Genomic DNA, 62,971 nt, shown 5'->3' on the forward strand with positions numbered 1-62,971 from the left:
CCCAAATTTTCAAAAACCCAAATTTTCCAACCCAAAATTCCAAATTTGGTTGAAACTGAACCCGACAGCAATCCTTCACTTTGCGCCTGTTTGCAACAGCGCAAAACACAAGTCAAACTTAAAATGACCTGGCAAAAAAAAAAACAGAACTCAGTTTGACCGAGCTCATCTAAGCGTATACAATGTAGCTCTGGATATCGTCCACAACACAACCCGTGCGGCGCGGGAGATGTGCCACAGCGGGCCGCGGCACGGACGCACTTCGCTCCCACACTCAGGAACTGGTGCGTGAAACCAGCATCTGCTCATGGCTACCCGGTGCACTTCCTCCTCAGGCCAGGCTCCGGGGATGAGAGCTGTTTGTAAACACCGCCCAACGATCACACGCTCGGGTACCCGCGTCCTTCCACGCGCTCGCAGAACAAACGCGAGTCGCGTGATGGCAAACACGCAATCAAACACGGAGTCCCTAATGATGGGTCTGTTTACGAAGAGACACGCGAGGTCATGTCATAATCATACCGTTGCAACGGTATGATTCACCAAAGCGTTGGCGAAACCACGAAATTCGCCTCCTGGACAGGTAGCATGAAGAGCCTGTGCAATGACTACACAGTAAAGCATATTGCACAATGTTTGCTTTCGGCAGTTTTGAACGGAAGGCAAAAAAGAGACTGCATCACGCAGTTGAAGCATCCCATTTTTCTATCCCCTGATACATTGAGAGTGGACTTTGACCCGCGCCCAGGGCGAAGTCTGACATGCGTTGTCTGTGACCTCTTACCTGTGTGCTGTGAACCTCCGACCTGTTTATTGTACCACATCTGACCTGAGGGTCATGTGACCCCTGACCTGTAACCTTTGACCTGCACGCTGTGTAACCTCTCCCCTCTGAGATCTGCATACTGTGAGATATCTGACCTACCCGCGACGCTGTCCAGTGCCGCGCCCGGCGCCCGTACCTGCTACGACGCCCTCCTCTCCAGGCAGGAACTCTGGCAGCAGCAGCAGGTTCACGGGCGAACCGGTGGTCTCCGGGCCCGCCTGGGGTAGCACGCCGCCACTGCCCACTCCAATGTCGCTGGTCACACACAGACTCGACTGACTGAACGCCGACCGGTAAAACTCCTGAAAAACACAGAGAGAGTGGCTGAATACAGACCGGTAAAACTCCTGGAACAAACACAGAGAGTGGCTGAAAGCAGACCGATAAAACTCCTGACAAACACACAGAGAGTGGCTGAATACAGACCGGTAAAACTCTTGACAAACACAGATTCGATTGGCTGAACGCCGACCGGTAAAACTCCTGACAAACACAGAGAGTGGCTGAAAGCGGACCGGTAAAACTCCTGACAAACACACAGAGAGTGGCTGAATACAGACCGGTAAAACTCCTGGAACAAACACAGAGAGTGGCTGAATTGAGACCGGTAAAATTCCTAAAACACATATGCGACCGCAGACTTATCACTCTGGTCACCCAGAATACAGTGGCGCAAATAGGCAAGCTTCCCGGAATACACACGCATAACCAAACGCTTGACACTCTGGTAGTACAGCGTATAGCAAACACGCATCGGCCAGGGGTCCAGTATGTCGACGAGGTTTCACTCTGAAAGACAACAAGGAACTATGTTTCGGCATAGTTCAAACCATATTTGCATTCCTTTCCAATGTCAGCAGCAGACACTCCCATCACTTACCAGAATGACGCGGACGACATCAATCAGAATCGAGCCCGAGAGGCCATACCGTCGCTACGTGTCACATGGGTAAATATTCTTCCAGGCACACGGCGTAGTAAGCCCGCCGGTCCGTGTTTTTCTGTTGCATCACCCAGCTGCCCGGCTAGTCCTGTGATCCAGCTAGTCAGTCCTGTGACATATGGTATTAAAGGCGCGGCAGACCGGCGGTCCGCAGATGGAAGATGCACCGCAGTCGCCGGCCAAGTAGCCCAATAAGTATAACCGTATTACGCATCCCATGAAGGATCCAGAAAAGTGGTGTTTGACGGTGCGAAGGCACATGCACTTGTCTGAGGCTGTCCGCTGCGCTACCTGACATTGTCTTATGTTGTCCGGTACTTTACCTGCACTTGTCTGACACAATCCGGTACGTTACCTGCAGTTGTTTGACGTTGTCCGGTACTTCATCTGCAGTTGTCTGACACCATCCGGTACGTTACCTGCAGTTGTCTGTTATCCTGTACGTTACCTGCAGTTGTTTGACGTTGCCCGCTACTTCACCTGCAGTTTTCTGACACCGTCCGGTACGTTACCTGCAGTTGTCTGTCCGGTCGGTATCTGCAGTTGTTTGACGTTGTGCGGTACTTCACCTGCAGTTGTCTGACACCGTCCGGTACGTTACCTTTACCAGTTCAGCTGTTACCAGTTCAGCTGAGCGCGCCGCTGCGTGCGGTCGCGAGCGCTGCTCGCTCCCGACCCTTCTAGCCGCTCTGTGCCTGTCCTGCGTGAGAGCGAGTGTGAGAGCGATTGGAGTGAGTTGTGGCCGTGCCTTGAGCTCTCTAGTGACACTGAGGTGACGTGGTCATGCATCGGGACCTCACCCGCCTGTTAGTACTACTCGCCGTCGTCCGTGTTCTGGTAACGGCGGCCTGCCCGGCCCCCGTGCCGGTGACGGAACCAGCCAAGCACCGAGACCAAGACCAGCAACTGCGACGCGGCGTCGCTCACCGGAGACCGGCCTGTCCTCGGAGCCGACGTGATGCTGTGGTGACACCTTCACCGACACCTTCACCGACGCCTGACCGCGGTCGTGACGCCGTGCGGCCCCGGGCCGACCCCGCTCGTGCCCGGCCTGCCGCCGGCGGCCCGCCGACCGGCCGCCCGGCCGCCCGGCCGCGGGGGCCGGCGGTGGGCGGATCGCCCGAGCCCCGGCGTACCTCGCTGACGGCCGCGGACGGGCCGCCCGGGCCCCGACCGGCGGCTGAGCTCGGCCGTGACCCGCGACTGGTCGCGCCGGCCCGCGGTGGCGGGCGGCGTCCGCAGCGCCGCGGAGCGCGCGGCCGCCGGGGCCGGCGCGCCGGGACCGTAACGGCGGGCGGCCTGCTGGTTGGCGCGCTGAATGTGCAGTCGCTGCTGCCGAAACTGCCTGAACTAACAGAAGAGCTCCATCACAGTAAATTTGACATTTTGATTCTGGCGGAGACGTGGCTGAAGCCCTCCGTCCCCGACCGACTGCTAGTGCTGCCCGGCTATTCCGTGCAGCGCGTTGACAGGCCGGGCGGACGCGGCTACGGAGGTGTGGCCATCGCCACGAGAGACGGCCTGTCGACGGCTGCGTACCGGCCGGCGACGCCGCGTCCTCAAGACAGCCGACTGGAGGCCGTCTGGTCGACGGTGACGCTGGACCGCGGACGGCGCCTTCTGATCGGCTCCATCTACCGGCCGCCGCGCTGCACGGCTGCGGCGCTCGACGCCGACTTCGGGGACCTGGAGGCCCAGCTACAGAGGGCGCTGCTCGATCACCCGAATGTGACCATTATTATTGGCGGGGATCTGAACTGTGACCTCCTCAAACCCCCTCCGGCACCAGCCAGAGCTCGTTTAGAAGTGTTTTTAGATGATTACTCGCTCTCTCAACTAGTGACTGGCCCGACATTTACCTCTGGATCGCTCTTAGATGTTCTCATTGTCAATCGTCTTAACGTAGCAACGCCGCGCCGCAATAAACATTGTGATTTTAGCCCACATCGCATCGTTAGTTGTAGCCTCAGTGTGCCGCGCCGTCCACGATCGCACACTGTGGTGTCGCGGTCACGCCCACTCGCTAGGATAGACTCGGGTGCGTTTCTGTTCGATTTACAGTGCTGTGACTGGAGTGACGTTTTTACATCTGAGACGGTCGATGGGAAGTGGCGAGCTTTTTTATCACTCTACATACCTGTTCTGGACAAGCACGCGCCGATACGGAGCCGCAAGGTTCACAACCCATCTGCCCCGCCGGTCACGGCCGCCACTAAGGACTTGATGGCGAGCCGCCGCGGCGCTCTGCGCACCCTCGGCCGTGACTCGAGCGAATACCGCGATCTGAACCGATCTGTCCGGTCCGCCATCCGCCGCGACACGCGCCTGGCCATAGAGTCCCGTATCAAGGAGCAGGGACCCCACACCGTGTGGCGCAACATTCGGAGTGTTGTTGCTGGCCGGAAGCGAGATGTCACCTCACCACAGCTATCACCGAGCGCGCTGAATGAGTATTTCGTGTCTGTCGGGCCGAGGGTGGCGGCGGAGGTGGCCGATGCGGCCGAGCACGCGGCAGACCTGCCCTGCCGCCTGCCGCGTGTGGGGGCCTGCGGCTTCTCAGTCTCTCCCATCGACCTCGATACGCTGACGATCGCGCTGTACAGCATGAGGAACTCGCCTGCGTGCGGATCTGATGGTTTGTGTGCTCGTGCTCTGAAGGCTGGCTTCCCCGCCGTCGGCTATGTCATCCTACATATCATTAACGCATGTCTCACCCAATCCGACTACCCTCCAACCTGGAAACATTCGCTCATTCACCCCATCTTCAAGACCGGCGACCCATCCGATCCTTCCAACTTCCGTCCTATTTCCATCATCCCCACCATCGCCAAACTAGTAGAGCGCGTTGTCCAGCGGCAGCTTTACCATTACCTATCCTCCAACCACCTCCTATCCCCCAGCCAGCACGGTTTCCGTCCGCGCCATTCGACGGAAACCGCGCTGGCTACCGTAACCGACCAAATCCTCACAGCTGCCGACGGCGGGGAGATCACCCTCTTATGTCTTATTGACCTGAGCAAGTGTTTTGATATTATCGACCATGACATTTTACTTCGGAAACTCGAGCTGCACGGTGTGGATGTTCAGTGGTTTAAAGCTTACCTGACCGGCCATACCCAGAGTGTGTCACTCAGAGACCACACTGGAGCTGCCAGCGTCTCCCCGCCGATGCCGAACTCGATGGGGGTTTTCCAGGGGTCTGCCCTGGGCCCCCTCTTGTTTACCGTGTTTGCAAATGACATGTCACTGTTCGCTGCGGGTGCAAGTGTCGTGCAGTACGCTGACGACACCCAGGTGATTGTCTCTGGCAAAAAGAACGAACTTTCGGCTGTTATTCATAGCATGGAAAATTCATTGACTGCTTTGGATCAGTGGTTCTGCGCAAACGCCCTTAAAGTAAACGCAAACAAAACACAGCTCATCACTCTCGGAACAGGTCAAAATTTGCGCGGCCTTCCAGACTTCAAAATTGCCTTCCGCAACACTGACCTCGTACCTTGCCGCGAGGTAAAAAATCTTGGCGTTATTTTCGACCAGAAATTATCATGGGACAGTCACGTGGGTGTCGTCGGCAGGCGATGCAGCGGTACTCTTGTCGCGCTGTCACATGTCCGTCACGTCCTGCCTGTCGGTGTCATCAAGACACTAGTAGCCGCCTTGGTTCTCTCGCAGGTCACATACTGCCTTTCCGTCTACGGCAACGGCACTAAGAAAAACATTGACAGAATTCAAAAGGTACTGAACTTTGCTGCACGAGTCATTTTTGGAAAGAGAAAATTTGATCATGTTAGTGACCTGCGCGGGAAACTTGGCTGGCTGCCCGCTCAGCACATGGCCGACCACCGTACACTGTGTCTGGCGCACAAGGTGATTGCTGGTGGCGAGCCCGAGTCACTGGCGGCTGCATTCGTGTGCAACGGTGACCGGCGGTCCCGGCGCACGAGGCAGGACGGACAACTCTACGTGCCGAGGTCCAACACCGAGACCGGCAAGAGACGCTTTTGCTCGAGGGCACCTGCCCTCTACAACCGGCTGTCGAGTGACCTGACACCGCTTAGCCAGCAGCGTTTTTCACGTACCGTGAAGAGACGCCTGCTGGATCTCCACCGAACGTGACCGTTCCGACAGCCGTCGCCGCCACAGCACAGGGGTAGCCCTGTGTACCGTGTATGTGTGCGTGTGTGTGTGTGTGTGTGTGTGTTTTTTTTATCCATGACAGCGACCATGTTTGACTCGGAGCTTAATAGCCACACTTTGAGTGGACCGCTCTACGATGGCAAATACAAATACAAATACCTGTAACTGTCGGATTCTGTCCGGTACGTAAGTGCAGTTGTCTGTCATCCGGCACTTTACCTGCAGTTGTCTGATGTTGTCTGGCTGGAAGTGGGCCAGCGTGCTGCGGTTATGGACAAAGACGAGCCGCGGGTAGTGGTCGGTGGAGGAGTCGTCTCCGGACGGAGCAGAGGTCGACGACGGCTTCAGCATCTCGGCCGTCTGCAGCAGCCTGAGGGGGAAGACGGACGGGACGTCTGACTGATGGAGACAATGGTAGAGAGGCAGACACAACAGCCTGAGAGTGGGACGACTGATACATACGACTAGTACAGCCACAGGCAGACAGGCAGACAAGCGGACATACAAACACAGCAGCCTGAGGAGCGAGATGAACATTGAAAATACGGTCTCTACGGCAGCCTGAGGAGGAAAGGGGGCGTTCAACTGACGGACAGACAGACGATAAACAGACAAACTGCTTAGGCAATGATCTAAACAGTTAGCACTTGAGATCAGAAGAACCGCAATAGACAGTAAATATCATGAACGTGCCGTTTGAAGGTAAGTCATCAGTCCCTGAAGCTATCACGTTACAGTCAGCGCCTGACCGACCACTGACCATCAGTCTCATCCGGCGTCAAAGTATACAGAGCTCATGACCTCACGTGCCACTTAAATGGATTGAACTTGAATGACATGTTAAAAACATGGGGTGGGCGCCGCCTAAGCGCCTGACGCTGTTGTTGACTAGCCACGAAAGGTCAGACTTGACGACCGGCTATCGCTTGGTGGAGCTCTAACAGTGAACGCGATGACATGATAGATGAACGGCAAACTACGGATAGGCTTCGTAAGAGCTTCGTAAGAGCTAGGGATCGAAGGCTTCTTTCCTCGATGTCGTACCTCCATCAGTTCCCGAGCTATGAGTCGATATCAAAATATCAATATCGGAGAAAAGCGACCTTCGAAGACCTACGGACACTGTACTCTGCCGACTTGACATAAGGCCTGACTCAAACAGTTGATTGGTGCATTTTTAAAGAAAAAAGATGATGACCATTCGAACGCAAATTTAAGCTCGCTATGTGGCTTAGGAGCTATACACATTATATTTACCCCCTGTATATTTACAAGAGGTGTGAGAACGCACTCCATCGCCTTGATGTGCCATGATCCAACGAATGCACTCGACATACCTAATTGTTAATATTATCCTCCAATTATAATTGCTATCAGTACCATAGCAACAAATATAAATAAACACCAAAACTATGTGGATAATACGTCATCCAGCACTGGATTTATGACATGAGCGGATTATTTACACACGGAGTCGCACGCAGGCCCTGTCGGCGCGCTCCGATCTGCGCCGCTCGTTTTCGCCATCATCCTCGTAGGACACACACAAATAAACAGCGAGGCTGAGTGAGTCGGTATCCGGTGTCCGCCGGCGCGACGGAGACCCATGACGGGTGGAGACGGAGCCCCGGTGTGACCGTCCGACCGTCACCGCGAGCCCTGACAGCGGCCGACGGCGCAGCCCGCCCCGCCGCCCGCCCACCGACCCCTCCCGCAGCTCGACGAGCTGAGGGGAGGGGTCAGTCTGGGGGGGTCTGAGGGGGTTCTGGGAGGGGAGGAGCTCGGAGATCGGTCACGTCAGGCAGCTGCAGCAGCTCCCTGCTTATTGACACGGCTGCAGCCGCAGAGGAGGCGCTGTGACCAGGCCACCCGAGCTCCGTGCACGTGCGCCATGGGTGTCCGAGTGGCCCAAAGAACCGTCGCCTCCTCCATGACGACAGACTGGGTGTCCGCCACTACGGCACCCACCAGGGCCACAGTCCGCCGACGGCGTTGCATCATCATAGAGAGCTGTTAAAATTGTCTCTGCCGCATTGGGGGGAGGGGCGGCACGGTAATGAGCCAGGTGCTGATGACCTGATAATTAATTAACTACAGGCGACCCACCTACCAAGCGCTGGCGGTTTTCGGCTCCGGCGTTTCCAATTCCGCCTAGCCGCAAAGTACTACCATTACTGCCGCGCTTCTCGTGCTCCAATCCGTTTCGTATACTGGGTCATTGCCGGTTTTCTAGGCTTCGCCACAATCCAAGCACATTTCGCACAATTCAACACCTGGTATGCCTCGCTCCATTTACGCGCCCTTCATCAGGCTGTCATTCCATTTTACTCTACCCTCATTTCGTTCTTCCCGTTCCCTCATTTCGTTCTACCCCGCCTGTTCACGTTTAGGTATGCATGCAGCAAACGTCAGATAGAATTCATATTTATTCAGTGCCTACATTACAGTAACAGAGAAAAGGACGCGGTAGGTGTAGTCATATTACGAGGACCAGCATATTACGAGGACTCGTAAGACCAGCATCACAGGGTACTAAGTTGCCTATGTAGTATGTAGGTATAGCGTACAACGATACTCCACGTCTTATGTCTAATCAGTGGCCAGGTGGCGGCAGAGTGGTAATGGGGATCACATTTACACATTAACCAACCGAATTCGTAAACGGATGTCACAGTCATTTGCAGCTAGCCTTGACCGGAGACAGTTTTTTCCTTTAGTTTATTTGTGACTTTATAGTAGGTATCTAAGTGCACGACACCATTGAATGGTATCGGGTCTGCGTTTAAAGTGGTTTCTGAGATCACTACTAAGTGACGTTATAAAAAGGTAACTTTCAGGGCTCGTGCAGGTGTCAGCACATTTGCCTATAGATAGATAAGTGCAGACGTGTAGTGCCTCATATGAATGTGTTCCTGCATTCTCTTAGCTGTTAAAACCCCAAGGTGCCTAGTTAAACCTCGCCGGCCGAGGGGGGGGCGGGTGCCGCCCCCCCCCCCCATAGGGTTTTTTCGCGATAGCTCCGAACACGCTGGCGATAGAGAGCTGAAACTTGGCATACCTGACCTTTTATCCAAGCCGCATCTTTTGACACCAACCGCATTTTTGAGTCAGGTCAGGTCACTGACCTATGACGTCATAAGTGAACCTCTGCACGGTCTCCAGATGTCGCAACTTCGCAACGCCCTCACTGCCAGAGGAGATGTCACAGGGAAATGAAACTTGCAGGATCTAGTATCCATTATGAGTCTAACAACTTGTATATCTCGGATTTTTCCTAAAGGTCATATGAGGTCAGGTCATTTTCGTGACCTCACCATTACCTATAAGTCAATGGGGAAAAATGAAAACTGCTATTCTGGCGCCGGGAACGATCTCCAACTACCTCAAGCACACAGAATCGTGATTTGATGCACTCCTTGCAAGGTTAGATGCGTCACTTTTGCAATGTTGACCTTCCGTGACGTCATTTATGACGTCATCAAGGTCATATTAGTTTTTCGTCAATAACTCCCGATCAAATTGAGCTAGCGAGTCGAGAAAGCCACCAATGGACTCAGGAAGACCTGCCGAATCGAATGAGATTCGACATGACCTCTTTCGACCAGCTTCGTGACAGCTGGGGGTGCTGACCTGACCTTGACCTGAGGTCAACACCCCAAGTTGACCTGACCCAAACAAAAAGTATATCATTCGACGCGCCTGAGCGAGGCGAACACGATGCTGCCAAAATCGCGGCTCTGCGGCCGTTTTTTGCGAAGCTATTCACCAAAAACTGAACCATACCCTGGGGCACTTGACCTGACCTCAGAGGTCACCAGTTGAGCTAGGACCTTAAAATCGGGTACCAGTATCTGCGTCTCGTAACGGCGCACACGCTCGTTTTTTCCGCGACGCGCTAGCTCCACCAGGGGCGAAACGGCGAGGGGGGGGGGGTCGTACCCGCCCCCCCCCCTCGGCCGGCGCGTATGTAGAAAACCAATAGGTCCGGCGAGGGTTAAATCAGCTGGGTAACACTGAAAAGCATAGGTGCGACATGTATACGGACAATGATAACATTATCAACATGAATGTCTGTCATGGACAGTCAAATCAGGAAAGCTTTATTCATAAAGCGCGATGCTCATGCATCAAGCGCTTCGAATCCATTCTAAACAGCTGCGCAGTTATTCAGAAACAGTATCAGCAAGAACCTGTTTCAGAGCATTTACTGAACGGTCTGCAGCTACTATTTAGGCTTCCGTCGTTTTATTTTCAGGGCACGATCCAGCCTCCGAGATGTGGAACTGGAGCATGACGATGATATACGTCAGGATGGTGGCCAGGATGGAGAGCACGGTGGACCTCTGCAGTCGGAACAGGCCCAGGTCACCGAGCGTGTCCAGGTCGCGGCCGATCGTCTCCCGGAACAGCCCCAGCTCGGGCTGCAGGGCCGGCAGCTGCAGCTGCGGCTTCAGCAGCAGGTTTCGGGTCTTTCCGACAGTGTCGAGGACCCACTGGACGACCTCAGACGGCAGCACCAGCGTCACGAACACGCTAATGAGGTAGACCACGGCCATGGAAATCAAGACGTAGTTAGCGCCTGACTGGACGGCTGGAATGGAGGATAGCATTACGCTAATCATAGAGAAAATGCCGTAGACGGTGATGGTCACTAGTTCCATGGACATAGCAGCGATCAGGGACTCGAATGTAGCCGAGAGTTGGTCGTGCAGCGACCTGAGGCTTCGAAGAGTGGCGACGTTGATGGTTCGTCTGCCTTCCACTGCCGCCAGCAGCTCTCCAGAGATGGTGCGGTAACCAACCAACAGCTGGAGTACGGCCAACATAAACTTCACCGGTATCAGGTGAGCACTGGTAAAGAACAGCCCACTCAGTAAATTAACAAAAAACTTGAGCACGTGTGTTCCGGAAACCAAGGACAAATGATCGGACTGATTAACAAACATGAAGGGAAGGATTACGCAGACAAAAAGCAGTATTGTGGAAAACATCAGCAAACAAGCGCAGGTTCGGCGTAGCGTCTTGGCCGGTTCTTGATATCCAGGCAGCTCAACGAAGCGACACATAAGACTTCCAATGATGGTGAATACCTGATGACTTCTGCGTCGCCCGACAACGAAACAGCAAGCCAGCGGCAACCACATCAGCACGTGCATCAGGCCGCCACAGCTGGTGACAGACAGGGCGAGCACCACAGTGGTATACTTGAGGTACATGGCGGCAGCGCGGGCCATCTGGACGGTCACAATAGCCGCGCCGGCCGTGTACAGAGCGTGGACGAGCGCGGCGTGCAGCTGGCTCCACCAGCCGGCGTCTCCGGTCAGCGCCAGCAGCCTCAGCAGGCCGAGCAGGAGACGCTCCGGAACGGACTGCGCGCTCACCGCCGACCCGGCGCACTTCTGGTTTGGCGGCCCCTCTGGATGACCTTCAGGCCAGCCGCCACTCGAGGCTAGTGTCGCATCGGCGGCTGTCCTGCCAGCGACGTGCACCTTAGAGAGCATTCTGACGTCCAGTCCCCGGCGGCTGATGTCAGGAGTGAAAATCTGGAACAGCGACGGGTTTCAGGATCCTGCACGGTCAATAAAACAGGAGTTCTATGTAGAAATGTGAAATGCATAGGCGGCGGAACGGGGAGGGCACCGGGGTACCGTGCCCCCCTTTGATTTTGGCTTTTAACATTAGCCCTATGGGCGTTGCATGGAAAGAATGGGATCAAAAGTCGGCAGTGCCCCCCCCCCCCCCCCTTAATTGAGGGTGTTCCTCGCTACTGCCTGGCCGGCTAGACTTCTGAACTCAGGCACGTTCATAATAAGCACTGACCTTTGGGCGGCTTATCAAGCTACCCTTATTCCATTGACGTTCTATAAGCATCCTTTCCTATAAGCAGTGCACCCCCCCCCCCCTTAATTGAAGGTGTTCCGCCGCTACTGGTGGAATGTGCAGTAAACTCCATTTCATAATTCATTATTTGTCACAATAATTTACTTGGAAGAATGTTTTGGTAAACGACTACCAAAGACACAGTGCTTTGAAGTGAAGCCGTCCTTCAAAAAGCGCGAATGATATTTTGATCGTGAGGAGCAGCCGTCATTTTGTGTTCCTACCTTACAACTACTTACCAACGGCACAACTAGTGCCGCAACTCTTCAATATTGCCTTGCACCAAATGTCAGTCCTGTTCCCTTCAGCTCAGCGTCACGAATGACCAGGAACACTCCAATGACCACCGTCCCCCGAGTGAGAACTTTCTGTTCGGCTGCGTCAACAATCAACATTGGAACTAGATGCCGCCAAAGGGCAAAGTGGTGAAGCACCTTGACAATCGTGTGTACTGGCTTTGTATCAAAAAGGCCATGACAAACATGGCTAGAAGGAAGGGAAACGCTGAAAGGTGGCATGTTTGAGCACGGTCGTTGTAACATTGGCATTGAAGTCGGCTCCTCTTTAGTAGATAGCGTGCCTTCGTCCAGGTCAAACACTAAGTGACCACGGCTCGATGCCCCACCTCCTCACCCAAACATAATGTCAGGAAATCGATGTGAGTTCGCAGCTATGTCGAGTTATTTATTCGTTTACCTATCGAGGTAATATTTTACAGCCGATATTCAGGAATTGTTTGCGATGCTCTTGCTCAGAAAAAACGGGCGTGTAGACACTAACGGCAGCCTAAACATCGGTAAGCCCTGAGCGAACATTTAGACTTACCCACAAAACAAAAACTGAAAATGGAACAGACCCCACATCCCACCGGTTTACGTCACTATGCATTTCAGGCGAATGAAGCTGAATGTGAGAAACACCTATGAAATCGCTAACAATACTTTTTTATATATAAAACAAGGTTTAGTTCAAGTCTCAATCCCGTACCGCCATGCCCCCACTCAATAAAACGAACGGTGACAACGCTGTCTGGGACGTCACAGCACGGCAGGCGCGGACCGCCCACCGGCAGCAGGCTGGCAAGTAGGCCCATCCGCACAGCACAGGTCTGACAAGTAGGCTCACCCGCACAGCACAGGTCTGGCAGGTAAACTGAGCCGCACGGCACAAGCCTGGCAAGTTGGCTCACCTGTACATACAGCAGAGGACTGGCAGGTAGGCTGAGCCGCGCTACATGTATTCCTGGCAGGTAGGCTGAGCCGCACGGCACATTCCTGGCAGGTAGGCTGAGCCGCACAGCACAGGCCTGGCAGGTAGGCTGAGCCGCACTACACATTCCTGGCAGGTAGACTGAGCCGCACTACACATTCCTGGCAGGTAGGCTGAGCCGCACAGCACAGGCCTGGCAAGTAGGCTCACCTGTACATACAGCAGAGGCCTGGCAGGTAGGCTGAGCGGCACAGCACAGTGCATAGGTTGAGCCGCACAGTACAGCCCTGGCAGGTAGACTGAGCCGCACTACACATTCCTGGCAGGTAGGCTGAGCCGCACTACACATTCCTGGCAGGTAGACTGAGCCGCACTACACATTCCTGGCAGGTAGGCTGAGCCGCACTACACATTCCTGGCAGGTAGACTGAACCGCACTACACATTCCTGGCAGGTAGGCTGAGCCGCACAGCACAGACCTGGCAGATAGGCTGAGCCGCACTACATGTATTCCTGGCAGGTAGGCTGAGCCGCACAGCACAGTGCGTTCGCCACCGTACGGCTAGGTGACGGACAATGCGTTTGGCTAGACCGGTGTCAAAAACGCATTTCCGACAGGGTTTGTTTGTTTGTTTGTTGGATTCAAGATCCCAGCGCACATGATGGATCATGCACGTAATGCGTAAACAGCAAGGGCAAAATTCACCCATTCCGGCGGGGAATTACGCAAACAGAACTATGACATTGACAGACACAGCGTGCCCGTTTGTCAAACAGCCGGCGTCGGATAGCCCGACCGCTCGGCTAGAGGTGAGATGTGACGTCACCGACCGATCTAGGTATGTACGTACATACAGCGGTGTGGCCAGTTCACTCTAGACTATTCTTACCACACAGGGATCGTTTCGAGCTTATTTGATGGAGAACTTTGCGTTGTTTCGTGGGTGGGACTTCTTCATTGAGACAGCGGTTGTGACGGGGGTAAAAAAGAGCTGATGCGTCGAAAATATACATTATCGTCAATAGAATCCATGATATAACCCTGTATGCCAAAATGAAACTATAAGCCATTTCAATCGCCCCGTGCCATAAATAAGCGACTCAAACGAGACATGATGCGTGGTAACGTTCTACATTGCACATCAGGAAACGACTTGAGATCGAATCTGGCAAATGCGCCGTGTAACCCGAGTGTAATGGATTACGGGAAATGAGGCGTACCGGGACCCTCGGACGTCGGCAGCTACCGAGGAGATTATGTATATTTCTTCCGGCATGTCGGATGCGGTCCCATCTGACCCATTAACGGGGCAGTGTCCTGTGCGGGATGTTCCGGCATTTTCAGACGTCATGTGAGTGAGTCAGACGGCCACTTACGGCAGTAGAGTAATGCTAGTAACGGTGTGTCACTTACTGGAGATATGTGAGCAAGTAAATGCGTATTACGAGCGGATTTGGTATTGAGTTTTACATGGTAGCATGTTTGTTATAGTTTCTTCACACATATCTGCGGCGACTTTTGGCACCGGTGGGTTACCAACGGCAGTGGTATATCACTATGCACTAGTTACTGCGCCACCAGTGATTTTCATGCGCTACCGATTTTGATGCGACCGAAGTTTTTACGATACGACTGCTGCCAAAGATATGTAAATACATATCGAAAGCTCCAATAGACTAAAGCGCTTTGTGGGGAAAGTCAATTTTCAGGTCTTCTACTTTAATTTCACTTATGTATGTACCGCCGAGCATTCAGAATTGTCAAGAATATCACTCACGCTCCAGCACAGTATTGTGTGTGTAAGCTAGCTAAACTAGCCACCAGACCGGAGCCGTGATCCACCGGCGAGACGCCTCCCAACGGGTGGGAGGAAGGGAGGGCGCTGGGACGGTAACCGATACCCTGGGAGCCAGGGACGAGTCGCGGTATGAACACACCACCGTTCACACTCCAACACAAACAGACGTTAATCGGGGCCTGTTCGATGGCGTGGGGGACACCCGGCCGTCCTGAATCCGCCGAACCGGGCCGTAACCGTAGGACCAGACGCGGCTGACAGACACCGGCTGGGGGGGGGGAAGGTCACATACCTGACGAGGTCCGAGTCGACACACCAGTCCTGCACCACCAGCACCACGTGACAGATGGAGTAGAGGAAGGCCAGCTGCTGCAGAGCCAGTAGCTCCATCTGGGTCTCCAGCGAGCTGTCGGCGATCACAAATCGCTCACCGTCAGTTCCAGTCTATCATTACAGCAGCAACGTCCGGCCATAGTCCCACAGTCAGTCCCGGTCTCCAGTCACAGTCGGTCTATTCCCAGCCCCAAGTTCCCAGCCAGACCGGACGGAAACAGTTCCCATCTGTGCCCAGTTACAATCATTCTCCACTAACATTAAGTCAATGTCATTAATCATCACAGTCCCTTATCATATTGTAGTTAGATAACTTATAGTTAATATGAACGAAGAAGCGGATTGACACAGAGTGAGCAGTGGTGCCCTCTGGACTGAGCCCCGTATTTCCTGGTTCACCATGATTGACCACCGTGCCCCTTCGTCCCCGATTGAACTACCACGCCCCTGGCTAACTGGTGACCTACTAGCCGGCTGGTGGCCACTACCCGCCATGCTCACTGGCTCCGTGTCTCATCAACCGACTAGCCTTGGTCCCTAGACCGCCTTTCCGTACCCCTGAACCGACTCCTGCGCCCCCACCTCCCCCGGCCGAGCAGCCCGACTGACCCGCCGTCTCCGGGCAGTTTGCGGTCGCCCTGGGCCAGCAGATCGACGATGGAGGGCGACAGGAGCGGCTGGGTGTCCAGCAGCACCGCCCGCTGACCGGTCACCATCATCTCGATACCGTTGGTGCGGTGTTCACTGCTCAGCACCTGCTGCACCGTCTCCGGAGGAAACATGTACTTCCTGGACGGAGGAGCGGAACGGAAATTGTTATCTCAATGGACATTTATCAATTTTTGAATATGCTAGGCTAAACCTCTCTATTATGCAATCTATGGGCTACATTCATGTTGGAGATCGTATAGTTTTGATGGACGTAAATGTTATGCTAAGCAGAGAACGAGGCGTAACCATGGATTAGGTATTCCTATGGATTAGGAATACTTCATCCATGGCGTAACCTTGGATCTCTAACATCCGACAGAAATTTGAAGTGCTCTCCCCACCACCTCATAACCTTTGAGCTTTATCAAATTGCTACAGTTTATAATGCAGCGGTGAATAAGGTTTAAAACACGTTAATTAGTGAGCTTTGGGCCGACTCACTTGATGGGACAGAACGGCGCCTGTCCGGCCAGCATGGACATGACGGTGGACTTTCCGACGCCCTGCCGCCCAACAGCGCCCACCACCAGGAACTCTGTGCCCTCGCCGAGCCAGGCCACGCCCGTGTCCGACACCTGCAGGCTCTCACTGAGCAGCGGACAAGGCCGCGACATGGGCTGCGGAGGCGGCGGCGGCACGCTCAGACTGGCCGCCGGCCGACGCCCGCCTGGAGACAATAACCAACGGTCAGACTCAGACAACACGGCAGCATAAAACCACAAGCAATCTCTTGGAATCTTCGATTATTTTTCTCATGGACGCACTAACAATGTTGAAGACTTGAGTGTGTGTGTGGGAGATATGATGGTGCCGGTGGCCCACAAGGTCTCCTACCATTCCATCCACCTGACTCTCACCTGTGTCTGATGCACCACCCTCGACACTGGGCAGCAGCACTGTGTCGTCCTTCCGCATCACAGTGACAGCCCGCTCAGTGGAGCTGGGTCGGCCCAGCTCGGCAGCTGCCTCGGACGCCTTGGTAAGGAGCACAGGACGTGGACTGTCCATCTTGTTTGCTGAGCTGTGGGCAGCAGCAATCCCTGTCTGTTGATGTTCAAGTGGCAGCCTGGAAGAATTATTGCAATTCTAAAGAGAGCATATCAGCCAGTGTGAGATCAATCAGTCCGTGACAATTTACCCAGGGGCCCGGTGTAATGCAAGGATTTTGTGGGGTAGTACTATGGCAAAAAAATTATCAAACTTATATTCAATATTAGAATACCTAACTTGTGATGTTACCAAGGTACTCTTCCCATCCATCAGAGTTGCCTAACTAGTCCCAAAACAAATTGAAACACTCCCTGACTCAGCAAAACAGTCATTGCCTGGTGCATACACTGCAAAACATGGTAATTATGATGAGATCTTTTAAATGAAGAGTTCAAGAGAATAGTCAGCTGATGCCAGGTTTGGTGCAGACTAAGGATTGAGCGGCTCTCACTGTGAAAAGGCACAAATTTTGGACAACGGTGAAAACTTTGTTGAAATCAAATTGTTGCCTGGGGCAATTTGAGCAAGGCTCTTGAAATTCACTCACACAAACCATGTGACAACCACAGTGTAGAAAGCAATGAGAGGGGGAGAGCTTCTTAAAAATCATGTGAACAAATATATGCCCTCCAGCACCGTTTTCACCTGTGTCCCAAATTTTGAGCAGGGTGGTGCCATGCAGGCGCCTGGCGATGGCAAGTACCATTCTGAACTGTTGTATGGGCCCAGAGCACTTTGAGGAAATGATGTGCAAGGAACACAGCTGAAACCACAAAGGAATTATTTAAACCGCAGTCTGCAGGCAAGTCAAAATAGCAAAATGAGCTGCAAGCCACGAGGCATAAGGAGCATAAATGAACTTAAGAATAGTGAGACAGAAAACCGGAGAGGATGAGAGTACAAAGGCACATAAAAAATTACTAAATTACCTAAAATTTCCCAAATACTTAATAATAACTTCCTCAAGCAACACGCTTTTCAACTTATTCCATAACTATACAAACAACACGGGATTTCTAGTGCCAGAGTAGTTTTGTTCTAGCTGGGGAAGGTTGTGTCTCAATTTGTTTCTTTCGCTGTGTTCATTGGTGAACTGATTCTGAGTTGACGTCAATAAGCTAGATCAGCAGTTTTAACCGAAAGCTGAACATTATTTTGATAATCGAGTATTGAAACAAGAGCGCCAGATTCGCTTTAAGTGGTGCTACCAAATGCGCCCACATTCATCCTATCCAGTTGTAAAGTAATAATGCTCCATGTTGATGTAATCTTGAACCTAGCCATTTGAGAGGGTTTCGCAAAACCGCAAAAAGTAAATCCATTTCGACGAAAACTCTCTGTTCAATCATCCGGTCTAGTGAATTTGAATGATGCTCCATATGGGTTTGTAATCACAAGCAAACAAACGCAGACCAATCAATCCTCCAAAGGTGCTTTATTTCATTACAATCGAATTGTTCTAACAAAACAAGTGCATTCAAACCATTCCGTCCGTGAAGAATAAGAACCATAACATCCACAGTCCACACCCCTGAATTTCGTTACCATTCACATTCCAATCACAATACTATCAGCATGTGCGTTCCGGCTGGTGGCGTGTCGGTCCGGCCGCACTGCCCCCGGAGCTGGGCAAAGGAAAGGACCCCCTCCCCCACACCAACACACATAACACGCGCGACGGGCCGGGCCCGGTGCCACCGGCCTAATACAGTCACCAGCTTGGAATGTGAACATAATGCACCGGCGGCAATAAATAATAACATCCATCTCTGACTCATAGCGCCCTTCCACTCCGTCAGCACTCGTCAAAAGAGACCGCTCTGCGGCCGGGCCGCTGTGACCCCGGGGTCAGGCGCCCCCGGGCCGCTGCCGTCGGCCATGTCCTCTGAGTGGGCCGGCTCGTCGGCCGGAGATTCGGTCGGCCCGGTGGCGCCGCTCACTGGCCGGCTACAGTTCCGTGTGCAGTTCAGGGCTAGGCTGCTCCTCGTCTGCAACCAGAGACAGCGGTGTCAGCGGTGGACTTGCCCGACATTGAGCATAAGGTCGTTGGAAATAAATTGAAAATAAGGTAATTTAGCACAAGCAGGTAAGAGTAGCTTCACAACACACTCACATGTTCAGCCATTCAAAAGAAAAGAGAAGAAAGTTAGAACTGTTTATTTTGTTCCGCAAAAAAAAAAATCAATCGGTATCACAGCCGTGCAAGACGACCCGTCTCAATGATAAAATAGCCTCGGTCTCAGATGCCGCAGTGCCGCCGCCCCAAGTCACCGGAGTCCCGTGTGCCAGCCGTAACGGGACCGGTACCACGGCCGGCCGCGTACGTAACCGGCCACCACGCGCGTACCTTTCCTCTTATCCGACTCTGCGTCATTCTCCTCGGACGCGTCAGACGGCTCGGCGGCCGCCTCCTTCTCCACCTCCGCCTGCTGTTGGTCCGCGGCCGGCGCGGCCTCACCCTGCTCGGCCGGCGGCTCGGCGGCGCCCTCCCCCGTCTCGTTTGAGGCGGCCTCTGCGAGAGGACGGCGCTGGCGGTTAGTTCACTCCGCAGGCCGGTGAACAAAGGGCCCGGGCGAGAGGTGGTGAGGAACTCAGTGCGGTTAGGGCACGTCAAACGTTAGCGAAACAGCTGATAGTATGAAACTAAGAACATGAAAAGACAAACACAGGACTGACTCAACAGTATGCACACCGGAAGTACGTCCAAAACATTCAAAACTGTTAAAATTCAATCGAAAAGCTGTTGCAGCACGGACGAATTTAAGAGCTCATGCGACAAATCCACGGACAGACAATTCCATTTTACAGTCAGTGCTGGAATTAGTCAGTGACGGCACTGACGGGGACATACAATATATAGGTAGAACCGTATTCTAACACCCACTCACCGGCTGCCTTAGCCTTCTTCTTGAGCTCCTCCTCAGCCTTGGCGGCCGCCTCCTTGGCCCTGGCGTCGGCCTCATCGCGGATCTTCTTGGCGGCGCCCACCTTCAGTTTGGTGACCACGTACTGGGGACCAGAAAGGGGACAGTGTCAGAGTGAGAAGGGGTCAGAGGGATGTCATGCGCTAGCCCAGACGAAAACACTGTCCAGTGTCCACTGCCCACGTCTTACCACGCAAAACGGAAGAGAGGGAACGGAGGAGGGGATGAAGAAAGTGGGAGATCGTAAGGACGTGGTCCAAGTATCGATGTGATTTCAATGTAAGCAAGGTCCTGTAGAGTGGAACCACCCCTATCCGGCTACAGTTGTGTACGACTATCAAGTGACTATCTAGCGTCACTATGAATGTAGTACGCACCTTGACCTCCTTGTCGAGGCTGACGTATTTTTCCGCCATGGGCTTCAGCCGCAGCTTGGGCGACTCGGTGAGCGGTGTCTTCTTCTGCTCGGCCTGCTTCGCCTTCAGCCACTCCTACATGACGGGACAAACGGCAGGGGTCAAGAGGCGCGGACTGCAACACCATAAAATACACACAAACAACACACGCAGGCGTACCTCCACACAAGACACCAACCAGCGCACGCACGCAGGCAACCGGCTCCGCAGAGCAGAGTCCTGGCAAAACGGACTCAGCTGCTTAGTTGGAACTCACTGCATGATTAAAATCGTAGAGGCTTGGTTAAGCCTGCCACATACCTTGGTCGAGTTGACCATCTTTTTGAGACCGCTCAGATCTGTCTCGGAGATGATCTCCTGTTTGACACTGTCCTCGGACTGAGTGATGAAGTGATCGGTGGCGTTCAGCATATCGAGCAGAGCCTGCACGGCGTCCGGCCGCTTCTGGTGCTCCTCCACACGGTCATACAGCGCCTGGAAACACGCCCGGACATGGACGATCATGCAACGTGTACAGCGCCAGAGACAAAGGGGAAGACATTATTGCGGAGTCGCTCATACACCGGCATGCACGCAGACACATTTTTTGCACGCCAACCGTCGGAAGACATGGAGCTAAATTCTAAACAAGTGTTTCTGTTGGTATACTTCAAACCGATGAGCCGTCCCGAACACTGTGAGTAGGGTACCTGTGAACTACCGTTTAAATGCCAGGTACGTTGACAACCTTCTACCGCTGCCTTTTCCGTAATTTACCTTGGTGAGTTTCTTCATGGCGTCGAGTTTCTCCTCGAAGACGGCGGCCGTCTCGTGGAATCCCTCCTCGTAGAGCCAGTCGCTCATCTCGCTGGCCTTGGTGCGCAGCGTCTCGCGCTCCTCCTCGGTGGACGCCTCCTCATACGGTTCGTCGTACAGCCGAGACTGCAGCTCGTTGGTGTACGACTCGAGAGCGTTACGCGCCTGTTCGCGTCGCTTACGCTGACGGTCCGCCTCGTCCAGGTCGGCGATCCTGCAGAGATAAAGTAACACATTATTTCTGCAAATACCAAGCGGTCAACAGCCCGAGTCCCGATCGAAAACTCCAGCGTAGAACTATCAGTCCACTTCTTCACGCTTATTTACGAATGAATTTTGGGCAGCCTTACCGTTACAATAAAAATATTGCTTTCTAGCCAGTACCTAAAAATTGCGTTTTTTAATGAGCCTCAACACAATGGGACTATTGTGAAACTAAGGGAAACTGGCCTTCCGCACATGCCCACCGGCTTCAATTATTGGGAGCCTAGGATAAAAACCAATCTGACTTAACAGAACGAGTGAATCGAGTTCATACTCACTTGAGTTTGGCCTTCTCGAGTGCCTCGCCCTCCAGATCCGGCACGTTCAGGTTAGTCACGTGGAACTTGATCGGCACCTTGACCACCTTCACCTTGGGCGTGTCCTCCTTGGCCTTGGCCGTCTTATTCGTCTCGTCGGCCGTCTTGTTGCTATCTTTGTCATCCTTCTTGTCTTCCTTCTTGTCGGTGTCCTTCTTCTCCTTCTTGGCATCCTTGTCCTTGGCAGCACGTGCCGTACTATCCGACTCTCCCTCCTCCACGTTGCCGTCCTTGTCCTTCTCCTCTGCGAAGGAGAGGGGTAGAGCATGAATAGTGAACACGGAGGTCAGAGCTCATGCGATACGATACCAGCCCTAACCACACGCCCACAAACGAACAGCGAGCGAAAATAATCAACAAAAGGCTACGGCTAACCACGAACTTGTTTTTCAGTAAATATAAGGCTAAAAAAAACGAAAGAAAAATCGTGATGCCTTGTTTCAAAAGAAACGCGCTTCAGAGCTTTCTGACTATTCACGAGAGCCGCATTATGAACTGTTCTGGGTCACCCCGGCCAGGCCACCTACCGTCGCCGCTGAACAGGTTACTGAAGGCGCTGCTGAGCTTGGCCAGGGTTCCGGCGTCATCCTGGTCCTCCTCTACGCCGACGCCGCGCTTCTCGAACACGGCCTCGGCGCCCGTCAGGTGCAGCAGGCCGCTGTCGTCCATCTGGAAGTGCACCTTGATGCCCTTGGAGTCGACTCCCTCGCCCGAGTGTTTGGCGTAGATGTCTGCCACGCCGTCCAGCAGGACGTACGACAGGTTCTGGCCACCGATCACACTGCGGATGGACGCAGAGGTCAGAGACGGGAACTGATACAAAGAGGCGAGGAGAAGAGACGGGACAGAGGCACAAAGGTCAGCTGTATTAGACGGATGGAGACGAGATACAGAGCTTACGAACCGAGACACAGGCGGTGGAGAGACGGGCAAAGAGCAGCTGTCACAATCCACATAGGCAGGGTTACAGGAAGACAGAGGCAGACACAGACAGGATGCTAAACACTAATTGGAGCGCCTGCCTACGGAGTCAAACTACTGCCATTGATATAGCGGCGTTCCGTCAACTGACCTGACTTCCTCCGGCGGCAGGTGGCTGAGGTCACCGAGGTTGACCGTGAAGCCAAAGTCCTGCTGGCTGCGGTTGAACGTGATGACTTTCTTCTGCGGGTACGGGTTGCCGAGGGTGAAGAGGTTGCGGTGCACCTTCCTCGTGGTGACCATGCCGCTCTCCTCGGAGTCACGTTCAAAGTCCACCTGGTGTGATCGGGGGTGGGGAATCAAGGACAAGCTTCGGTCAAGGCACATGTCAGTCGCAGAGCGGGACACTACGAGTAATCACGGACGGCCGACATATTCAGGGAAATATTATAATTTGAAAATAAAGACATCGAATGTCATCCACGAGGAAACAAGTTCGTTGATAGGATTATGATTCATGAGGGTCCAGAGCGGAATTGGATTACCTCAACGATCTTTCAAAAGCAGCTTATGCCCCCATACTTGTCAGATCAATGAATCTGTGGCGTAGTTAAGTTATAGCGGCGTAGGCGGTGGCTCCTCGGCCCTTGTGGCGCGGGCCCGACCGCGGGCGTAGGAACCGCGACGCCCGTGGTTTATGGCGCGGCCCCGAATGTCAGGGGCGTGGCCCTGCGCGGCCGGCGCGGTGCTGGGTCGCCGCCGAGAGGCGGTCATTGTGTTGGAGTCGGTGACCGGGAGCGGACGCAATAAATGAGAGTGCAAGTCTGAGGACTGTTGGCGTCGGAGACAACAACACAACATTGGCGCGGTCGAAGGTAAGAAGCCTACGTTTGCCTTCTTCTACCGAGTATCTTATCCCGGTTAGGGCACCCGTCGCTCCGGACTATTTGGTATTCTTATTTGTGCCGAGGTCAGTGAGAGGTGCACTCCACTGCTCACTCGATAACTCACCTGGAGGCGGGGGCAGCGAGAGGTGTACTCTGCTTGTCACTCGGTGCACAAAACAGAAATGGATGAGAAAGAGAAGACAGGCCAGAAATTCCAGTCGGATAAACTTCTGCGCTTTACATCCCGGATCAGGAAATTTGACGGAGGTAATGATGAAGGCTGGGATGTTTGGATCCAGCGGTTTGAGCTATTGGCAGGCCTGGGGGACAAAAGCGAATGGCTCGAAGCGTTATTTATATGCCTAGATGGTAAGGCATTGGACGTGTGCGCGTCAATGCCAGAAGAGCTGCGAAGACAATACGCCGAGGTCAAGAAAGCTCTAAGCGCACGCTTTGGGAAAGACGTGAACACTATTCACGCATATTCGGACCTCAACCAGGCTATCAGACAAACAGGAGAATCATTCGAGGATTTCGGCGACAGAATCCAGGAGTTGGCCAAGAGGGCCTACCCCGAGAAATCTTTCTCAGACCTACAGTCGGCTATAGTGAGTCAATTTTTGTGTGGGTTAAAGGAGCCTTGGCTACAGACAAAATTGATGGACAAGCCCTTGAGCACTCTAGACGAGGCCGTAAAAGAGGTGCGATGTCTCCGTCGGACTCGGGATGCTCTGGCCGCTATCGGAGCCGTCGGTGGCTCGAGCGACGCAGAGGAAAGGCCGTCCGACCAGGTGCTTGTAGCAAAAGCGTCAAGCTCAGCAGACCAGCTCGAACAAAAAGTTAATAGGCTGCAGGAGAAGCTGGACGAGGTACTGGGCGTCGTCGCTGCGATCGGAGAGGCGCAGAGTTCAAAGGACGAAATGGACCGCCAAAGAAAGAGAATAGAAGCAAGGTGCTTCGGCTGTGGGGAGCCGGGTCACTTTAGAAGAAACTGTCCGCATGCCTCACCGAGAAGACAAAAGGTGACCGAGAGACCGGAAGCATTTTGTATGTGCTGTGGAAAGGCGGGTCACTGGATGGCTACCTGTCGGAAGCGACCCGAGCTCAGCCGTCAGAGCCAGCATCTGTCGGAAAACTAAGCGCAGCTGCGACCGGGAGGCGGGAAGCAGCTGGGAAAAGCGAGGAGCCTCGGAAGACGGCAGCAATGATCAAGGTGATGTTGGAAGGGAGGCAGATTTGGGCCTTATTGGACTCTGGAGCGGACTTCTCACTGATCAATGAAGAGCTGGCCAACTCATTGGAGGAGCAGGGCGACCGGTTGATTGATCAACGGTCAGCCTCCTCTGTTCTCGGGGCTTCTGGAGAACACATTGACATCCTGGGATGTAGACAGATTGGATTCAGGATCCAAGAGGAAACATTCACCTGCAAAGTGGCGGTGACACGAGGCCTCATTGTAGACCTGGTACTGGGGCGAGATTTCGCGTGTCGGTATCGCTCGGTTCTGGACGATGAGGCAGGCGAGTGCCGCATTGGGAAATTGAGAATTCCGCTGCCATCTTACAGTGAAGTTCAACCGAGCAGATCAAGGGTACGCATTCTGCAGACATCGATCATTCCTCCACGTTCAGAAGCGTTCGTACTGGCAAAAGTCGAACCTTTGAACGGTGGGTCGCAAATGGACCCAGGCCAGAGCTTCCAGGGAGTCTTAGAGCCATGTGAGAAGAAGAACGCGGAACATCTATGGGTGCCACGCTCAGTGGCGATCGTCCGAGACAATCGGGTTATCCCGATCAAAGTGGTCAATACCGGCACGACCGAGGCTAAAATCATGAAGCACACAGACGTAGGAACGTTGTTCACCATCTCGGAAGGAGAAAAGGACTTGTACGATATCTGCGAGCAGGCAGATGCGTCAAAGGATGCAGCACAGCTTTCAGTCACGACTGTTCCAGGTCTGGATTTGGAGAATTGTGACTTGTCAGAAGAAGGTAAACGAGAGCTAGAAGCGCTGGTGCGTGAGTTCTCTGACATATTCAGCAAGGGCGCCGATGATATCGGAAGGACTCATCTCACTCAACATGAAATTAAGACGGGAGATGCCGCTCCGATCAAGCAGAGGCCTCGCCGAATACCACTGAAGCTGCGAGATCAAGTGGAACAACAAAAGGTCGAGATGCTCAGAGACGGCGTCATAGAAGAAAGCACCAGTCCGTGGTGCTCACCGATTGTGATGGTAAGGAAAAAAGATGGAAGCTACCGATTTTGTGTGGATCTGCGAGCTGTGAACAGCGTCACTCAGGGGATGTCCCATCCCCTTCCCCGAGTGGACGATGCACTGGACACACTGGCAGGAGCGAAATATTTTTCTTCGCTGGACATGGCGTCAGGATACTGGCAAGTCGAAATAGCTCCAGAGGACAGAGAAAAGACCGCTTTTACAACAGGCAAGGGTCTTCATCACTTCAAGGTCATGGCCTTTGGCCTCAAAAACGCTGGACCAACATTCCAGAAGCTCATGGAACTCATTTTGGCAGGAATGGACAACAAAACGTGCCTGGTCTACATTGATGACATAATTGTCTTCAACGGCACTGAAAAGGGCCATCTCGAGACACTGACTGAGATGTTCAACAGGATCCGCGGAGCTGGCATGAAGCTGAAGCCGAGCAAGTGTCTCCTGGGGAGGCAGGAAGTGACCTTCTTGGGACACAAGGTCATGTCGGGAGGAATACTTCCAGACCCGAGAAACGTGGAAAAGGTGGCTCAGTGGCCACAACCTCAAAACGCTGATGAGCTACTGAGCTTCCTGGGCTTGTGTGGCTACTACAGCAAGTTCGTCAAGGAGTATTCCGAGGAAACTAGACTGTTACGAGAGGCTGCAGCGCGAAAGGGCCCGCTCGATTGGTCACCCGAGCTGTTGAACGCTTTTGAAAGGATGAAATACGTGCTGACCTCCGCACCGGTGCTACGACTGCCCACGTTCCGAGGCAAATTCAGGCTGGACACCGATGCGTGCAACGCGTCGATAGGCGCAGTCCTCACCGAGACAGTCGATGGTGAGGATCATGTGGTCGCCTACGCCAGTAAAGTGCTGTCTAAGTCGGAAAAAAGATGGCCAACTTATGACAAGGAGCTTTGGGCAATTGTGTGGTCGATACGCCACTTCCGCCAATATCTGGTTGGCTCGCCGTTTACGGTGTGCACAGACCACAAACCTTTGAGAAACTTACCAAAGTCGATTGTGATTGAAAACGACGCTACGGGCAGAAGAGGTCGCTGGGCAGTCGAGCTCAGCTCCTATGAGTTCGAGGTCGAGATCAGACCGGGCGAGAGTCACGGCAACGCTGATGCACTCTCACGAAGACCTGCAAGAGGCGAGGTGACGCCAGAGGTGGCGCCTGACGTCCAGTCAACAGCAGGGTCGCTCATGCCCCCGGTCCATTCCGTTCCGTTCGCGGGTGCGAAGGAACAGGACAGCGGTGAGGTGCCAAATTCACTGAATCGCAATGGAGATGACACGTCAGAACAGAGTCAGCACCAAACCGGAACGACAGCCGTCTGTCGAGAAGCCGAGGACCAGGCGAGCCAGATGTCCAGGTCTACCAACAGCGGACAGGGCTTCGCGAAAACAGACTGGCGGACGGTCCAGGAAGAAGACGAGGTGCTGTCTGAGGTCATTCGATGGGTGCAGGATGGCGAGGTGCATCGGTTTGATTCGAAGGCAAAAGGAGCTTGGAAGCGACGGATTTTTGCCAGAAATTTTGAAAACCTGGAAATCAGAGACCATGTTTTGGGCATCGTGAGGAAACACAATGAAGAAACCAGCTTCAGGATCCTGGTCCCACAGAGCAAGAAGGAAGAAGTTCTTCAGAGTCTGCATGATGATGAAACAGCGGGCCACATGGGTTTCCGGAGGACTCTAGACCGAGTGATGGAGAGGTTCTACTGGCCTGGTGCGTACGGAGAGGTCCGGGACTACTGCAAATCCTGCGTATTGTGTCAGCGCAGGAACCGGTCGTCTACCACAGCAAGAGCACCGCTACAAACTGAACTTGTGAGCCGACCGTTTGAACGTGTGGCAATGGACATCACTGAAATGCCCTGCTCTAGCAGAGGGAACCGCTACGCCCTGGTAATAATGGATTACTTTTCCAAAATGGTAAAAGTCTACCCCATGCAAAACCAGAAGGCTGAGACGGTGGCAGACTGCCTGCTGTTGTGGGTGTACGACTTTGGAGTTCCGGAGCGGCTTCATTCAGACCAAGGGCGGCAGTTTGAGTCGGCCGTTTTCCAGGAACTATGCAGAAGGCTTGGTATCGAAAAGACAAGAACAACACCGTACCACCCAGAGAGCGATGGGATGGTGGAGCGGTTTATGAGGACGCTCAAGGACGTCGTCTCAAAGTTTATCGAGCCACAGGGCTCCGACTGGGATTTAAAAGTCAGAGCAGCGGCTATGGCGTACAACTCATCGAAACACGAAACAACACAATACACTCCTTACTTCCTGGTCCATGGACAGGAAGCCCGTCTTCCCGCGGATGCAAAGTTCCGTCCACCTGAACCACTGGTGCAGGTCCAAAGTTTCTTGGAAGACCGATCACGAACCCTGCAAAAGGCATTCCAGGACGCTCGAACCAAATCGGAAGAAGCAGCCAGGAAGATGAAAGGACGATGCGATAAGAAAGCGCACCTTACTGGTTACAAGGCGGGAGACAAGGTGTGGGTGACAGACCCTACGGCGGCAGCGGGAGGTAAGCCAAAGCTTGGCCTCCCATACAAGGGGCCGGCCACCATCGTTAAATCGTATGGAGAGCAGAGTGTGGTGCACAAGGTGCAAGGGCCAGGAGGAAGAATGACGAATGTGCACCACAACCGGTTGAAACCAGCCTTCTCGAGCAGGATTTTCCGCAGGCGAGGTCGCCAGATAACAGGAGCTGGGACGAAGGACGCTCGACCACCTCAGGGGATGGCTGATGGGTCAGCATCTGCAAATAGTAAACGGAATGAACATGCCAAGCGGGGGACACCGTGGTGTCGGAGCAGTCGGCTGTCATTTTACGAGTCTCGGGATGATGACAGCCTGGAGGCAGAGGTGGAAGAAAGGGAACTCCTTCAGCCAAGGGCACAGGAAAGTGGAGCTGCGCGGACAGAGCAGGTAGAGGGCAACAGCTATTACAAAACCCGGTCGGGCAGGGTAGTAAGACCACCAGAGCGATTCCAGGCGCTAGCTGTTCAATTCTGCGAATCTGTTTAAAGGAGGGCAAGCCCGGCCACAGGCTAACTCACAGGCGGCGGAGGCAGCATCCCATGGTATACCTCCCAGATGGGGTCCATCTGATCCCAGAGGGCTGCCGGAAGATCAGTGACCTGCTCCCACGGGATACCTTGGAAGTGGTTAAGAAGACGGGGCATCACTCCACGAGCGGCATCAGCGGCAGTAGCGGCACCAGCAATAGCAGCGGCAGCAGCAGCGCAGCGAGAGTGTTCATGTTGACATGATGTGTGGTTGCCTCGTTTTGTGTTGTTTTGAAAGTGTACCGTTAATGTTACTCAGGAGGACCATCCTGTAGGGGCAATTTCTTTAGGGGGGAGGAGTGTGGCGTAGTTAAGTTATAGCGGCGTAGGCGGTGGCTCCTCGGCCCTTGTGGCGCGGGCCCGACCGCGGGCGTAGGAACCGCGACGCCCGTGGTTTATGGCGCGGCCCCGAATGTCAGGGGCGTGGCCCTGCGCGGCCGGCGCGGTGCTGGGTCGCCGCCGAGAGGCGGTCATTGTGTTGGAGTCGGTGACCGGGAGCGGACGCAATAAATGAGAGTGCAAGTCTGAGGACTGTTGGCGTCGGAGACAACAACACAACAAATCCATAGAGCGCATCTGTTTAATGACTATGCTCAGTACCAGACGCTGCACAGATTGCACCATTTACACTCAAACAATATGATGCAATGGCAGCAGACTTAGGATAAGTCGCTAGGGCTGATCGAGGAGGGATACCGAATTCACCACAGCTGCCAACATTGATGAAGTTTGATTGTGGTTAAGGTGAGTGTGGGGGGGGGGTTGTGGAGAGGGGCGTCATGCCCCGTACTCACGCCGATCGGCTGCTTGACGTAGTCCTTGATGTGGAACTTCATCACCTTGAAGCCGGTGCTTAGGTCGGCGGCGCGGTACACGGCGCCCAGCGCCGCCGCCTCGTCTGTGTTCACCGACTTGCCGAGCTCGCGGCCCCAGCGCTTCTGCAGCATCTCCTGGATCCGGGGTACCCGAGTACCGGCTCCGACCAGGATCAGCTGGAGATGGGGAGGTCAGTCAGTGTCTGTATCAGCCCTCCTCTAACCACCCGGCTCCCACCTAGGATCAACTATAGACAGGGAGGGCATTCAGTGTCTACCTCAGCCCTCCTCTGCTCCCCACAGCTCCCACCAGTACTTATCTTAGCCCTCTCCTCATTTTCCAGCTCCCGCCATGATCACATGCGGCCCGGCAGTCAATTATTACCCATATCAGCCCTACCATCACCTCGCCACACACTCAACTAGTTGCATATCGCGTCAGACCCCCTGCACCCAGAGCGTCCGGCCTCACCTGATCGATAGCGTCAAGCGGCACGCCGGCCGACTGCGCGGCAGCATCCAGCGGCTCCACCACGCGTCCGAACAGGTCGCCACACATATCCTCGAACTCCGCGCGCGTCACAGTGTGCCTGAAATCCTCTTCATCCAGCAGACCCTCCACCTGGGCCACCGTCTCGGCGTTGGCGCTCAGGATCTTCTTGACGCGCTCGGCCTCTTTGAGCAGCTTGGCCAAGGCGCGCGGGCTGGAGTAGATGTCCTCCTTGGTGCGTTTGTTCTTGGTGAAAACCTTGGCCAGGTGGTCCCGCAGGCGCATCGTCATCTCGAGGCCGCCCAGTGTCCGGTCGTAGCTGCAAAACGGAGGGTCAGAGGGAAGGGGCAATGTTAGAGGACAGTAGCTGCTAGGCTGGGCTTTATAGGCCAATGACCACGAATGGTCAACGTATAACAAAGATAGATGAAATTCAGTAATGGATGCTGATCGGTGGCATAAATTATATAATTTACCACGCCAATCATGACGCAGGTCTTTCGGTCACATTATCAGTCAGCTGTAAATCATAAATGGGTGTAAAGCAGCGAAATGGTAATCAGTTTTTTTCTTTTTGTGATCAGTGCTAGTCCATTACACCGATTCCAGGCCCTGCCGCTCATGTCTGCGCCACTCACGCGTATCCGAGGACCTGGAGCTGCGGGTTGGTCTCGGTGAAGCCGCGCTCCTTGGTCTTCACCAGCTGGTAGCCGACCAGGCTGGCCGCCGTGCTGTCGGCGCCGATGTCGTAGAACATGATGTACTGGGTGGTGGCGTTGAAGTCGCTCCGACGGAACATACCGTAGTTGAGCGCCACTGTAGATGTTAGGTCAGGAGTCACTCTGATGAGTTGACACAACAGAGCTCGTCCCTTACAAAAAAGTACAATGTGTCCTCATCGACTGCCGCATGGGCGGTCAGGTGAAAACATCAGCTGCCCGGTACTTGGCAGCAAAATCGGTCAGTAATATGTCTCCCAGAAAATACACAAGCAAATGAATTAAGCTCGAGTGGAAAGGTCAACTGGCTACAGCTGCAAGTATTTAGTCCCCGCTCTATTGATTAAATTTAACGGGAAAACACACGCATATCTACAGCTGCTCAAGATAGTGCAATGCACGAATCTCTGCACAATGCGTCGCACCCTATAGACGACTCCCTAAACACCAATTACTCCCAAGTGCCCAGCCACTGTCTACCCCAGTCGCTGTCAGCCCCCCTCCCCCCTCTCTTCCCCCTCACTGACCGGCAGCGTTGTCGTTGATTAGCTGCAGCACCTTCACCCCCGCCAGTGCTGCAGCCGTCAGCACCGCGCGCCGCTCCGGCTGGCTGAAGAAGGCCGGCACGGTGATCACGGCGTCCGTTACCGTCTGGCCAGTGTGCTCCGAGGCGGTGACGCGCGCCTGCGTCACGATCATAGACAGCAGCTCCTCCACCGAGAATGTCGTCTCACTGTGTGAACAGCGAACGAGAATGAGTACGCAATACCAAGACGTGTGCCTGTGCATACATCATCATATTCGTACTGACAAAGCATGTGGTAGACGAGGGCCCATTGGCTCTCAGATGCGATGAAGGTGGCCCCAACTATAGGGCGCGATAAAATTCATTGCTGGCATATTAACCTAAAGCACTCAAACCCATTAGCATCAAATCCGGCGATATCATCAATGGTTCTACCCGATATAACTCACGCGTCGTGTCTGAAGAGGACGGTGCCGCGGGCCGGGTCCTTCTCCAGCGTGTAGTACGGGAAGTGAGCGGCGAACTGAGCCACAGCCGGGTTGTCGAACTGTTTGCCGGCCAGACGCAGCAGGTACTGGTAACTGAGCGCCGGGAATCGCACGCCCGTCGTCAGCGCGTCCTCGCCAAAGATCCGCTCACCGTCGCGCAGCGCCATGGCCGCCGGCGTCTTCCGCTTCGACTCGCGGTTCAGGGCGATATCCAGCGGCACGCCGGGCTGTGGGAAGGAGAGTGAGGGATCAGGCCGGTCCCACCCACCACCGTGGTATGCTGCACTTTAGCCGGTGGCACCCCTCTACGAGCAACAACAATTAAACCTACTAAGAATGTGCCTTAAGATTATTTAACGTTATCTAAAACTTCCTGATTATGGTAGCATGACTTAATTGACTATTCCTAAGTCAAAAGGAAAACGTTTCGTTGGGAAAGACATGTCATAGCATGCATGTAGTGATAAAATGTCCTCACAAGTGTGGGCAAGGTAGCTGAGCAGTTCATGGCACACTGTGCACAACTATGTATAACTGCAGACTGCAGTTGTTCTTAGATTGATGTTGAGTGTCAACAGCCACCTCACTTACCGAAACTACTCCGACCTTGATCCACTCTGAGCCGAAATCAATCGACATGACAGCGATGCCACTGCTGAGGGCAACAGTGGCCAGCAGGCAGCCGGCTGCCAACAAACACCGCGGAAGGCCGCCCATGGTCCGAGCGGAGAGCGAGCGTCTGTCGGGACAGCGAGCAGGATCACAGTCAGCGGCAGTGTCCACTCCAAACCATGCTAGAGTGGCTGTATAATGGCCTGTGGATACTAATGGATGATGAGTTATTTAACCACTTCTGTAAAGGATGCCAGAGAACATAACCTAGATATTCAGCCATAGCTGCAGCTTGCCATATCTCACAATCAGAAATTGTGAATTAAGAGCCTTTCCTCGAAAAAACTGATATGCAAGAAAGTCACAATATAAGATGATATCACTGAAGCAGAGGTGCCCACAACAATGCAGAAGAAAAGCCCACAATAATCACTCACTTCAGGGTAAGGGAGAATTGGAGATGGCTTATAATGTTCAGGTAACAGCTCTGTAACTGATGGTAGGAAGCACAAAATTTACCTAATGCTTGTGTCCATAATTGGTTGCTGTCTTGGGAAAACCAGCCTATGACTATATGACATATACAAGAGAATGTGGTGAAAAATGTGAATATTTTAAGAATATTGTGTCAGAAATTATTTCATAAGGTTTATTAAACTGATGTCATTACCTTTAAGTTAGTCATGTATAGTAACTCCATGTTATTATGATACTCAGAGTCAGAACCATTTGTTTGGGTTATGTCAGGTCAAATTGACTCACAAAGGTATGTACTGTATGTGAAAAAACTACAAGTACATGCATCCATTTGTGCACACATTTACACTTGATGTGTTGAATTTCAGTCACTTTGGCACAAAAGGCTGTTTGAATGGAAATGCTAGATACCTCTAGCAGATAATCTTGATATATCTTGACCTTTCAGTAATATTTTAACAAAAGTCACAAAACTAGTAGGTAAGAAAAAGGATTTTCTGCTTTTTTCTGTCTAACTAAAGGCTTAAGAGGATATGGTTGGAGAATCCTGCAAAGTGCAAGCTATTAGAAAAATGGAAGATTAGTGGTTTGAGGGATGCATATGAAGTTAACATCAGTCGGGGGAGGTTTGGTCAATCGTTGTCATTTTTAGCACGTGCTATTTTTGTCACACGTGCTAAAAATGACAACGATTCTGCTATTTTTGACAACGATGAAGCCGATTTCACTCCTCAGCGAGGAAATGAAGATTTTGGAAAGATAAACACTGATTTTGGAAAAGAAGTGCTGCCACCTGGTGCAAGACGAAGAATCCAGCTTTAATATGCCTGTTATTTGTATGGTAGTTTGTTTTGTGGCCTGAAGTTGGAACTTAAAATTGAAGCATCCGAAAATGATCGATATTGATCGAAAACATGATGTTGATGAAAAAATAATATTTTAAGCTGAGAGAGGAGGCCATTTTATCCAGATGCAGTAGTTTACTTCTTGAAATTATTTTTGCTAATGACGGCTGCTAATTATCCCTCATTACATGGCAGTCGTCGTAAGCAAAAATAATTTCAAGAAGTAAACCACCGCATCTGGATAAAATGGCCTCCTCTCTCAACTTAACATATTATTTTTTTCATCAACATCATGATTTCGATCAATATCGATCATTTTCGGATGCTTCAATTTAAAGTTCCAACTTCGGGCCACAAAAAAGGGTATACTTCAACGTTGGACTACCATACAAACAACGGCCATATTAAAGCTGGTTTCTTCTTCTTGCACCAGGTGGCAGCACTTCTTTTCCAAAATCAGTGCTTGTATTTCCAAAATCGTGATTTCCTCGCTGAGGAGTGAAATCGGCTTCATCGTTGCTAAAAATAGCTGATAGCGTTGTCATTTTTAGCACATGGTTGCCAAAAATGGCATGTGCTAAAAATGACAACCATTGACCAAACCTCCCCCAACTGACATGCATTTCACAGAATAGCACAAAACACAACTTTGGGATGCAATAGGACATTAGAGGAAAAAGGTTAGGGGCCTACTTAAAACTTCATTGAAAATAAAATCAACCCTTGAAAACAGAAAAAAATATATATCAGACAAGTTGGAGGAGGCTAAATCTCCCCTTATGCAACTGAAAGGTTGTCTTTAAAAGTGAAGATCAATCAGAATAAAAATTTTGGGTGAAGTGCATGCCATAAGACAAAACCAACACTGGGAATCCTGGGATGCATGTTTTTCAGCAAGAAAATTGCTACAACTTTTTGTCTTCTATTTTTTTCACAAGGTTTTGGGATGTGCAGTCCAAGTCCAAGCATGAGAACTGGAATTCTCCACTAAAACTTATGTTAAGTAAGTATTGGTTACATCAGGTTAAAAGGGAAATTCCATGTGTAATAATACCTACTTAGTACTTATTGTTTTTGTGAGGGCTGGAAGCAGCAGTATGAGATAGCACTTCTTCCTGCAGCACTTTGAAGCATATACGCACAGCCCACCGCTTAAGTAATGTGGGGTTTTACAAATATTGATGGATGACTTAAACTGGCAATTTTTTTAATGCGGAGCGATAGAAAAGAAGACGTCAATAGATAAAGTTGCAGCTGCAAGGGTGACAATATATACATGTAAACTACATTCAAAGTTTCATTGTAGCCTGGCTAATTGTTCCTAAGCTTTAGAAGCAGAACATATCAATGACTGAAACCGCACATTATTTCTACTGTGGACTGTACCCATCACATTTTCGGAACTTATGGCTAGCACATTTTCCAAATTTTCCATGCATTCATTATTTCTGAGCAAAAGGCTGGTTTCCATTTAACTTGCAAAAGGATCTCTTCACCCTAATTCCTTACTTTATAAAAAAGGCAGCCCAATACCAACTTAAGCTGCCCAAAGCAACCAGCGCTTTGAGTGGGACAAGACTGAGACTCGGTTCTCACCTCTTTGCTGCAGTGGCAGGGCACAACTCCGATAGGTGCTCTGCTCTCTGACGAAGAATGTATCAAATCCCCACCAAAAGCTGGCAAGGGAAAAGTAAGTATGCAGAGCGAACTATCAAGTAGCCGCTCAGAAAATGAATGCCGGTAACCACAAATCCAGCCTATTTCCTTATGACACGCAAGGCAGTATATACCATGACACGTGTCATTACGTTACGTTGTTGCGGATATTTCTGAACGCCGCAGCTGCGCTAAAGAAATGCATCAATCTAGAAAAAGAAGAGACTACTAAAATGTAATGTTATCCATTTAATGTACACGACCATGAAGGGCATGTGGAAAATATCGCTCTTTTTAGGGACTTGGGATCAGATAGGTGTGCATAGGTAGCTGATATTAAGCGGAAGCAAATAATTTTAAAGTGAAAAATAATAATAATTGTCGTACAGCAACGAGAACAAACGCGGTTGATGGCTCCGAAAGTCGGCCGCACATAACAATCAAATAACAAACCACCTTTCAAATGTTGATGTCAGATGTACGCAGTGGCGGATCCAGGGGGGGCCATGGGGGCCATGCCCCCCTTGGGCCTCCCGGGGGGCACTATCACGGCAGGGGCACCACAGGTCCACCAAGGGCACCACAGGCCCGCCAGGGGCACCACAGGCCTGTCAGGGGCACCACAGGCCTAGCGAGGGCACCATGGGCCCGTCAGGGGCACCTCAGGCTTGTCAGGGCCCAGGGGCACCACAGTCCTTGCAGGAGCACCACAGGCCTGCCAGGGGCACCAAAGGTCTAGCAGGGGCACCACAGGCCTGTCAGGGGCACCACTGGCCTCGCAGGGGCACCTTGGGCCCGTCAGGGGCACCACGTGCCTGTCGGGGACACTTCAGGCTTGTCAATGGCACCACAGTCCTGTCAGGGCCCAGGGACACCGGCGGTCTAGCAGGGGTATCACAGGCCTGCCAGGGGCGCTACCGGCCTAGAAGGGGCATCACCGGCCTCGCAGGGGCACCATGGGCCCCTGGCAGGCCACCGGGCATCGCGGGCCTGTCGTTGGCACTTTAGACTTGTCAGGGGCACCACAGTCCTTCCAGAGGCACCACAAACCTGTCAGGGGCACTTGCGGCCTAGCACGGGCACCACAGGCCCACCAGGGGCAACACACACAATTTTTTAACTGAAAATCGGGCAGCATCAAAATGAAGTGGCCGAAATCCGTTGAGTTTTTAATTTTGGGTATAGGTAGGGGCACCACTTCGATTCATGCCCCCCCCCCCCCCTTGGAGTTTTCCTGGATCCGCCACTGGATGTATGTACCTACGTCTTTTTCCTTACCTATGTTGATGTGAAGTTAAGTGTTCGGTATATGAAATCGATGCTATAAGTTACAGCGTGTTATGAGTAGTGTCATAAGTACCTATGTGTACCCTAGCATGCGCTAAGCAGTCATGAACGGCTGACATCGATTCGAGGAATGTCATTTGAGTTAGTCATGAAATGTTCAGGATGAGTGCACAAATGATTAACAGGAGGGTAGGTACCTACTGTACAATGTACATTTCTTCACGATCCGCCGCTTTGTACGCGAGAAAACTTTCACGAAAAACCAAAGAGGAGCCATTCGACCCCCGGCTCCCCACATATTATAAACATCCTAAGCCTAAAAGAGCGAGACGAGGTCAAAGTCTAACCAGCGCATGCCCACGGGCCACGGAAGCGAGTACGTTCTTGAACTTAGTCTCGCGACACTATGTATAAATAGATGAAGTCACAAGCGTACCGCACCCATGTGGATGATAAATAAACGACTTCCTGTAGCTGCGTAGTCGAGGTCGATAGGTACAGTTTATGACACGCCTATGACTCGCATCATCGTATCGTAGGTATCCAGCAGAAACATGCCACTGAGCCTTGGTCCTACTATGCCTCTTCTCATAATGCGTACGACGGCCAAGAAGGAAGGGGAGCGGGGGGGGAAGAAGATGGCACGATACCCTGACGTTCATATACTCCTTACAAGTCCGATGACCGACGACTGGAATTAGATTTTTCAGTGCGGGCCTTGCATGACGCTGTTACCCCTCGTCGGACCTATCGGTTTTCCACAAACGCCAAGCCCGAGGGAGGCCGTGCACACGCTCGTTTTTTTCCGCAGACTAGCTCAGTTAGGTGCGAAACGGCGACGAGGAGTGTTATTCGGAATATTCGCCGGCCGCCCACCCCCTCGGCCAGAGGGCAACACTCCTAATCGGCCGCCCTTTCGCACCTAATTTAGCTAGTCTCGCAGACTAAAAAGAGCGTGTGCACTGTGCACCCTTACGAGACGCAGAGACTAGGACACGATTTGAACGCCTCAGATAAGGAAGTGACCTCTGAGGTCAGGTCAAGTGCTGCAAGGAAAGGGTTTGGTTTTGGATAATTATGCCAAAAATGGTCGCTGAGTCGAGATTTTGCACAATCGTGCTCGTCATGCGCAGACACATGGGCTGATGTACTTTTTGGTTGATTGAAGTCAACTAGATGTTGACCACAAGTCAAGATCGGGTCAAAACTCAAAACCACTCAGACGGTAACCAAAGGAGGTCATAAATATCGCATATCATTCGATTCGGCAGGTTTTCCTAAGTCTATCATTGTCCTTTGCTTTTTTGATCGGGAGCCTTTGATGAAAAACTACGATGGTCGAGACGTCATATACGACGCCACACAGACAACATACAACAGCCAACAATGCAAATGTAAAGAAAGAAAAAAAACTCGCAAGAGTGAATGAAATTGAAAGCACGAATCCATGTGTATGAGGTGGTTTAGATCAGTTCTCACGCCACAATAATAGGAGGTATCAGACTCGGGCATGGGATGCGGGATGAATGATGAGACATAAGAATCTTGGACGATGAGACATGCTCATCACTCAATACTGCTGTCGATATTCGACCAGCCGATAGTCAGACTATCGGAGGGACGCGATGGCCGCGTTTACCAGAGTCGGCCCGGGGGAGGGGGAGGGGCCAAAGCCAAACGGCGGGCAGTGCCGTCGTACCGCTCATCCAAGGGGTCGGTCGAGGCATGTTATGTTGAAAATCGATAGGTGAGGCGTAGGTCGTACGTCCAAAGATAGGCGAAAGTCCATAGGAAACCCTTCCGAGGGATTCAGTTGGGCAGGTATCAGTCAATATTATCACTAAGGATAATGATCAATACCTAGCACACACAGTCGAATGCGCTCGCAAGTCGCAAGGGTATTAGCTCATGCAATTTTGGAAAAATATAACAGCGTATACAGGTCATACAAAACTGAGAAGCGTTCGCAACAAAACCATTTTAACTATTGCAGGGGCCATATGTGGACTGCGAATGCATTAATCGTCGACAGCATACAATGGTAAAATCGATACGACTTATTCGGCTCACATCTATCTATTATTCACGCAGATAAACCCCATGTGTGCCTTATGTTCTGTCATGTTCTGTGCTCTATCTGACCATAAAGCATAGGGCACACATGGTGTTTATCTGCGTGAAGACACACTTCACAAGACACACTTCCGGGCGTCACCGTGCCTTGTGGACCTTGTCTCTCTGAACTATGTCCCCGATCTTTCCCAGTAGCGCACTTGTCACTGCCAACCGTCATACTCGAGCCGCGTTATCATCTCGATCGATAATGCACTGCTAGCTACCGAGCAAACCCTCCAGCGCACGGTTCGGTCCGCTCGATGCGTTCAGTCAGACGCACAGCGGCCAACACCCATCATTGAAGATGGCAGTTGCAAATGGTCGCGTTGACTGTATATTTGTAATTTGGCAATACAAACTAAAGCAGCCATATAGGGAACACAGGCAAGAAAATGCAGAAAAATACAGAGATTCCGTACGTTTGTGATGGACGTACGTTCAGAATAATATCAGTTCACTCTTTCACTATAAAGATAATTCACATGTAGGACTACCTAACTATAGTCACCGCTCCATTCCCCTGAAGCCATACCCACGACGCTGTCACAGCTAGCATTACCTGATGACAAAACCGACGACATACCCAGCCTGTTCTACCAACGACTATACAAGCCTCAGCCGACAGCGCGGCACGTGACACTGGTCCATGCATGAAAACTTCGCCAATTAGCTAACCAATAGGACTACCTAAACATACATACTAAACCCGCACATTGTAGCCTGATCGCATGCGGCAATGCCCTGAACAGAAGATATGTTGAGTACAACGATCGGTCTAAACCGCAAATAGCAGCACGAGTCTCGCTTTTGGCTACTTGTTTCTGGCTCAACAAGCACATGTTTTGTATCACGGAGGTTCCTATGGTTAACACGGAAACAATTAGTGGTTGTCTTTATCCTACCGACGAGTGGGGTGAATCACATCTACGTTCTTTTAAAAGAGTGATGGGCGTGAATTGATCCAGTGAACGATTAGTGAAGTGCTTCAGAACACTGTGCAGAAACATACACCAAATAAATACGGCGCTACACCGGCTACCTACTGCTGGGCGGGAAGCGGGCAGAGGCAGTGGCCGAGCTACGCTGCCTTTTTACTGAGCAGCTCGTCGGAGAGGTGTCCGTACACCTCGGCCATGCTGCGCTGCACCTGGTCCAGGAGACGCGGCACGTCCTCGGCGGTCAGGCCGGCCGTCGGCACCGGCTCCAGCGCCTGCACCACGGCCCGGCCCGGCTCGAAGCGCCACTCGCGCGGCTCCAGGAAGTGCTGGTACGGCCCGAACACGATCGGCACCACGGGCACCTGCGCCGACACGGCCATGTGGAAGGCGCCCTTCTTGAAGGGCAGCAGGCCGGCGCCGCGGTTACGGGTGCCCTCCGGGAAGAACCACACCGCCAGACGCTCGTCACACATCCGCTGCTGGGCGTGCAGGAGCGACTGCCGCGCGCGAGCAGGGTTCGAGCGGTCGATGAAGATCTGTCCGCAGAGCCAGGCGCCGAGCGCGAACGGAAAGCCCAGCCAGATTTCGCGCTTCATGACGGTGACGAGCCGGCCAAAGTGCGGCCACAGCTCCACCATGCCGAGCACGTCGAGCGCGTCGCGGTGGTTGGCCACCACCACGCAGGCGGTGTCGGCGCAGAGCCGCTCGGCGCCGCGCACCTGCCACTCGACGCCGAGCAGCCAGCCGATGGCGCGCAGCGGCCGCGTGAACAGCAGCGAGTTGCGCGGGTCGCACGGCCGGCGCAGGCCCAGCGGGGTCACGCACAGGCCAACCACCAGGCCGCCCAGGTACAGCACCGACTGGCGCATCAGGTAGCGGCAGCGTCTGCTGCAGTCGTACAGCACTGCCGCCGACAGCATGGCCAGCAGCAGCAGTGCCTCCAGCCACATGGCTACACCCTGAAACAGCCCACACCATCACACAATGACCCCTGAAATGACTCGCATAGCGAAAGACTGCTGCCCAGGACAGCCAAAACCATAGGTACAGTCTCTTTGGCTGGATAGTGCCATGTGAGAGACAGCCACTCTGGACAGACAGCTGTCCTATCGCGTGTCCACTTCCAAATCTAAATAGGTATTGAAACAACTTCACAAGCCCTCCAGCCTCAAATGAATGCATATGCACTATGCAGTTTGGCCTTTCATGCATGTTGCACTTGCATGTGGGTTATCACTCATGAGTTATGTGTCAGCAGCCTGCAAAGCTTGGCAGCAGTTAACAAGCCACATCAGTCAGGGTGACAAATTTGATTTGAACCATCCAGTGTTAACCAGGCTGGCAATCTGCACTGCCTGCACTAAACAAAACCTATCATTTTACCACAATCTTCACTTGTGATATAAAAACTACAGTAAAATCAAATTCAATGGGAATTTGACTGGGACTTGGAATTCCAGCCAGACTGGGAATCCATTCAAACCTGCTGCACTTAAAATGCCTAAACTTTTTTTACACACTGCAAAGTTCAGAACTTGCACTTGTCCTAAGAAAAACACATTGTAAGTTATATGGATCCACTCACAGATCCAAGCAGGGCAAGGGCATTTTGGGCAACTGTCTCTAATAGCCACTGGCAGATCTGGGGGACACTTGGGACCAATGTCACCCTGCAGCACCCAAAATTCATGATTTTCAAGAATAAATTGAGAGCTTAACTTGTATTTGGAAACGTTTGATTAAAAGTTAAAACCGCACAGCGGTGTGTAGGGAATCATAAAATGTTTTTTTTTAATTTTGAGAAACTTTCTTGGGGTAGCATCCAAGACTGCCTTTCTGGATCTGCTTGTGCCTGAAATCAAGGAAAATTTGTCATTACGCTAATATAGAAAGCAAACTTGACAATTTTATGGGGAGAAGTTTGTTTTAAAGGTAGTGTGCCACCTTTGAAAGATTTCCCATTTTATTTTTCCTAGGATAAGAAGCTTCTGTTTTTACCTAATATCGCAAAAAAAAATCAAAAATGGGCCTGGAATAGTGCCTTTTTCGCCTAAAAGTTTTTCGGTTTTTAGATATGCATAACAACTGTAGTGGGCTCACCTTCAAACAGGCGTCGGGCAACAATCGCGAATGCGGCCAAAATGCGGCGCACTTGTGACAATAAGCAAAGGTCATTATAGTGTTACGACCATACGACGTACGGGAATGAGTTATCAGCTGTCTAATCGTAGACAACACAATGTCGAGCCTTAAACTGTAAGCCCGTATTGGTATTGTTTCTTTTATTTGGCTGTCGAACATTATTTATGGTTTGAAATATGATTTTATGTAAAATAATTGATATGAAAAAGCCGTCTTATAAGTTATGACCCCATTTCACCACACGCAAGTGGCAGAAATGACAATGATCAGCTGACGCATTTTTCTTGGCCGAAGTCAGAGCGCGCGGCATATTTACGTCTGGACAACGAGTTGCGGGGAAAAGTGCTGATTGTTTTGCAGTTTTAGGAGCCGGTGATTAGGCTGGATTTTTGGGTTACTTTTTCGTTCCGATTCATGTATTTCATAGTGTTTGGCTTTTGAATATTTTAGTTCTTTCAGATAAATATTACTTGCCTTACAATTTTTGTAAAAACGTTTCATTTTTTTATAAGCCGACGTTCAGAGTCCTAAAAATACATCAGCACTACAATCATTGTAAACAAACAAATGGAGCACCACACTTGGCTCTGTTCCAAGGCCATTTTTTAGTTTATCTGGTGGTTTTCTTGCTCTTGTACGTCGTTTTGTTGGATGTTTTGAATCCCTTAAGATTGACTTATATCATATTTAAGAAGCATGTTGACTGAAAACAATCTGAAGTATCCAGGAGGCTGACAGAGGTCCTAACTCAGTTGGGCAAACTAGACTTTTGGAATCAAAATATGGAGGCATCAATAATTTGATTCTGGTGGGAGGAGCCATGACCAAATATGGGCATGGAATCAATTTTTTGATTCATTTGGGTACACTTTTGACTTCAAATGAATCGTTACGGTTGAAAAAAGGCCCATGACGGTGAGATTTTTCTTTTAAAAGGTAGAAAAATGTGGTAGGTTTGCAAAAAGTGTTACCTCAAAGCTAAGAAATTGTCCCTTTGGCCTTGTGAATGGGAAAAAGACATAGCCACTGTCCATCACGTAAAAGCTGTTTTGAGGAAATCACACTGTATGTTATTTTTGTATCATGAATCACATACTAACCAATCAGTATTTGTGTAAAATGGCAAAATGAAATTTTTAAACCCCTAATTATCATTGTTGTAGTGCTTGTATATTATTTATATGGTTTTTACATGTTGCTTCAGTTTTTGTATTCTTCACATTTAAAAATTGTGAATTGTTATGAAATGTGGTGAAGGTAAAGTACAACAATGCTATAGGTATCAGTTGTGGTGCTGAGGATACCACTAAATGAGAATAATAGCAAGATAAATGCTGTATTCTTGCAAGTCATTGTTGCCTATCTGTTAACATTACCTGTGAATCAAAATAATGATTAGCCAGCTGATGGGGAATCAATATTATGATTATCTGTTTAAAGTGAATCAATTCCTTGATTGCCTTTCACTACCTATATAATTCAAATTGTTATGATAGGAGCAATATTATTTTGCTTAGGAGATAGTTCAAGCATTTCTGTTCAAGATCAGGCATGCTCTTTCTTGAAACACTCTCTTATTTTTATGTGATTGGTAAGTTAGAAATGGTCTGCATTTATGCCCAAAAGGAATCAATCTTTTGATGCCTCCATATTTTGATTCCAAAGGTCTAGTTTGCCCAACTGAACTACTGAGTGATATCAATATCAAGTTGAACAAGTTATGAAATTTTGGTTGATAAACGCAAGTTGATCGGGCTCATATATCAGCAAGAAAAAGTAAAATTAAAAGAGCTTATTGTCCAAAAACAAGCTAAAATTTTGCAGACCTTGGAGCAATACTGAAGAGCACGCTGAGCAGGATCATACCAGAAAATGTTGACTGACAAGCACATATTGATGTATTGGTATGAATATTGAATGATAACTTACAACAGCAAGATAAATTAGTGCCAACTATTAAGTTAAAATCTAGAATGAATGGACTTGGGCAGTTTTACTATGCTTAGATGCTATGCAGATTGTAATGTGCATCAGATACTCAGTGTCTGGCAAATGAAACATGCGATCATTCCATTGCTACTGGAGGAGAAAGCTTGGATCACTAAATCCACTTTATGTTGGTTTTGATGTTAATCATCATCACTGTATTTCTTGAAAAAAGGATTGTAGTAAAATTGTCAATGTGACAATCCATGCAACGATGTGATCATATTATGTGTTCATAGTCATTCGTGATAGTCGTTATTGGTCCAATATACAATGGCAAAGCTCTCAGTCTCAGCGTTTCTTCCTGTGGATGGCCAGCAGTGACTCAGAGCTTAGAAGTATTAGTTTTCTTCACAGAGCTGGGATAAAAAGTACTGAGGGTAATCTTGTCGTACTGCGCTGTGGGTAGCGCGTGGCTGGACGGACGGTCTGTGACAATCTATTGATCTGTGGCTGATCTATTAGAGTGTCCGTCCGAGAGCCGTACGACGGCTGACAGAGCCTGGGGTCGCGAACTGGTGTGGTAACCGTTACGCCCACCTGGGACGCCCGAGTCGGTACGGCACTTGCGGTGTCGTAACCGGATCGGCGGGAACCAGCAGAACGCTGTTGGACCGGCGGTGAAAGTCGGAACCGAGCACTCACCCACCAGTGGGGCGTCTGGTCGAGCAGGTCTACCCGCTAAGGCAGCCTGAGCACGAACCAGTGACAGGGTCCGATCAATGACCGTGGGCCGACCAGGGTGTCAGCGCAATGGCCAGTCAGAGGCGTCTTTAAGGGCGCAGAAGCCCACCTCGGTCGACTGTGGCCGGTGCAACCTAGTCAGGTCGTTTGTGTGAATCTCCGTGTTCTTCCCTCGCCTCAGAGTAGCCGCTCTTCTCCAAATGCCCGAGCCGTTTTCTATGTGTATTTGACTTGTAGCGAACAGCAGAGTCGAGAAACGAATTGACAATGTCGCCGAAAACCGCGGTCACATGCCGGCCGTTCCTAGTACTACCAATATGCCCGCAGGCGCGGCGAGAGACAAGCTTAACGTATGAGTCACCGTCCGGCTGCCGGGAGAGCCCCTACCGCGACCTTTGCTCACAGTCATGACGTCACGACAATGGGCTCCTAAACGTACGGGCAGCGGCCGCCTCAGGGGTGCCGCCGTGACCTTTGCACGACACGTTCTATAGCGTATGGCACAGCGGTTACTAGGAAGGTTGAGGCCAGCGGCAGGCCGGTTTACAAATAACAAACAAACTTGACGTGCAATTGGCAACAGGTAACAGATTGATTAATAAAGCGGTGACAATATAAATGAAAATGACAACATGAAATGACAAATCGCATAGATGACAAATCGCATAGATGATAAATCGTATAGATGATCCCTACAATCTTCCACCAAGGAACTCTACTTTGACATGGTATGAGATGTAGGCACAAGTAGGTAGGTGCTCAGTTCCTATAGTCAGTAGTTGTGTATGTTTAGTCGGGCTAGCTTAGATCAGATTGTTAGTTTTTTAATTTGCCAAATGTCCATAAAAATGTGACCTGAGCAATGAGCATACCTGAACCTGACTAACCTGACAGCTGACCTAACCTCAATCATCACACATATTTGCAGCCTTCCCAAGACCTGCATGGCAGTAGCACCCAGTTATAGGTAGGTACACTCACCCTAACTCAATCTTACCTGCTAACCTTCAACTTGCCAAAAGTTAGCTCACATTGCCAAGCTGTGTCCAGGGGAACAGTCAACTGAGGAACTGGCTCATTGGGTGGCTGGTGTGAGTCTGTGCATTTAAAGTGTTTCTTCTCTGAAGCTGCGCTGCACTGCTGTACATCATGTTAGATGCTCAGAAAATGTGGGAAATGATTACTAAGCTACTTTAGTGCTTTGTTAATGCTCGAGACATGAACAAGTACAGATCCTGCAGGGTACAGCTATGAGTTAGGTGCTAGGTGAGTATGTTATGTGAATGTGCTGTTCCCTGTTTGACCGTAAGTATACAAACAAGCACAGGGTCACAGTTATATTCAATCTCCACATAAACATACAACAAAAACGGCCATATAGCCTAACTCCGAACACACCACAGATAACTTAAGCCTTTGAAGGCACAAAAATGTTTTGATTAACAGGACAGGTTTACAATATGTCCTCTGTCCTTGGGGGATCTTGCTGCCAAGTTGAGGTATGATGACTGAACTTCAGGATTGATCAACCTTTTCTTAGCCACTGCTTATATACGAGAAAGACCAAATGCTTGTTTGTTTTGATTTACAGGACATGTATACAATATATCCTCTGTCCTTGGGGGATCTTGCTGCCAAGTTGAGGTACGATGACTGAACTTCAGGATTGATCAACCTTTTCTTAGCCACTGCTTATAAACGAGAAAGACCAAATGCTTGTTTGTAAACTGCGTTGAACATTTAATGATCCACCTTCAATTCTGACATGAAGGCACAAATGAAATAGTTCCCTCTCCTTTTGGAATACAAAAATCAAAATATTTAATAAATTTTAGTGGATGGACAAGAGCAATTAGCAAAGCTTTCCCTCAAGTTAACTTCTGGCAATGTTGATGAATTACACTGACGCTTATTCGCTTCATATTTTGTAACAAACGCGCTAAAACTGCAATATAACAGCACTATATGCGTCTTGACAAAATGCAATAGTATTAAAAATTTAGCCCTGATGGCATTCATTCTTGGTGGAAACGTAATTAAAAAATATTTTGTAGTAACTATTAAATTCCGGCCGAAAACAGTGCACGGTTTAAAAGAGAATCATTCCAATGACGGTCCATTCTTGCGGTCCTGAAATCGCCACTATTTCCGGCCTCTCCAACGCAACTCGTTGTCCAGACGTAAATATGCGAGCGCGCGGCCCGACGCACCACGCGTATTTGGAAATTGGGTGACATTCATAAGTACCAGAGTACAATTGTACCCAGGTTACACCGGGACCAAGGTTACACAGGGGCCCAGGTTACGTTCGGCCCCAGGATTTGAAGGGACCATGAAGACGCAAGTACCATACTGTGATTGGTCGTTGGCAGACGGGAATGACGTAATGCATCCCTGTGGCGGCCGTGACGTTGACCAATAGGAGGGGCGGATACAAATTTGGACCACCTTGGTACACTACTTGGCAGTGTGCTTGTGATTGATTTTCTCGAGATTGAATTGAGGTAGCGCCGTCCATCGCCCGCCGCGGCGGCGCCCAGGCCCGATGGTCATCCGGTGTGGCGGGAGGTAGCGTCCCTCGGCCCCCCGCGCGGCGGGAAGTAGCGTGCTGCGGCGTCCGAAGGAGAAGTGAAAATGACCCCTTGCACGAATTAGTGTTCGCAGCGGCTACTTAACCCTAGAACGCCTAGGGGGGGGGGGGGGGTTGTATCAACCCCCCCCCCCCCCCTGAGGTTTTTTCGAAGTGCACGCTAAACGGCTTGTCGTAGCGGGCTGAAATTTTCAATACCCTTTGGGGCAACCTTTGCGCATCTTTTGCCGAAAAAAAATTGATCGGGTCATGTCAGGTCACGGAGTTATGACGTCATAAGAGGTACAGCCTCCGGCCGGATTTTCACAAACTGAGTGCCAACGCCCGAGGTTTCCTGCCGGTGGTACGGACATCGGTTGATGGATCGTGATGAAACTTCCCATGCATGTTGGGGCAAGTATTGGCTATCATATGGTATAAGAAATTTGACCGGGTCAGGTCAGGTCACGGAGCTATGACGTCACAAGAGGAACAGCGTCCGGTACTATTTTTGAAAAGCGCCCGAACCACTATTTTGCTAATTCTTGTCACCTCAATGGGAATATGCAGCAATATTAGCTTCTATAGGGAGCAAATGGACCTCTCAACTCCAAAAATACAATCAGATTTCAAAAATTTAAATTTTGATTTTTCGAATTTCTGCCGCCGACTGTGACCTTGCCGACTTCCGGCGCTCCCAACGCGCCATTTTTAGAGCTAGGGAAACGAAATACATACCAAACGATAGAGAATTGATCAAGGAACACGATAGTGAAGGTTTCAAGTCGATATCTCCCACCGTTTTGCCGCAATCGCCGCCGAAAGTTGAAAAAAGTCTATTTTTCCGAAAATTTGACCTTTGACCGGTCAAAAGTAGGTCAAATGTTGACCTAGGACCAAAAAATATACCACCAATCGCGAGATCTCGTTGAGAGCAATCCGTTGGTTTTTTCCGCTAAGCTCTACGACCTTCCGTTTCGAAACGCCAGGGGGGGGGTCGTAACAACCCCCCCCCCCCTGGTCGTTCGTGTTATGAGAAATGGCCTGGTCGTGCGAGGGTTAAATTGCAGGAGGGGGAGGAGGCAGGGGCGTCGCCACGGATTTTTGAGTGGGGTGGGGTCGGGTTTCCGGTCTTCGTCTTGATGGGTAGAGGTGTTATTAGCCACACTCCCGGTTTTTTCATGTGTTGAGAAAAATCTCGGCGCGCAGCGCCACGAAAGCAGCGGTGTATCTTATTGTACATACTACATACATCACTTTTGCATCGTGCATAAAAATCAAGCACAGGCCACCTGAGGTCAGGTCACAATGTCATGTTCAGTTCAGTTTTAATGCCTCTAAAAGTTGCAATCTTGTCATTCCTATAGATTTGCCTGTCCCGTAGCTCATAGAGCATTGGACTCCCGGTATAGTGAGAGCCCGGGTTCGAGACGCCCCGGCGCTCGATATTTGAAACTCCTGACGGGGATGGTCTGCGGTTGGGGGGAGCAGCCGCAGCCAGTTGAAGTCAGTTGAGTGGGGCAGGCCGTGTCCGGCTTTGAAGGGCACGTTAAACTTTGGCATCTAAATTCTCCCGATACCCGGAATTGCGCGATCGGACGTATAGGGATCGGGGTCTACGCAACAAGCTCTGCTTAGCGTGGGCTCCGGCTCTGTCAATCCGTCCATTCAAACATTCGAGCTAAATTTATAAAAAAAAAGATTATCTCCTATAAGTCTGAAATTTGTTGTAATGAAATGAATGGGATTATAAGTGCCAACAGTTAATGAATCTGGGATTTTACATCTGAAAAGTGAAGTCAGGTCAAATATGTGACCTCACCAATCAATCATGATAAGATATGGGAAAATGCACGAGATGCCCTCTGCTTTGAACGAATATGCTAAAAACGCTATAAGATACTTTTGTAGCCATGGCACCTCTGCTCATTTTAGAGACAAGGTGCAGTTAATGACCAGTGGTGACTCGAATGGTCAGTCATTACTATTAGTTAGGTCATCAAAGGTCTCTAACACATTTTCGACAACAACTTTTGATGGAGACGCTGTAGAGCAATAGCACCTGGAGTGTGTTCAGTGTGTGTTCAGTGTTCAGTGCTGGAGTGTCAAGTGTGTTCAGCTCAGCAACACAGATCGATCGCACATTTTTGCAGCGGGTTCTTTTCCGGTCAGGACATGACCATTGATTAACCTTTACTTGATGTCAAGTTTTCTAGTTAAGTTCTTAAGTTCAAATTGTAAGCCATGCGACGTGTTTCGACGAAACAAACACGTTGGTGATACCTAACATGAATATCATACACATTCACTGAATCATATAGGTTGTTACAGAACAAATGTTTCGGCAAAATCCGTCCGTTTAACTGTTTGGCCTCTGTGGTACACAAGCCATAGACCCGAAGTCATAGGCCTATCTGAGGCAAAGTTGGCGAAAGAGCTTTAAAAAGCTATCGAGTACGCTTTCTGTGTCACTATAGCTCTTATTCGTGTTTTACGGGTCGCTAAGGTAAAATGTTTACCAACGCAACGCTGAAGGTATACTTTCGGCCCCTGATCGAGGTAGAGCTTCGCGGAAAAGCGAGGATGCTGCCCGTGATGAGAGAAAGCCGATGATGCCCAATTTCAAGGTCTTGGCCCGGGCCGGGTCATCTTAGGTCAACTCCCAAAAGTAGAAAAAAGCTGGCCTGCTAGAACTTTGTGAGCCGTAGCTGTTATCGGGGTTCCGGGTACGAGTTCGATGTTAGTTTTGGACAAAGATGATGACTCCATGCATTTGGGGTAGATCGGGTCGGGTCATGTCAGGTCGACCAGCAGGCTTCCTGCCGGCCATCTACATAGAGTGGGTGACAACCACCAACGATAGCTTCGTAACATGTTACTACATAACCACCATTTATCAAAACTACTTCTTTAAGTTCAAACGGGCGCTAAACTCGAAATCAGTTCCAAAAACTTCACTTGTAAGTGGAAGCAAATAAAACTCAAAAAAGTGAACCAAGGTATCATCTATATTCGAATCATGGCCAATAAATTTTTAGAGTAGGTGTAAAATTGATTAACTCGAGGTCACAGGAAGTTTCGTTGCAATAGGCTCCTTTTTGCGCGTCTTATTGGGAAAGCCCGAGAGGGGTCCACAATCTGACCCCATTTCCCGGCTACCTCAGGCAGGTCCGAGGGTAGTCAGGGCTGCTGAGGCTAGTTAGGTGCCTCGTAGTTACTGATATGTCATCCGACGAATCGACTGCAACCATTATTTTGACAATCAGACGAACGCTTGGGTCAGTTTTGGCGCGCTCATTCGTTTGAGGGATAAAAAGGGACTGGAATAGTGGCTATAGTGGCATCAACCCCCCTCGCCCGGCGAGGGGGGTTGATGCAACCCCCCCCTAAGGTTTTTCGCAAATAACGTAAAAACGGCGGCGGGTAGCGCCGCCAAATTTGGCATACCTTCTGGGACAACCTTTTCGCACCTATCCTGAAAATTTGAAGTCCCAGTCTTTTCAGGTCAGGTCACCAGGTCACAAAAGCCGGTACAAGGTCAGGGGAAAATTGGACTAGCTTAGCGGCAACTGAATTCCAGAGTTCACTTAAATGGGTAACAAAGTAGATCATTCGATGCGCACGGACGTCCTGAGTTCACTGGTGCTCTTATTTTTGCACTATCTTTACTAGGTAAAAAGTTATAACCGAAAAACGTTTGACATGTTTAAGCAAAATTTTTGCACTCATACCCCAAAACCCCCCTAAATATTGACCTAGAGTCACCAAACTTTTACAGGGGCGAGATCTCCTATGGACCCACCTACCCTGTACATTTAGTGTTTCTAGTGCCATAGAAGCCAATCGCGAGGGGGGGTCGTACCAATCCCCCCCCTCGCCGTCCGTGTTATGGAAAAGGCCCTCGCCTGGCGAGGGTTAAAATATTGTTATGCTGATGTTCCACGCCCACCGCTTATTGACCTATAAGCAATAGGGCTACGGAGCTGTTGAAGCGATTCTGAATCTGACGTTGTATTTATTGAGGTTGCTTACGCCAACTTCACTGACATGATAGCTTAAAAAAGAAAACTCAGCATCGCCAAAAGTGGGGGGTCGACAGCCCCCGTTCTCGCGAGTGGGGGGGGGGTCACGACCCCCGCGACCCCCCCCCCCCCCCGTCGGCGACGCCCCTGGAAGGAGGGGTCAAAAGAACCAACCAGCGATTCGTCCCCTGATTGAGCTACAGGGAAAGCGGGCGTGGCGTGTGGAAGCCGATGGTATCCATTTTCATTGTCCTTGGAAGGACTTAAACAGCCTTGACTTTTCACTGGCACGCATCACGACGGTCATTTTAGATGCATCAAGAGAAGTGTAAGGTGTGGTACCTACTTGTAACATATTTTTACGCTTACTCTGTCACACAAAATTCCAGTTCAACCCTGGAGAAAGAAAAACTGTTTCAGTAGCGCAAATATTACTTCCTTTCACCATGCAAGCCTTATTTTTGGACAAGCTTTGTTTTATATTATGACTTCATCCATCATTGGGTGTGTGCCTATGGATGATTGATTGAATGAACTAAACTAAACTGAGCTGAGCATACCTGGAAAGTATAACCTCAGTTCTCCACCAAGTCACGGTGTGTTACACCCTACCGTGCGGTACCTAATTAGAACAGTCTACAATCTACATATCTTTGCACGCAATAAAACGATAACCTCGCTATCACTGATGTTGTTTGGTGCCTAAACAAATAGCCACAACAGCTCTAAACATACCTATATTAAAAAATCAAAACAACAAAAATAACCATTGCCGAGTATCAATACATATCTGCTCGTTGCACACCGGTCAGTTGATAGCCAAATTCTAGCATAAATTACACGGGATAGTTTCGTTCTTGTCGATGAGACCAAGCCCAGTTACGGTATGTGCGATTTTGTCAAAAACGGTCGGAGGTTGTAACTATTATGACGTCGCAGCTCGGTGGCCTGATAAGTGATATGACCCGATTTTTTTTGTTTACCAAAAGTTGCGCGAAGAATGCCCCAGAGGCCATTTAAAATTTAAGCACGATCCGACTAATAGTTCGGTTTGCATCGCAAAAAAGCTCGGGCGCCCTGCCAGGGCGAGGGTTAATTATAATCTTCGCCATAGCTCATCAAAAATTATGACAAAATGCAAAAACGATATCAATGTTAATGCACAAGTCAGTTTGGAGGCCGCATGCAAAATTTTAATAAAATCCGTTCATACATTTTCCAGTCATGGACTGAAAACAAACAGGTAAATCTTTCTGCCTCACCCTGTACATAGGTCATTTGTCTGACCTGGAAGCCGAAGGTCAGGTCAATGACCAAATATCGGGAAAATCGAGATCTTGTAGAACTTCTAAAAGTGATGCTTTATGTTTCTGGAGTCCTGATTTCGAACTTAAGAATTATTACGATCAAAGATGATGTGTTCATCCATTTGAGTAGATCAAACGAGGTCAGGTCAGGTCAACCGGCGTCCCGACGGCTATCCATTAGGTATAAACTATAAACCATCGCTGTCAGTTTTGTAACATATAGCCAGAACTAGTTCCGGAATGTTTATATCTGTGCTTAATTTGTAATCAGCTCATAAAAATTACGCTGAGACGTTTTAAAACGCCAAACGAGGTCATCTAAGGAAAATAACTTTGACCCGAGTCCCAGGGCTGCGGAGTCGGAGTCGGAGTCGGTCGGAGTCGGAAGTTTTGCCCTGAGTCGGAGTTGGAGTCGCTAAAATCTTACCGACTCCGACTCCGAAGTTAACACTGCATTGCTCGAAGTCATGCCCGACACCTGGTTGCTTCATGATATTTTGCTTGTTGACCTTTCAAAATCTGATTTTGTTGAAGCTAAGGGCATACCCCCGTTTTGGACCAGCGTTTTCATTGAAAAAAAAAAAAACTGAAGAAGGCTGCTGCGTCAAAACCTGTTTTTATTTATGCATGCTATTTAAAAAGTAGGCACTTATTTGCAACATTGGCCTTGGAACGCGCAAAAGTTCGCTTCAGGCAAGATAAAAAGATATCCGACAATAAATTTTATTTCATTATATGGACTTGCTGGGCAATGTCCGGAGTCGGAGTTGGAGGCGATTTTTGAAGTCGGATAATTTTTGTCGTAGTCGGAGTCTGAGCCTGAGTCGGAGTCACCTTAAAATCCATCGTCTCCGCAGCTTCATGTGACCTTGACACCCACCCTATCAACAAGTAAACACAGGTAATTAGTTTATCCCAAAGAAGTGTGTAGATGACAAGATAATACCCATTTTTAGAACGGCTATCTGGAACACATTTTGTGACATTCGGTGCGATCTGGTTAAAATAGGTTTATAGCTGATTTTTAGTAGCTTTCATCTTGGGCTGCACCAGTTGCTCAATTCATGGATGACTGAGTGTCGCCACAGGAGGTCCCCCGGTGGGCCGGGGCAGCGCAAGGGACGGGCCCCGCCACTGAGCCGACCATCGGATGTGCCCATTGTAAGAGCGTACCGGGCAGCGGAGCAAATCTCGGACCCACCTCAAGGGTATCCTCATCAATCAGCTTCCCATCCCTGCTGTCTCATGACAGGGGGAGTATCTGAACGGTAGTGGCAGCGGTGACCGTTAGGCGAGCCGGGCCTGCGCTGTGAATAGGAGGGGTGCGCGCCACCTCCCAGACGGTCTGGCGCTCCTGCACCCCGCCCTCCCGGCTGCGGCCGGGATCCCGGTGCTGGACCGCAAAGTGCTGGCCGTACCTACATGTGTCACTGTTGACATAATCAAGTCGCTTTACATGACCTTGTTTATAGCGTGTACCTATAGTTTGTGCCCACAAATCCTGAAACCTGATGAACTTTTTTAACACTAAATAAGTAAAAAGTAGACCATCCAACCCATGCATTTGCATTAGTTTACAACCCCCTCACATTGCCCCACCAGACAGTAATAAGCATGTAAAGAATGAAACCGTAGTTTTGGACCCGCTACACCTTTAAGTCGGTCATTCGTAAACGATTTCAGCCTCTCATGGATGCTTTACTGTTCGTCGGAGTTCAAATTTAACGACTTATTTCCGTTTATCTAAGAATCGTACTCCCGTTATGGCTATAAGGGAGCCATCACTTATTTGTATGCGCTTCTGCTCCTCTGTTCGTACAATGTAAAGTTAAAACGTTGAAATCAAATATTTTTTTAGAATAATCGAGCCAAATGGACAATGGATGCCCTCGAATGACCTGAACATTGACCTTATCTTAGCAATTTATTACGAACGCATATATTTTATTGCGAACCACATCGGTTCCTACAGGGTGTCCCAGAATTACCCGAACATTTATTTTCTGGCTAAAAGTACGACTGCGCTCGCTTCTAATGATATACAAGCATCATACTTTTATAAGATATCCCTTAGCTATCGAGCTTGGGGACTGTGTGCTTTTGGTGGCCGGTAACGACTCGAATCAATTAGGGGAAGCCGGGGGAAGCCCGGCATAGTAAGCTCTTTTTCATTCTTATTACATACCATACGTGCTGTATAAAATGTTGATATCCTGTTAGCTAGCTAAGTTCATTGGCCGTGTTTTCCCAAAAATTCGGTTTCGTGGAATAAGTATAAGGTTTTCTTTGGAGCGCTCTTGCGAGGAACATTATGAATATTAGAGAGAGAAAATATATGAAAAATTGACCTCTCCTCGACATTCAAAATTATTTGAATAGCCAAATATTACTGTATTGATATTTCGACCAACAGGTCTTCTTCAGAATAAGACAGTGTACACAAGTGTACGAGAATACAATAATTGATGCAGCAGACGTATTCCCGCGGTTTTCAAATTCAAAAATTAGCGCGGTTTATCTTGCGCTCATAAAACAGTGGTACAACCTTTTTAACAGCTTCTTGTACCACTAGTTGTACCACTGTTTTATGAGCGCGAGATAAACCGCGCTAATTTTTGAATTTGAAAACCGCGGGAATAAGTCTGCTGCATCAATTATTGTATTCTCGTACACTTGTGTATCACTGTCTTATTCTGAAGAAGACCTGTTGGTCGAAATATCAATACAGTAATATTTGGCTATTCAAATAATTTTAAATGTCGAGGAGAGGTCAATTTTTCATATATTTTCTCTCTCTAATAAGTATAAGGCTGAGAAAATCGAGTTTTAAAAAAGTGTTGATTTTTCTGGGGTAAGCCCGGCATAGGGGTACCTAACGCCGGCCACCTCCCCAGCGCTTTACAACGAGTTGATGAAACCATTATGTGTCTTCCAAATATTAACGGAAAGTGAAATACTAAGGTACTGATTAGCTCTGGACATCTTAGAGTTTATGTCACTACTGGTATTTTAGCTAGCGTCTACCACACATACAGTACAGGTCGATGAAAATCGTGATGCAAAATTGACAAAAAATGTGTATTTCAAAATTCCTTAAAATTTATTTTTCTTTTTGCCTTAATGCATGATATTGCATATTATTCGACTCGGCTGATGAAGAAGAACACAACGACACCATTTTTGAAGCTCTAGCTTCATTGTCTGTCGCGTTATCTGCAAAAACGTAGTTTGACCCTAGTTGACCTTAAGTGACATTAAGGCTTAAGGCTTAAGGCTTAGTGACATTAAGGCTTAAGGCTTTGTCTATGATAACATGTTTATTTTTGAAATTTATCTTTGATCTAGGTGTAAACCAAACCTGCTCAGTACCTATTATCTCATGGAAAACAGTGGTTTAGTGGCATTGCTCTCGGTTGGGGGTAAGCTTGGCCACTCGCCCGGGGTTACCCCAATGTGCTAATTTTTATTTTAGAACTGCGATGTTCGAAAAAAATGTCATACTTAAGCCAGCCTGCCTCGTCACCCCTCACTACAAACACTTAAACGGTCCTTACATAACATTCGTATATAATATTAGTACTGTATGGTATAACATTAACAGTGCAACATATCTCACTTTTTAGCTAAAAACCCTTAAAATATCATTTCTGCTCTATAAACTTTAACAATATGCAATTTTTGTTAGCCTTAACTTTTTTACTGGCGTTACCTTAGCTGCCACGCTGAAAGGACAAACAGTTGAGCATTTTATTGTGAATAATTTAGCCGGAAACGGGGTGGCCGGGCTTCCCCCGCGCCCGGGCTTCCCCCGGCTTCCCCTAAGCTATTATCCAGAGTCAAGTAAGAGTAGTCCTTTTCCGTTTTCAGCTTAAGCCACTAACAGGCAACCATGGTGAATCAACTCCCGTTCTCAACTTTGTAAACGGACTTTCGGCATGGTTTTTGCTGGAGAGCTTCAGCAGCTCATCTGCATGCAGTTAGGATAGAGCAAAGCGCAATTATATCAGCTAACGAAGCGAGAGAGAGCAAGAGATAAACCTGATTGACAAGCTTGGGCTCGGCCAAAAAGGGCCATGCACCAGTTGTCAAACAGGTGGTTGCTTGTCATAGACAACAAACGTCACCGATCTAGCTAAAAACTAGTTAAGCAATAGATCAGGATTATCTACAAAACATCAGTCTACCCAGTGGCGCGGGAACTTCTTCCAGACTGGGGGGGGGGGGGGGGCTGGACCATCATAGAGATCAACCTAGGGTACCCCCAAATCTAGCTTTCTCATCGGTTTTAGGCCACTTATTTTTCAGACCTTGGCCTTTTCAACGAAAAAAGAAGAAGAAAATATTTGCAAAAAAAGTGAGGTATTCCGTCTCAGCTGAGTGAAGAAACTACCGTTTTGGCAACCTGGAATAAAGGTTTTAAGCTGCCAAATGAGTTGCCGAGTCAGTAAAGTAGGTAGATTTTTCACTCACATGCTTTCTTCCTTTGTGGCTCACAACCCCTAATTTGGGGAGGACAAGCTGCCCCAACGGTTCCTGGCCTCATGAAAAGTTGTGAGGCACCGCCCCCACGGCCCCAGAGTTGTGAGGGCAAGCTTCCCCCACTGCCCTCTCCCCCGGTTCCCGCGCCTATGTATGAATCTATGAAATTGTGTTGGTAGATTTCCGATTTCGATTCCTCCAGTTGGGGGGCTCAAATACATTACGAGCCCCCCCAGCCGAAAAGTTGGAGGGGCTCAGCCCCCCCTAGCCCCCCCGGTTCCCGCGCCACTGAGTCTACCTTGCACCACTATCTTCGACAAAATTTTGGAAGCTGGGGTCCTTCACCAGAAAAATATGCGAAAACTACGGGAAAAGCAGCGCAAATCACTACAATTCATCCCAAAAACATATCATATACAACAAAACAGTATATTGAAGCACACTTTGTGGTCTAACAAAGGTAGTCATTCGAACCGCCCGAAAAAGGCGTGTGTGAACGTCAGATGACTACAACGCCCCAACAGCAGAGACGGCCAGGCACCCGTCGAAATGAGACATTTTGAGCCACCGTGCACTCATTGGCTTTGATATGATGGCCCAAAGACAACCGTTAGCACAGAGTACTACTGCGGTAATACTCTACCAGTACAAAAACTGGATGCCGTGAACCAAGTGGCCATGAACGGGTTTGTTTTGGAAACCAAATCTGTTGGAAGCCAAAGGTCGCGCCATGTTCAGACATGGAGCTTCTCCACTCCAGATGTAAAAAACGCAGCAAAAGTGGTGTAGGCAGAAATTTTTGTTTTGGGGGATAATACCTTATGGCCTGGGAACACTTTGATGTCAAGTTTATCTTTATATGATCGTAATATCCTCCGGCAAGAGGTCAAAGAAAACAGGCCTACACCCAGTTCCGGGAGACCCGTAAAACAACTGAGACCAGCAATGGCTGGCATTTTCCATCATTGTCGGCTGATCTCGTAACAAGCGTATCTATTGCATGTGCTATTTGACAGCCACCCTAGTTGACTACATGGGACGGTAAAAAGAAAAAAGCGCAATCATGTTTGCCTTATTTTATACGCTAATTAACAATGTTCGGGTAATTCTGGGACACCCTGTATATATGGCCTTGATCGGTTCTAATGGGCCCCGCTGGCTTATGAGCGTCAGGTGCCGAGCTCTGATGGCCAATGCCAGCTTCTGGACCCACGTTGACCTCTGGTAGCCCACACTAGTCTTTCCTGTCCCCAGAGACAGACCACCAAGCTGAACTTACGATCACCCAGAATGGGAGCCTGCTTCATTACGATTAGGAGCTACTCTTGCCGCACACCGGTGACCGTTCAGCTAGAAGTTCGACGTCGCGTAGTGAGGCCGACGATGGGTAGAAGCAATAGATTGACGCCCCGAGGACAGAAACAACAGGAGAATACGTGAAAGATAATATGCGGGACACGGAGTTAGGTCGCCTGAAAACCCGAAATGTAACGTATTGCTGAGCAGTGAGCCAAGAAAAAAAAAACAATGCTATCAGATAAACAAGATACCTAAACACGTGAAAACAGTGAGAGGTACTAATCGGGTATATCAATATGCTCACATTGCATCCGTGTTTCGTTTACGCATTTGTTTTTATGCGCATCGACGCCTTGGAGTAAAAATTCGTTTGCCTTTTCGCTTTTGCCGCCCCCCCCCCCCAGTAGTGACATTTTTACCCTGACTGGGGGGGGGGGGGGGCAGGCCGGTGACTGCGGGGGTTTGCCCCCCCCCCCCCAGTTAACATGTTAGACGATGCCCTGCTACGATGTAGGGGTTGACGGTAGGTAGCCGTACCAAGGTCAAACCAATTAAGGTATTGACATGAATAGAATCAGTCTCTATTAATTTATGTTTAAATCAAAGCGTCAACGTGTAGTCATCATCATTGCCTCAATGCTTTAATGTATCACCGACCGACCGATCTCCCTGATGCCATTTTCCCCTCCAAAACTGAGTCAATACTGGCGGTTCGAGTTAAGCTGGAAAGTAGAGACTTCTCTTAGATCATAATAATAATATAAGAATAACCAGTAACCTCATAATATAAATCAGAAATTGGAGCCAAAAAGTTATATCTAAAGTTATCGAATATTTCGCTCCTGAAGCTTCGTCAGCGATAATTACAGAAAAACATATGAGTTTTTTAAGAAGCTTCTCTTAGATCCCTAGATCTTCTGGTGAACCAGTCTTCGTAAAAAAACTAGTTTTGGGGTACCTCGTGCAACTTTAGTTAGCACCTGGGCGCCTATAACCCCACAATACCGTGGCCCTGGCCTTTTGAACAGGAACCAAGAGGGGCGAAAAGGAGGCACTGTCTTTCGCGCTTATGAGACCGTTTTGGGATTTAGCCGAGTGTTTCATCTCGATCATGAATTAGTCCACATGACCTTACTGGTGTCCTCAGCGCTCCGATTTTTGAGCCTCAAGCATAGAGTAGGTAAGTCATAAGCATGTATTCCGTTTTTTATATCATATGTATTCCGTTTTTTTCGAAAAGTCAAAAAGTTTTTGAAAAAGATAAAAATACAAATTTTGAATTTAAATATAAACATTTATAAAAATTTTGAAAATTTTGAAAATTCGAGATGGCAGTTTGATAGCACAGTCCATTCAGAGTCCTCTCATGCAAAGAAATTGGATCTAGCTCAAAAACTGAGCTCTTGGGACCGATTCCCGTGGTTCAATGTTTTGCGTCGAAATCGGCTGAACATGACGTCACTCTGACGTCATTTCCGGCCGACCTATGATGGATACGAAGTTCAAATTTTGATACAAGATGTCAAATTGATGCAGCCGAAGGTACTGAAAGTGTGGCGGCGATACATCAAGCGGTTTAGAAGTTATTGCAGTAGAAAAACGGCAGGGGGCTGTGAATATTGTATAGCCCCCCCCCCCACCCCCCACCCCAGTGGGGCGCGGGTTAATTTGCGAGTTACGCTGAACGTGTTGTAAAACAAGAGTACGCCTAAAAGTAAAATTTAGGTGAGAACAATCTTATGGGACACCCTGTACATGCCAACTTTCAGCGCAATCGGCCCGATATTGCAATTGTTACAAAACTGACACCTCTTCGTTTTGCAAGTAGCACGTGCATAAGGGTCACCCACATTCATCAGGAATAATCCAATACTTGATAGAAGGAATGAAGCTTCTTTACTAATTACCGCATGTAAATCGGTCAAGTGGTTGCTGAGATATAAGCCCCGCAAAAGCGTGACCACCGATCTTTCCAAGTTTAAAAATCAAGCGTTGGCATCGTGAGAAGCGTTAGGGTGGCCGCTTTGCCCCACTCTCCCCTACAAGAAATCTTTTAAACGTCCAGCCGATAGGCGAGACGTTTAAAAGATTTTTCTTCCTCTACGAGCGGTTTAATAATTTTATCCCGTGCCGCCGACATATTTCATGTAATGTCTACTAGACGTTTAACAGTTTGTTAATCGTCACAGTAGACGTTTAACAACTGTTACACGTCTAGAACCTGTTAAACAAATCATTTACTCAACATCTGATAATTTTCTCTCTTAGCACGTGAAGCAATTGAAAATACTGACTACGACGCGGGATAAATGACAGATATAAGATATACCGCTACAAACAAGCATTGTAAAATTCACAAAACGCACCGGCATGGTTTCTAATAAGGCTGAAACAGACTCTTTCCGCAGTCAGGAAATCGCATGCGAGAGCCTATTCAAATTGATTAAATCACGCTCGCATCAATCGTACGCACCTCCCGCATGCGTTTGATGCGGGAAGGATTGTAATGTATTTGAATAGGCTCTCGCATACGATTTCCTGACTGCGGAAAATCTGTTTCAGCCTTGCCCATTTTATTTGCTTGCCACAATCCAGAAATGGCTATATTGCGATGCATTGTTGCTGATTGGGGTAAATAGATGACGAAGACATTGAAAACAGTATTTTTTTTGCAATGGGTGAATTTATTGAGCTAGGTAGCTTTGCTTGCAAATGCTGAAGTATTGTTTTTTCAACGGTTCTCCATCCAATCATATACCTACTCCCAAAGCACGTTACTGACGTTAATACGTTTCTGCTTACCTAAATAATAGAGTAGTACCGCCGAAACTGGAATATTAAATGCATTATCTATACAAACGGAACTCATACTCATAACCAGGTGACAACCAAAGTTGGGACGTTTTACCATACCTGTAATTTCACGATCACGAATATCGTGTTAGTTTTGATCAGAGATGATGTCTTTAAGCATTTAGACCAGGTCGGGTCAGGTCAGGTCAGGTCAACCGGTAGGGGTTGTGACGGGTATTCGTAATACGTGTCAACCGCCTCTGACAGCTTCGTAACATGTTACGAAGGCACCAGAACTACTTCGTAAATGTTAAAATGATTGCTAAATTCGAATTCAGCTCAAAAAACTAGGCTAGAAACATGTAAAACTCGAAAAGGTGAGCCGAGGTCACCCGAGGTCACCAAAGGTCAATGACCTGACCTGACCTTCAGGTGACCTTGACACCCACCCTAATGTATGGGAGCAACATCAAATCACATGTTTGAGCGTTTGAAACCACGAAAAGCTTGCAAACGCGCGGCTAATGCGAGCCGACATACGCCGAATCGCGATTCCAGCCAAACATGGTCTCGGAAAAGAGGTCACAGGTCAAAGGTCATTTGGGCCAGGGTCATGAAATTTTCAGGGTAGGTGTAAAATTGATCAATGCGAGGGTACTGAAAGTTTCGTCGCGATCGGCCGCTTTTTACGCGAGTTATTCGCGAAAAACCTCATCACCCCCCCCCCCCCCCCTGTGCCGGCGAAAGATCCGCAGACCGCAATCATAAAATATGGCTCACAGCAGGGCTGAACTGCATGAAATACGCAAGCATGACCGGTTATTCAGGCTTGCTCAGCGCCACGACTCAGAAAGACATTCAGTTCAGTTCGCCGCCGATGATGACAGCATGGTCGGGTGGTTCATTCCGCGACAGGGTCCGGCTGCTTTGTGCGGCTCGGCGGGGCGGGAGGGGGGAGGCAGGCGACGCGTCTGACAGGCGACACTTGAGCGTCCCGGGAATCAGCTGTCACCGTGCGGCGCGGCGGGCCGTCCCTCCGACCAGGCCCATGTCGTCCCCTATCTCTCTGCGTGTCCACTAACACGAATGACGTCACGCATGTGGGCGGAGCTATGGGCGGAGCCTAACGCACGCGGCAGTCCAAGCCGCCATATTTGAATTTATATTTTAATAGAATCTTGCCGATATTTTGGGTGAAGTCAATTTATATGGATAGCTTGGTGACAGTTTAGCTATACGAATAATAATTTATTATGGATGTGCGTATATTCAGCTTGGAATTGCAATTAAAGTTCCGCACCGCATAGATTCGAACTCGGGACCTTTGGAATACTGCGCGGGCACGCTAACCACTACACTACCGCGACCGCGCGGCGGCCGGCGGCAGGGAGGCTGCGGAGACATGGGGGGACATTTTACGCTTTTGTGAAAAAAACAAAAGATTTAGCGAAAAACACGTAATAGATAACTTGCAGAAAATTGTCTGCTCTTTCAGATAAGATACTTAGGTTTGATATATCTTGTGCAGACTTCATTCTACAGTGCTTCGAAAATCGCTCATTTACATGGGGATTGAACGGGGCTTCGAGACTTGACTCCAAATGACGTCACGAGCTGACGTCACGAAAAGGTAGAATCGCCGGACGACCCTACCTGGTATATAGGGCCTTGCCTCCGACCCTTCCCATTGTTACCTGGGGGGACCATCAAAGCGTCCAAGACCGCAGCATCCAAAGTACGCAACATCCAAAACCGCAGCGTCCAAAGTACGCAACGTCCAAAATACGTCCAAAATCGGGTATATAGGGAGCATTCACAACGTCCAAAACCGAAACATCCAAAACCGCAACATCCAAAACGTATCATCCAAAAACGCAACATCCAAGGACGCATCATCCAAAGTACGCAAAATCCAAAGTACGCAACATCCAAAGTACGCAACATCCAAAACCGTTAGGTTAGGTTAGGTTAGGCTAGGTTAGGTTAGGTTAGGTTTCCTTATGCCCGGTAGGCATAAATCAGTAGGTTAGGTTAGGTTAGGTTAGGTTAGGTTAAGTTAGGTTAGGTTA

At 49.7% G+C, this 62,971-nt stretch overlaps 3 protein-coding genes across 4 annotated transcripts; all 3 read right to left on the minus strand.

Moving 5' to 3' along the window:
- Window positions 1-962: 962 nt before the first annotated feature.
- LOC122375030 (protein SMG9-like) lies at window positions 963-17,595 on the minus strand (the record flags this gene model as incomplete). The annotated part of the gene is made up of 7 exons (XM_043354173.1): window positions 17,532-17,595; window positions 16,696-16,904; window positions 16,280-16,505; window positions 15,737-15,916; window positions 15,087-15,200; window positions 6,126-6,276; window positions 963-1,128 (listed from the first exon to the last, which is right to left on the minus strand). Coding segments are annotated over exons 2-7 (988 nt in total), but the record flags the coding sequence as incomplete, so codon positions are not given.
- A 649-nt stretch (window positions 17,596-18,244) lies between these two features.
- On the minus strand, window positions 18,245-35,463 carry LOC122375028 (hypoxia up-regulated protein 1-like). The gene is made up of 16 exons (XM_043354170.1): window positions 35,222-35,463; window positions 32,283-32,430; window positions 31,653-31,918; window positions 31,205-31,410; window positions 30,597-30,774; window positions 29,941-30,277; window positions 29,448-29,645; window positions 22,617-22,801; window positions 22,072-22,325; window positions 21,506-21,788; window positions 20,925-21,177; window positions 20,469-20,642; window positions 20,130-20,243; window positions 19,717-19,837; window positions 19,176-19,340; window positions 18,245-18,816 (listed from the first exon to the last, which is right to left on the minus strand). Exons 2-16 carry the CDS (start codon window positions 32,406-32,408, stop codon window positions 18,776-18,778), a joined length of 2,901 nt encoding a protein of 966 aa, XP_043210105.1. The 5' UTR covers window positions 32,409-32,430; window positions 35,222-35,463; the 3' UTR covers window positions 18,245-18,775.
- Window positions 35,464-38,994: 3,531 nt separating this feature from the next.
- Window positions 38,995-41,772, minus strand: LOC122375029 (1-acyl-sn-glycerol-3-phosphate acyltransferase alpha-like). 2 transcript variants are annotated; one of them, XM_043354171.1, is made up of 2 exons: window positions 41,722-41,772; window positions 38,995-40,580 (listed from the first exon to the last, which is right to left on the minus strand). In XM_043354171.1, the coding sequence occupies exon 2, from the start codon at window positions 40,569-40,571 to the stop codon at window positions 39,762-39,764; it is 810 nt and encodes a 269-aa protein (XP_043210106.1). In that variant the 5' UTR covers window positions 40,572-40,580; window positions 41,722-41,772; the 3' UTR covers window positions 38,995-39,761. The 2 variants fall into 2 exon arrangements, with proteins under 2 accessions (XP_043210106.1, XP_043210107.1); XM_043354172.1 differs by lacking the exon at window positions 41,722-41,772 and adding an exon at window positions 41,620-41,714.
- Between the last annotated feature and the right edge of the window lie 21,199 nt (window positions 41,773-62,971).

This window comes from Amphibalanus amphitrite, unplaced genomic scaffold, assembly GCF_019059575.1.
Source record: "Amphibalanus amphitrite isolate SeventyFive unplaced genomic scaffold, NRLGWU_Aamphi_draft 001761F_arrow, whole genome shotgun sequence".
Classification (NCBI taxonomy): Eukaryota; Metazoa; Arthropoda; class Thecostraca; order Balanomorpha; family Balanidae; genus Amphibalanus; species Amphibalanus amphitrite.

Excerpts from the sequence above, each read along its gene's own strand:
- LOC122375029 (XM_043354171.1), bottom strand. The coding sequence starts at position 40,571 with ATGTGGCTGGAGGCACTGCTGCTGCTGGCCATGCTGTCGGCGGCAGTG.
- LOC122375028 (XM_043354170.1), bottom strand. The coding sequence starts at position 32,408 with ATGGGCGGCCTTCCGCGGTGTTTGTTGGCAGCCGGCTGCCTGCTGGCC. Across the intron at positions 21,789-22,071 it reads TAACCTGTTCAGCGGCGACG|AGGAGAAGGACAAGGACGGC; the intron begins GTAGGTGGCCTG and ends TCTCCTTCGCAG. Across the intron at positions 18,817-19,175 it reads AGAGTCGGATAAGAGGAAAG|ACGAGGAGCAGCCTAGCCCT; the intron begins GTACGCGCGTGG and ends CTCTGGTTGCAG.